The sequence below is a fragment of the Kryptolebias marmoratus genome, linkage group LG21, assembly GCF_001649575.2.
Source record: "Kryptolebias marmoratus isolate JLee-2015 linkage group LG21, ASM164957v2, whole genome shotgun sequence".
Taxonomy (NCBI): domain Eukaryota; kingdom Metazoa; phylum Chordata; class Actinopteri; order Cyprinodontiformes; family Rivulidae; genus Kryptolebias; species Kryptolebias marmoratus.
In genome coordinates, this window is record NC_051450.1 from 15,072,497 (window position 1) to 15,144,585 (window position 72,089).

General features: G+C 37.6%; 2 protein-coding genes across 3 annotated transcripts; both read right to left on the reverse strand.

Annotated features, from left to right (window-relative positions):
* Nucleotides 1-13,158: 13,158 nt before the first annotated feature.
* Nucleotides 13,159-43,936, reverse strand: plod2 (procollagen-lysine, 2-oxoglutarate 5-dioxygenase 2). 2 transcript variants are annotated; one of them, XM_017406717.3, is made up of 20 exons: nucleotides 43,473-43,936; nucleotides 35,184-35,275; nucleotides 33,967-34,103; nucleotides 31,533-31,696; nucleotides 27,912-28,024; nucleotides 27,762-27,825; nucleotides 27,426-27,523; nucleotides 26,321-26,422; nucleotides 24,346-24,471; nucleotides 24,134-24,255; nucleotides 23,443-23,547; nucleotides 22,411-22,536; nucleotides 21,750-21,891; nucleotides 21,049-21,111; nucleotides 18,529-18,642; nucleotides 18,240-18,305; nucleotides 17,925-18,029; nucleotides 16,968-17,114; nucleotides 16,684-16,809; nucleotides 13,159-16,249 (listed from the first exon to the last, which is right to left on the reverse strand). In XM_017406717.3, the coding sequence occupies exons 1-20, from the start codon at nucleotides 43,570-43,572 to the stop codon at nucleotides 16,094-16,096; spliced, it is 2,268 nt and encodes a 755-aa protein (XP_017262206.1). In that variant the 5' UTR covers nucleotides 43,573-43,936; the 3' UTR covers nucleotides 13,159-16,093. The 2 variants fall into 2 exon arrangements, with proteins under 2 accessions (XP_017262206.1, XP_017262207.1); XM_017406718.3 differs by lacking the exon at nucleotides 21,049-21,111.
* A 6,057-nt stretch (nucleotides 43,937-49,993) lies between these two features.
* Nucleotides 49,994-55,691, reverse strand: si:ch73-206p6.1 (phospholipid scramblase 1). Its single transcript, XM_017406384.3, has 7 exons — nucleotides 55,604-55,691; nucleotides 54,890-54,965; nucleotides 53,655-53,697; nucleotides 53,354-53,574; nucleotides 53,043-53,204; nucleotides 52,424-52,585; nucleotides 49,994-51,940 (listed from the first exon to the last, which is right to left on the reverse strand). The coding sequence occupies exons 2-7, from the start codon at nucleotides 54,953-54,955 to the stop codon at nucleotides 51,911-51,913; spliced, it is 684 nt and encodes a 227-aa protein (XP_017261873.2). The 5' UTR covers nucleotides 54,956-54,965; nucleotides 55,604-55,691; the 3' UTR covers nucleotides 49,994-51,910.
* Between the last annotated feature and the right edge of the window lie 16,398 nt (nucleotides 55,692-72,089).

Genomic DNA, 72,089 nt, shown 5'->3' on the forward strand with positions numbered 1-72,089 from the left:
TGGACTGCTGCAGTTTTCAAACAATTCCAGTCTCAAAGATTTAATTCCCTGTTCATTGTCTGTCACCTAAACCAAAAACCAAAAAATAGGTGATGATATTTTTTGCCCATGATGCACTTCTGACAAGAATATCATTTATATGCTGAGTGACCGCCTAACGCAAAGTAGAAGGTAGTGTAAAGATTTTTGAAAAAAAAAAAAGTTCACATTAGCAGCTTTGAAATTTGGCAGCAATTCAGTTTGGTTTTGAATTAAAATTAGAATTAAACTTTGATGTCATTCAAAGAGATACAACTTTTATAGACCAAACAGGTAATAAATGAGTGTTTCTTGCTCGTGAAGAAACATTACTAAAGACGGTGTGATGAAATGAATTGTTTTTTATTGAACTTTCCTGTTTGAGGCAGCGAAAACTTGAAGTATTTGTCTTTTTGGCTTGGCAAATCAGAATGATCAAAACGGCAAATACCTTTTCTGGTCATGTTGCTCGACCTAAGATTGTTGCTTGTGTTTATTTGTCACATTGTCTCCGTTGTGCTTATGAGACCATCCTTTATCGGACACAAAGTGCAGGATGAGAGCCAGCTCTGTTCCTTTTTCACCTGACGCTGCCTCTCAGGATTGCAATTTCCATGGATAAGTGTCCTCGTCTCAGGGTTATCCAGGACCCAAAATTAGATTTTTTATTTATTTTTTTTAAGTCGGACACTCTGCCGTACATCTTGACAACACTTTGTGTCCTTGTTTCCATTATATCATCCTGAACACGAACACTGAGAGAATAAATCTATCTCTTCTTTACTTGCCTGGTCTTTGATCATCTATTAAGCAGAACGGCTGAGTAAAAATGCTTGTTGACAACGCTTTCAAACTCCTCCTGCTTCAGAAATTCCCAACACAAATGGGTTTGTATCTTCAAGGGGACATATGTCACAAATTTATTTATTTACTTATTAATTTTTTTTTGGGGGGGAAGCCAATTTCTGTATGAAAAGAGTTTTTGTCAAAGACAAAGTGTTTCTCAAATTGCTGCTGTGTCTCATAAAAAGAACTTTATTTTGGCTTTGCAGATGAAGCTCATTTCTGATCACAAATTCATTGAAGGCAAATAAATCCACGAGGCAGCCACAATAAACCAGAGAATCCGCTCTGTTGTTTACCCCCGCATCCCTGCCTGCCTTCCCCCCACCATCATCATCCCCGACCTGCTTTCAAGCCCCAGTGGCATGCTTCTATTCTGATGAAAGAGATTGCTTGGGTCTTGCACTAATGAATTGGCATTATTATTAAATGATGTTTGTAAATGATGACCTAGTTTGCTCCCAGTGAATGGCGCAGGAACCAAAAAACCTACATCATGAATTAGAAACTCACAGTAACTGCCAGCACTTCGTTTTGGAGTTAAACTGATCGTTGCAGCTTCTACAGTTTAATAAAAAAATCCAACCGCAGCTCACTGGCGCCACCTTGTGGTGTGACAACAAAAGATCTGCAAGAACTGCTAGGATTCATTATGAAACATTATGTTGTTGGTGATATTTAATTTACACATTTAATAAAATAAATGTTTGTTGATGCTTTTTTTTAGCTTTACCAAGATCAAACGTCTTGAAGCTATGTTGTTTCTCAAAAGGCAAAAATTAAGGCAATCCAAGTGTGTGCTTATAAATTTAACAGTGTCTTCCCCCCATTTGCTCTGACTTTTCAGTCCCATCTTGAGCCACACAGGGGAAAAAATTGGAACAGATGAAAGTGCCGAGCGTCTCATCTCCGTCATCAAATATTTCCTTTTCATTTGAAATTCCGCTTTGTTGTTAATGATGTTGACAAAAACTTCAGTCAGCTTCTGATAATTCTGATGGCTGACTGTTTGACAAATGCAAATGAGGGAATGTTAATTAGTTTTTTTTTGATCCAAACTGTTTTAAGAAGCATATTTTCCTCATATATCTTGTATCAGGGTGAGGCTGTTGATGCTGGAATCAGGGTTATTCTTACAGTGACACCTTGTGGAGGGCATCAGGAACATGATTACATTCATATGTCTGCTGTTTTGTTAACTTTTATTACAAAGGCTAGTTATGTATTTTTCTTTGTTATTAGACAGTTCATTTATACTTGAAAAAGCTCCACATGAAAGTGGCAGTTTCTTCCATTTTCTCTCTAAATTTTCAGCTCTTATGAAGTTCTGTGCATTAAAACAATTGAAACTGTCTGAAATATCATTAAATTTCACTACTATTATTGTAATAGTACACTCAGAAAGACCTGTCCTTTTATAAAATCTGACCACATTTGGGTCTGGGTCTCCTGATTTACCTACAAGCAAACACACAAATCGTACCAGCTCAAATGGTGTGATTTTACAAAAAATAAAGATCATCTTTCACCTCTCCTTTGGCTTACACTGCATTTTTGCCACTGAACACATGAACGAATCAGTGGTTGATCTGACTGCAAGTAAATCAAAACAAACAGTGCATTTCTGACCTTTTTATACTCCTTACCAGGATAAAATATCATTGTGTGTAAATAAATAATCTGCAGCCCCCAAGAAGTACACAAAGCAATAAAGTTTTTTTTTTTTAAATTAACAAATGGTACAACAGTGAGTATTTTAGTTGTATCTCCAAGCACAATGTAGAGGCTTTTCTTTATGAAATTACAAATAAAACACACTGAACAAAACCGCTCAGCAACATTATTGGTTAATACATTAAAAGTTTCACAAAGACTGAAACCTTCACAAGTAAATAAGTAGAAAACTTTTATCATTCTATCAGAAATAATAAACATAAAAAATAGTCATTTAGATCATAATTTTCTCTGTTAGAAAGAAAGTAATGAAAAAGCAAAGCATTTAAAGAGGAAAGTGGAAAGACTGGGCCAGTTTTAATGACCAGATCAAAGCCACAGCTGCAGCTCTGTGAGGCACTATTAGGTTTAAATGATAAGGTATTTGTAGCAACATATGCTAACGTCCAGACAACTGCTTTTTTTGGAAAAGCTTTACACACAGTAATTTCTGCACATATAAGTGATGCATTTTCTTCCTGGAAGTACTTTTTTTTGACAAAATAAGATGTCTTCTTGTTAATATTTGATGTGTTCTGTTTGTACAAATTCAAAGTAAATGTCGTTTTAAAGCAAGTATTCGTCTTGTTTTATATTCTGCAGTCTATCTTTTATAAAATAATCTAAAACATAGTGGGATTTAGTCACTAGTTTTTAGTCTGGGTATGTGAGGCTACTCTGAAGTTCAGACGCATTAAACCTCCTGGGAGTGAGAGTTTAGTCTTACAGTAATGCATGATTGGTTACATTCTTCTTCCATTCTTCACTGACCAGATGTCTGTCCCACGCAGCAGAGAAGCTATAGAGTGTTACAGCCATAATGTCTGCCTGTTAACAGAACACTCTCTCATACATCACTTGAAACCACCCGGGAATTTATTCTCTTTATCAGCTCGGAGTCACAATGTCAGTTCAGAGGAAATAACTCTCAGGAAAAGACGTCATTCTGGAAAGTCTCTGTTGATACGAGCCTCCCCAATCTTCCAAATGTGTTTCACTCTCACAGTTCACATTAAGTTTCCGCTCCTGTTATACAGTCCTATTTAAATTCCAGCATATTTTATCATATTAAAATAATAATACCGTGCAGCATGCCATTTAGTTTAATGTTCCATTTATGACTAGAACACAATAGAAGAAAAACTCACTTAATGGTTGTTTCTTGTGGCACTGCTCTGCAATTTAAAAAGGATCGCAGTTTATCTCCGTAAATAGCAGCCAGGAAAATATCAAAATCACGCTCTCATTTTAGGGCTTTTATTATTTTATTCGTGCAAATAAAAAGGCCTAAAGGAAAATTGTACTTTTGAGCTGCTGCTTGTATGAAACCTGTTGTAGATATTTTTAACCCCAAGTGACTCCACTGCAGCTGAAATCTACAGTGTTATGCTGAAAGGGCCTGGGGGTTGGTGAGGCAGGGTGTCAGATTCCAGACCCACTGAGGCTTAAAGGAAATGATGTCACCCTTGCCCAGACTACCATGAAGTATTAGTTTCATGTTGGGAGTTCTGGCACTTATGACTCGTTTTGGCAGTGCCATCATGAGAGGAAAAACACCTGGTTCATGACAGTCCCTCCCAGGACGTGCTGGGTTTTCATGTTTTAAAAAACAAGCCAAATGGTTTATTTAATGCTCAGACTACAGCCAGATTTCTTCCTCTCAGATTTCACGTTAGTGAGCTTTAAGTTTTCCCCTCTTAGGATGCATTCCAATTTGCAGCCTTGAAGTGATTCAATAAAAATAGCCACATATGAAGCAGTCCACAAAACCTCTTCAATAGCATTTGACTCAAAAGAAGTTTCAGTGACAAGGTTAAACTTGAGCTCTCAGAACAGGAATAAATAAAAAAAAAACTGTGAGTGTCGCAGAAGGCAATCAACTTGTCCAGAACTGAACTCTGCAAACTTGGGAGGCCATTTAACCTGCAACTGAAAATTATAGGAAATTGTGTGGGAATGTGCACGTAGACAAACACACCATAAATCTGTGTTTGGCACGAGGTGTTTTAGCCTACTGACTGAATCAAATGAGTGCTTTGAGATGACATGAATCTGTGTGTTAGTGGTCGTGGTGCAGCTTTGCCTGTGTGCAATGGACATTAGTTCATTCAGAATTCATATTACTTTTGTTTCCTCTGAAACTGGCTCAAATAGAAACCATAAATTTCCCTCAGTAAAAGAAAATAGCCTAAAAGCAGCAATATTTTGGGCTCTACATGATTCACAAGTTTTAAAGTGTACTACATATTAGATGTTTATTTCATAGCTGTCTGTCCTATGCACATAAACTAATGTTCAGTATACAACTATGATTTAGTTACATTGTGAAGAAAAAATAAATAAATACAGAACACCGCCTTCTTTTCAGTAGACATTCAGCATGAATGAGTTCTTGGACCAAATTTAATTTATTTTAAATAAATTTAAGGTTTGTTTCGTTATGACAGACGTTTCAGATCAGATTTCTTTTTTTTTTTTCTTTTTCTTTCCAGTCTGAGTTAAACGACCGTACGAAGAAGGGATCTACCAGCCGAGAAGAGCTTCCCTGCAGCATGAGCCACCCGGCTGCTTTATGGAAAATCCTAACTTTGCCAGCAAAACAAAAAAAAGTATGAATTATGAAGTGCTTTCCAGAGACTCAATCTGTGTTTGATTCTGTACACTATAACACATATTTTTTTGTCCTTTTGTTTAACCTATGTGGATTAAAAGTGCGATCAAAATTATTGGATCATTGTTGAATTATTCTGGTTGATTTAACCAAATTTAATCTCTTATTTTTTACGCTGTAGCTGGAGTTTATTTTTACAGTAACCGTAGATTTGCACTAAAATGTAGTAATGATATAATTTGATTTTTATTCTTAAAAGCAAGGGCATCATTGCTTGTTTTTCTTGATTAATAAGGGTTCTAAATCAGCTGCCATCAGTAGCAATTTGGGTTTTTTTTTCTGTTGTAATCTTTACTTTTGATGTGGTTTTAAGAGGGGCAAAAACATTCAAGTATTTTTTCAAGTATACAATGTATTTCTTTATAGTTATGCAAGCTTGTCATTGTGGTATTTTTGAGTCATTATCATCTTGATTGCGAAGCTCCATAAAAAACAGTTCAGCAGACTGAAACTGAACACAAAGTATAGAGCTGAATGCTTCAGATTCATTTTGTCTGCAGCCACATAATCAGTAAACATCAGTGGACAGGCTGGCAGTCGTACAGGGTCATGCCATCTCACTGCCTCCCCCACCTTTGACAGATGATGTGGCCTATTTAGAGCATGACCCTTCGTCCTTGCTCCTCCAAACTCTTCTTCCAGTAATTCTGCTATGAGTTTATCTGAGATTCATGTCTTATGAATCTTGTTCAAAGTTTAGGCAGTCTTTTTTTTTTCTTAAAAATTTTCAAGCCATATTTTATCCAGCCCATCTGTTTGAAGTATTATCAGGGTCAATACTATAAATTGAGGTAAACCTTCAATGTTCATAGATTTTCAGGCAGTTCTTAAATGCAAACCTTGTTTGTAATGCTTTAAAAAATGTCCTGGCTTTGTAAATGATCCTTTCCTAGAAGAATATTCTGCACTCATCCACTTTAGTGATCCTATGGATCCTATAGGTACTGCTAAGCCCTTACTTGCGCCTCCCCTTTTTAAAATGAACAAGGCTGTTGATTCAGCTCCTCTGAAAGTTTATGTCATTTTTTTGTGTTGACATAAGAAAAAAAAAGTTGAATTTTTGAGTTATTGCATCTGAAACTTTTTTTCAGGCTGCAGAATTTGAGTCAGAAACTTTGGTTTTATTGTTGAACTCCTACACTTGAAGTCATCTGAGATCAGTTACCTACACAGATAAAAATAAGTGTAAAGCTGTTTGTTTTCTGCTATGCTATGCAAACTGCAGATAGACACATTTATGTATTTTCAGACTATTTTAAACCAGCCACTTGGGAGCACAAGGCAATGTATCTCTCGTGCCGGTCCCAAGCCTGGGTAAATGGGGAGGGTTGTGTTAGGAAGGGCATCCGGCGTAAAACACTTTTGCCAAAACAAGCATGCGAGTACATCCAGGTGACACCATACTGGATCGGACAAGGCCCTGGTTAACAATGAACACCACCGGTGCTGTTTACAAACAGGGTGCCGGCAGAAATTCTGCAACTGTTAGTCGAAGACCACGAGGAGGGAGACGTTCCAGGAGACAGAGGGAGAAGAGAAAAGTCAAGAGCGTAGGACTGAGAGTAGCAACTCTAAACATAGGGACAATGACAGGCAAAGGCAGAGAGCTGGCTGACATGATGCAGAGGAGGAAGGTAGGTGTATTATGTGTGCAAGAGACTAAGTGGAAGGGCAGCAAGGCTAGCAGCATTGGGGCAGGGTTTAAGCTGTTTTACCGTGGTGTGGATAGGAAGAGAAATGGAGTAGGGGTGGTCCTGAAGGAGGAGTTAGCAAGGAATGTAGTCGAGGTGAAAAGAGTTTCAGATAGGATGATGTGTCTGAAAGTAGAAATAGAAGGTCTGATGTTCAATGTTTTCAGTGGTTATGCCCCACAGGTTGGATGTAATGTACAAGTGAAAGAGGAATTCTGGAAGGATCTCAATGAAGTGATAGAGAGTAATCCCAGGGAGGAGAGAGTGGTGATCGTAGCAGATCTGAATGGACATATTGGTGAAGGAAACAGGGGAGATGATGAAAGGATGGGCAGGTTTGGCGTCAAGGAAAGGAACCAGGAAGGACATATGATGGTTGTTTTTGCCAAAAGGATGGAAATGGCTGTAGTCAACACCTATTTCCAAAAGAGTGAGGAACACAGGGCGACCTATAAGAATGGAGGCAGGAATATGCAGGTAGACTGCATTCTGTGTAGAAGAGGTAACCTGAAGGAAATTGTGGACTTTAACGTTGTGGCAGAGGAGAGAGTGGCCAGACAGCATCGAATGGTGGTGTGCAAGATGACTGATGTGGTGAAGAAAAGGAAAAAAGTAAAGGCAGAGAAGAGGACCAAATGGTGGAAGTTGAGGAAGAAAGAATGCTGTGAGGACTACAGAAAGGAGCTGTTAGAGGCTTTGGGTGGTAAGAAAGAGATTCCAAATGACTGGGCTACTACAGAAACAGTGATTAGAGAGACAGGTAGGAAGGTACTTGATGTGTCATCTGGACATAAAGTAGACCTGGTGGTGGAACAGTGAAGTGCAGGAAGTTATCCAGAGGAAGAGGTTAGCCATGAAGAAATGGGACAGCCTGAGGACTGATGAAAGTAAACAGGAATATAGGGAGATGCAAAATAGGACAAATAGGAAGGAAGCAAAGGCAAACCAGAAGGTGTATGATGAGTTGCACAAGAGGCTGCACTATACTTTTATAGCACTATTAACCAACAGAAATTGAATGAAATGGAAATGTATATTTTTTAAAAATCAGACAGTGAAAAAAAACCTCTTTGACCTTGTTTATCAGCATTAAGCTTCACATTCCTGTGAGCTGGTGATGCATGAAAAACTATGTGATTTCAAGCTTTCCCTACTTCCTGTGGTTTCTGCCCTCCCTGGTTGTCAGTATTGGGGGAGGTGAAGGAGTTGAGCTCTCATGTGTTCTTCATAATGACCACAATGCATCTTTGGAATTATTCTCTGTACTAATTTTGACAAACCTTCACCTTCAAAAGACTAAATTTACTCAGCCATCTCACACAGTGGACCTACCACGAAGTTCAGGTTTACTCTGTAATTTTACCAGCAAACTAATATTACCCAGAGCAGCACCTGACCAGTTTAACAGTGAATGCACATTATTTCTGCCTCCATAATTGTCATGGAATAACTAACCTAAGACATTTTCTACTGAGGCCTACAGTGTCCATACACAGCAATTTCAAGGCCACATTTTAGTGTGGTTTGTTCATAACATGTTGAAGCCTGTGGACTGTAGTTTAGCTCTTAATCTCAGTGTGTTGACATTGTACCTGTATATCTTGTGGCTGAGTGCCACAACGTCTGGGTGCCTAAGTATGTGCCCTTTCACCCTTTCTTTAGTTCTGTTTTGAGGGCCTGTGAATAAAGGTTTTTCTTATTATATTTAAAATTAAAAGTACCTGGCTGTTGCTTTTCAGTAGTAGCTGAGGCACAGTGGTACAAACATAAATTGGAGGAGTTTGTTTAATGCTGAAGTAAAAAGTAATATCGTGAAATTTTAAAAATTGAAAACATTAAGAATTTTTTGAGAGGGACTGATGGTCTCTTTATTTCTCCACATTTCTTTGTCACAAACTAATACAAAATCAAATGCAGGCATATTTTCTGCCTCAAATAATATTTATTTTAATACAAAAAAATTAATATATACCAAAGAAGCAGTCAAGATACAAATTAGGTAAACTGATTAAGAAACAAGGACCAAGAAACAGACATCCTGTGAGACAATAATTTTCAGCCTTCCAATCAGGTGAACAAAAATCCTGACAACTTTGATCCACCTTACTTCACTATGATTTTTACTTCATGTCCGTTTTTTATGGTAAAATTTTATGACTCGTTTAGCATATGCTTGGAATGAAATCTCTCTCGTGTTATTTTATATTACAAGAGACTCTGATCATAGCTAATTCCAAAATTTGCAGAAAATAGGACAAAATGAGGGCTAAGGCAGTGCGCCCGGATGAAGTCAGAGTGCCACAGCATAGGACCACAACATTCAGTTTGGAAGATTGTTTTTTTTTTTTGTAAATGCAACAGAGGTATTCAAGGAAAAAAGGAAAAAAAAATCCCTCAATTGTGGTTGGTCTTTTAAGCTGGAGCCAAAGAACCAATTAGAAGGATTAGAGTGGATCACTACTGGTTTTTGTCTTGATGTGTTGTGGTCACCGAATTGCCAGTCTGGTACTAGACTGCCTTTTTCTCCTTAGAGGGCAATAGGTTCACTTGGACAGGCCCAAAACAAACACACACGCCCTGAGGAATTCTTCATCTTCCGTTTTTGATAGAACTCGAGGACAAAGTGCGAACCACAAATCTAACAAAAAGCCACACAACTTATAACAGGCAATTAAATGTGACTGATGGACAGACAGGAACTGCTTAGACTCAAGTCAGAGGCAGCTGTGGGAGCGTTCTCATAAAGCAAACTATACTACAGGGCTGTGTCCCCTTTCTTTATGAATGAATGCACCCGATCTGAAGTGCTGCATCTACTTATTACTACTACTTATTGAGTTTATAGGCGTCATAAATATAGATTCACTTACTGAATAAAAAGTGTTGTGGTTGATGAATATTATTTTTTATATGAACCTGACTTATATTCTGCAGCTGATTCGAATCCCTGAGTAATTTACCAACAGTCTTTTATCAAATCACAGGTTCGGAGAAGGTCCTCAGTGTGTTCTGAACATTGAAATCCCCTGCCTTTTTTGTGGGCACCTTTGATGTTTAAAAAGAAGCACATTGATTTTTTTTTTTTCTCAGATTCTCTTGCTGGGTGAAACCACAGTTGGCAGACTGCACTGTTATTGACTTCCCAGGGTTACCTAGACACCAGAAAGCAAACAACACTGGCATCTCATACTTAATTTATGATCTGTGTGCTTAGTTTTAATGTACAGAACTTTTTAGACCATTTCTTTATGCCAGCAAGGTAATGATCCATGTTACAACAATGATTTCTGGTGTTACCTAAAAGTTTGCCAGCTTTTCTCAAACGCCTGAATCCTTTATTAAGATGAATCCATGGATTTGGACAAAATGTTTTTTAAACATATGCACCCAAAAGAGTTTCATTTGTTTGTTTGAATATAGAATATTGTGTTTTAATAAAGATTAAAATCATTGAGTTTTGGCATATACCGTGAAACTTATCCCAAGTCTGAAACATGGAGGTCATTTTATCATGGTTTGGGCCTTTTTGTTGTTTCTGTGCATTGGAATGGTCATATATTCTACTTAGATATGCGCACAGTGTTGCATAAATCCTAAAAAAAGCATCCATTTTTAATATTTTATGACCCAATGTATAAAAGTAAGCTAAATTTGAGAGAAAGTCTTGTAAACATGGATGGATTTGAAACAATAAAAAGTCTTTGATGATTTCATTTTTGTTATTTGCAGGAGAATTACCCTTGTATTATTAATATTATGCACACAATGCTTTCTTTTTTGCTTTCATTTAAATCCCCATGAATGATTTGTAGAGAAATAACAGTGATGCCTTTTTGACTCAGACATCAGTTTATTTTGATTCATTATAGAAACGGCAAGTGTGGGTGGCCACTCTTGGTGCTGTGCCAAAAATCATAAAATAACTTTATTTACAAGCAACAAGGAAAGTGACTGCATGTGAACACAACAGGGAAAAAAACGTCTGACAAAAAACAAACATTGGGACTTTTCTAGCAAGCTGGCGGTTTTACTGCTCGTTTGTTTAAAACACTGGGATCATTTTTCTCTTTATGTACACAAATGATTACCTATCTTCTCCTAATTCTTCCAAATTATATGCAGATGCCTCCCTAATTTTTGTTTATAAATTGATAACTGTAATAAAATCACAATATTCTTAAAGGTAACAACAATATAACACATTTCTGTGCATTCATCAACATATAGCTTTACTTACTCTCTGTAATGTTATGATCAATTCATATCTTACCTGTTGTAGATAACTCTGAACAACTTTGTTTTGGAGGAACAGTGTTCAATTTCGATCAGACTGAAAAGCTAATGACAAGTTCAAGCAGGGCCAAGATCTTATTTTATTTTATAAACCTTTACACAGCTGTCAGTTTCACATTACAAGGCTACTCCACCATAAATATTATGATACTGCTGCTGGAATTGTCCCAGGTTAAGGATGGCAACAGTTTACTTTGGTTTTGGTCCCGCTCAAACTCACCATTGGCAAATCAATGTGTCCAAATTTAGGTTGTTCAAAGAACAATTTACAACAGATATTGTTTATTGTTCTTCAAAGAGCTAAATGTCTGAACATGTCGACTTCAGAAATGAAGTTGAAGTTCAAAACCTAGGGGCTCTTAGGGTCTGAACGCCAACCTTCTTATTGCCACTTTTATTGACCTAAGACACGTAGACTTTGTGTACACTTGGCCAGACACACCCTGACACCAGAATACCCTACACTACCATTCTTTCATCTGCAGCTCAGCTTCCAAAGAACTGATTGAAGGAGCAAAACCAGACCAAACACACTGAAAGATCATTTAGGAGACTCCAAAATAGCTCATAAAAGGCATGTTTTGATATTTCTCTGCTAACTATAAACAGAACTTCAGTGGCTTCTGACAACTCCCTGTCCTCCACCCATCTTCTGTTCCACTTTTGTCTTCTCCATAAATCAATATCTGTCTGGGAGTGTGGGGCTGCTGATTGTTTTTACAGGGCATAGCTGTGTAATTTGGATAAATGGTACGTGCAACCAGTTTACTTTGAGATGGTAAACAGTCTGGCTGGTAAAAAGGGAGTGTGCTGATAGTCTCATAGCATACAATCTGCTATAATTAGTATTTTGGACTTGGAATATATTTGATTACTCACCTGGAAGATAGGTGTGATGACAGGCTTGTAATAATTGTGCTATTTTTGTTGAAACATAAGGATCACTTTTGCCATCTCTTGTCACACCTGGTATGTCTGATTCTCTTCTTTTTTTTTGCCACATATGAGATTAGATAGCAAGAGAGTCAATATAAGAGTCACACATACATATTTTGTACATGGTTCTAACAACTCTCAGGGTGTATTTTTGGAATACAGCAAAGCTTTTTCACTGTTGCTAGATGTTGACAGAAAAAAAGAATGCAGAATGAAGAACTGGTGCAGCCCTTAAACTTGCAAAATGGCCATTTGAATATATAGCACAATAAAATAAGTTTTTTTTTAAACAAACCAAGTACAAAAATAAACCTGCATCATTTGCTTGGATTTATGATAAATTGATTCTTAAGCAGAGAGGATGATCAAGCTATTCAAACTGCAATAAAAATGAAATAATAAAGAACTGAAACACTACTGCCCTTCAAGAAACTACAGAGCAGAGCCACAGAGCAACTTTTGCTTCGAATCTTGCAAACATTTTTTTTTCTTAATGCTGTTTTATTTTTCTCACCCCAACAAACACACATATTTTCTAAATACTTTACTCTTTAAAACCATTTTTTTTCCCTGTAATATTAGTAAAATAACAGTAACATTTTTTTACTATTTTTGTTTAAACACAGCTGAAGATGAGCCGCTCCCCATACATCCATCACTGCACAACACACACACAGACTCAAAAACACAGCTGTACTGAAGCTTCCCTTACTCAGTCATTGACTCATTCTGGTACTTTTCCACTAACTCAAAATTGCACTGTGCCTGAACTCAGATACCCCCACCCCTCCTGTTTCCGCCCTCTTCTGCAAACATAATTAAAGAAATTTACGGTGAGTTAGTCATACGGCACCATGTATATAGATACTACACACACACACACATTGCTGTCATTCTTCATATGATGTGCTTTCAATCAAAACATGTACTGCATTCCTTACAGGTGGCTGATTCTTTGTGAAAATTACAGAAAGGAATTAGATTCTTCAGTAGTTGTAACATTTTCAAAAGCTTTATTTGAAGACACAAGATGTCGTCAAGTGAAAGAAGAACGTAATAAATTATTTTTTTTCTTAGACAAATCTTGACCTGAAAGTACAGCACGTTTAACAGTCAAGAAAGTCAAATCAGTTCTCCTTATTAGAGAAAAAAAGAATAAAAAATAAGTTAAATGACCATCACTTAAGCACCATTGTTTATGCTGAGTTAGCGCCACATTCAATGAACTCTTACCCCAAATATTCTTTATTCTACAGTACTTTCACTCAGGTAAAAGTAATCAAGATCAGTTTTTAAAAGGAAATGAGACAAGAAAAGAAAAAGTGTACAGAAGAGACATTAAATTTAAAACCAAAAAAATCTGCAAGCAATTATAACAAGTGTTTAGTCCCCCAATGCATGTTCCTCTATACCACTGACGTTTAAGGAAATACTGGACACCATACAGGAATCTGAAGGTTGAACTGAGTACAGTGTTCTCACAAGATGGCCCCAGAATAAGTTTTAACATTTAGTCTTATATTTTAGTTTTGTATTTCCTTACACCCAGAAACAATTGTTTTCAGGATTGTTTTCTTGGTCTTCAATTTAAGATTCTACAAAATTTGTTGTTAGGGAAGCATATATTTGAGACTTAATTTTCTTCCCAAATTCCTATGCCACTGCTCAAATCTTGATGACCATTTGTAATATGTCAGGTTCTCACATTTTAATGCCTCTCTGGGGGTCAACCTGTACCAAGCTTTGTACAGTTTACACAATCAAGCATCAAATTTCGAACTGACGGAACTCACCATCACAGAGGCAAGCCATAAAAATGCAATGTATATATATTATAGGTGTTGTTGTTGCTATTATTAAAATTTTAACAATCACTAAAGATCTACAATTACTTCAAAAGAAAATTTCATGTAATGGACTTGTTTTTTCTTCCATGATTCAAAAACAAAAGGTTATGAGTATAATGAGTACATAATTAAAATAAACATTACTGTTTCCAAATAATTTAACCAGTCCAAAGGGGAGCACAGTTGCATTGCATGCAAATTCTCCTTGCTTTCACAGGGTTGGACTCCTAATTATGTAGCCTGTTACATTTTTCTGAATTCTTTAAAAAGCACAAAAGGTAACATAGCTGGCACTTATAAATTAGTGCTTTGATTTAATACCTTAAATTGTTAAAAGGGCGGTTTTATAAACAGTACATGAACTGCTCACAAAATGAGCTTTAAACAACTTTTAACCGCCACTTATGATTATTTAGTTTTTTTAGACATGGCTGCCAGCTGTGACCACACACCCACCAATCTCAGACACTTGAATTCTTACATGATTATAAACACTTCTTTCAAATCCATTGTTTAGTCCGGGCCAGAATGTATAGTGTGGTAATGGCTTAATCACTATATTTTACAGGACGCTCTGCAGTTAGTGGTGCATTTGAATTTCTTTAAGTATAAGATCTTCTTTCAATATTATATTTACTTTGTTTTTGTTTTATTTTATTTTCACAGACGATGAGACCAAAAAATCTTATGTTCTATTTCATTTGAAATAGAATATTGCTTTTCTTAATCCTTTCCTCTTTCTGATAAAGCCATTCCTGTGACAATCTTCAACTTTTTCCAGAATGCTTGTTTTCCTGCAAGCGTCTTTGGGTTCAATGTCATCTTTCAGAAGGTATGGACTCAAGGCAGTTCAGAGGAAATGACGGACACAAAGGGCTCTTTCAGCAGCGGAGTGCCTCCCAGTCTGACCTAAGTCCCCTCCCTCTCCACCCCCATCCCCCCAGGTTGTTGCTTTATAGCAGCTACTCAGACATTCAGCCTTCATCTTGGCTTTACAAGGAGCAAAACTGTGCAACTGGTCAGTGAGTCAGGGGTGAAAGAAAACCTCTCATAGGGGAGGAGGCAACTTTCCTGAAGCTGTGGCTGCTAAAAAGTAATGAGATTTGATGAGAAGAAAATGATTTAATCTATGCTTTTATGATCGGAAGTCGATATATCACAATGAGCTGTGGCATTACTTTCTGACGATTGACAGTGTATTAGTTCGCTTCACCCTGCACACGTGCCCCCTCTGTTCTGCCATCAGTCTTACAACCCCCATCTGCAGAGCTTTCATCAGATTACATGTACATGTTTACACACTCGCCCTAAGGTACACTGAGCTACATTTGCACGCATGTAGTTCATTACACCACACCCCCAAACCCTCCTGTGCTTCTTGTTGCGGCAGAGACGTAACAGGCCTGATTGATTCTACATGTGATGTGTTCAAACTTGGAAACAGCAAAAACATGGCATAACTCTGTTTGCAGAGGTGATGAAAAGGAAGCAGGACAAGACCCCACATGTTTAAAAATCCCCCTGAGTGAATGTCTCTATACGTTTAACGGCCAGTTAGAAATCTTAACCAATTCAAGCTATAGCATACATAGTTTAACCACATCTTGTAATCTGGACCTTGAATAAAACATACAGACTGGGAGACACAGACAAACATGCGATTAGTGTGACTTTACCTGAAATACACAAAGGGCATCTGCACATGGTACAGTTGCTTGTTTTTAAAACTACCAATGTGTATAAATAATGGTTACCAACATGATAAAAAAGACAATCTGTGTTGTTAGAATCATGGCAACCTACAGTACACATCAGTCCTGAAATGGAGCTTCATTCTGCCCCTGCTAGCTCCTTAGTTTGCTTTTTCCTAATTTATTAATCTAATTTTGTGTGTTAATTACTTTTGTCACTTCTCTTTCCCCTTTTTACTCTGTTTGACAGAGATTTTTTATGCAACAATTAATTCTTTCAAAGCAATTGCTTTAAAAAAAAAAGCTCCATTGCAAAAAAAACAACAAAAAAATCCAAAATTTGGAGCACAAAGAAAAAAAAACTATACAGAAAAAGAAGAGAAAAAATAATTAGGGATCAATGAAGGACACTGCGATATAGCGTGTGCCGTTAGTTGTAGGTAAGCCTTCGTGGAGATGAGTCAAACGTCCTGGGTGCATAAAGCTCCAGCCTTTTCTTGGTGATTCTATGGAGCAGTTATACCTATGGAATCGGCAACCTCCACCCTAACAAGGACACAGAAGGAACAGATAGAAATCAGCACCTTGGTACTTTTTTATGCAAAAGTTCAAATCTTTTACAGTAGGGTTTGTAGATACCGTTGTCCAACCTCAGTTTGGACAAAATCTAGATTAGTTTGGACCAAATTGACGAGCTAAAGGGACCAGGACCCAAGTGGATTACTACTGTCTAAAGTTTAATAGCAGCTATTTTGTACATTTTTACTTCGCTGTCAATTTTGCATTACACAGACATGGACATCAAATTTTATGGTTATTTGCAAATGCAAATTTCTCCAAAGTGAGGGCTTTCAAAGAGCCATTTACAGCAGATAAGATATTAAATCTTCATAATCATTCCATAAAAACTCTATTTCAAAATCTCCAAAGTAACGCTTTAAGAGGAAAAGCAGTGTAATTAAATTTTTAGTCCATCTTACCTGAAAATCAGTATTTTTGTTATTGAGCGCGATGTTGATGGTGAAGGTAGAGGAGTCATGATGGGGCCTCAAGTAGGCTTGTCTATCAGGTGTGTATTTTACAACAAAGTTCATTACTGCATAACCCTTTCATGAAGAAACAGAAATGCATTGTGTTAATTACCAGCGAGTGGACCATACTTCTATATTAAGTTTGCACCAATACAAAATGGAAATTGTATCAATATTAGCGTTGTTATAATTTGGGAAGGGTTTCACTGTTTTCTTCACTAAGTCAGGCTAACCTTTGTGTAATAGCCAGAGAAAACCTTTAATGTGACAGGGGATATGAACTCTCGGATGAAGTGTAACCACTCTTTGTCGAACCCAATTTGCTTCATGTGAATGTCATCCGTCGGCACCGTCTCATAGCCCCCAGCTATCCGACGGTCCTGAGAAAAGCAGAGAAAATAAAAATAGTATGAATAACTAGGGAACAAATAAGCCACCATTTTTTTCTGTGTGTAATAGCTTTCAGTGTGATGAAAATTATGGTGATGATGTGTCTGTGTGTTCTATTAAAACCACAGACTGAGCTGTTGTCTGCCTGGTCGAGGCTTAATGACCCATCAAGTGCAGCCTTTTCTAAACAGTTAGTCAAACTTTCTGCACATTTTTAGTCTCAGACCAACTTTCAGACACATTAAAATATCAGTTCCAATCTACATAAAACAAGCCACACAAATCAGAAACACCACAAAATTCAAAAAGAGCATCATCATTGCTACTTTTAGAATTCAACTCAAATTCTGGACAGACATGATGATAGCTGTTTATGTATGTGAACAAATCTTGTGTCTAAGTTTTGTGTGGTAAAATTAACAGAAAGGATCATTACTACTTACTGCTTTACAAACATTTACCCCGCAAAAACATAATGATAATAATGACAATAAAAACAGCAGTTCTTTACTAATGTTAGCATGCAAATACTAAACTGCATTATTAATAAAATACACAAAATATGACGACTGAAAACATTTAATTTTTGTCATTGTGTTGTACCAAGATAGTTTTTTTTTTTTTTTATTTATTAACACTTATTGTAAAACAACAGAACTACTGTTTCAACCCAAGAATTTTTCCTTCACGTAAATATTTTTAACACAGAGAGAAAATAAACAGAAAAAACTTGACAAAGTCCTGTGTTTGCAGTGGAATTACTGCACTATATTCAGGAAGTCTGGACCAACAATACTGACCTCATGTTTGCCTCCAGACCACGAACCATAATGCTCCATCTCCTCAACTAGTTCGTCACAGGCCCTCTCTGAGAAGACCGGGAACCAGAACACATCTGGACAAGGCTGCAACACACACGCACACACACATGCACGCAGACATAAATAACCACTGAGAACAGATTTGAACACTTTCACCTGGACTTGCAGTTAGTGTAATGTAACACCCAGACATGTTAAAACCAGACATTGGGACTTCTAAGCGACATTATGTCACTCTCTCTGAATCTGCATTTATAACTTGGGCGCATGTAGATAAAAATATCAATACAAAACCTCCTCCAAGAAGTTGTCAGTGAAAATCTGAGTGTAGTTTTGGTGGATGTACTTCTCTTTCCAGTCCTGCAGACAGAGAGATTTTCAGATAAGTAGGCATTCTTTGGACTGCTTGATGACCTGCATACCTCACAAAGCTAATCCCTCCTTCCCACAGGACAGCTCCAAGCTTTTGTTCCCAAAAGTAGCCCAATCAGTCTGGAAATTTCACACACTCGAGTCTCATATTGTCTCATGTGTCTAATTCTTTCATTATGACAAAAATCTTTTTTAGATTATAATGACTTACCACCGGGTTTTCAAATATTTGCCACAAGTCGCTGTTGTAATGAGAAATGTTATAATTGGCTGTAGAAATGAGCCTTCCAAAGTCATAACGGTTGGTTATGTACATGAAAACTCCCTGCAGCAAACAAAGAAAATGTCTTAGTTTTATATAAATTAGAGAGAAACAATTTGTAATGTCACACACAAAATATGTATAACTATGATACATGCAGAATTACAGCAAAGTAAACTCGTAAGTGGTTTCTAATTGCATTGAGCAAAAAGAAAAAAATATTTCTGTGTATTTAAACACATTTAACTTTGAGTTTAAACGCACAAAAGGAGTATATAAATAATCTGAGATTATTTATGAACAGGCTTCCCTGACTTGCCTTGCTATGGTCAAGGTACAGTCATAAGGGAGGGAGGCAGGAACAGTAGGACAGCTTGGGATAAAGCATGTCTGGAAAAGATAATCTGTCTAAGGTGAAGCATGGGGGGATGTTGTGTAGGAGTGGTTCTGGACTCACTATCAGACTAGGCTTTGATAACTGCAAAAAAATTCATCGTTCTGCAATTTTGTGGCGCAAGTTTCCAAATTGCTAATGTCTGAAATCATCTTGTAAAAGCTGTGATTTGGACCAGATGCATTGCAGTGAGCCTAGTCTGAGATCAGTCAATCAGTCAGTGTGTTCAGTGGAGGGGAAAGCTGGTTACACATGTTTGCTGTGATGTTTAGATTTTTAGGGTAAAGCATCAGGACAGGGGACTTGCAAATGGATTGACTCTCCAACCTGATTTGGGATCTTGTCTTGAAGGTAACTATTGAAAAAGCTCAAACAAGTCTCTCTCACTCTAACTGAGACAAATCTGCTTATAAATGTAAATTTGTAACACCACACAAATGGTCAACATCAATTTCCAAAGAGCTACCACCCATTCTATATTACTGTGCTGTGATATAGGCAGCAACATTGACAGCACCTAATTATTAAAATACACACCCCAAAATAGTGAAGCACCAAGAAGGAATGGTCCAATTTATGTCTAATATTGTACACATGTAGGCCAGTGATGGGAATATAAATTATATGATTTGCAAGGGACTGGCACTTCTAGAACTGGCTCCAAGAGACATAAGTGCTGGTGCCATGAGTGGAAGGACGGTGTTATCAAGCAGTTGCTGGAGCATCTAACAGTCAATCTAAACAGTGAGTGAAGGTCAAAAGACACAGAGTATGCCTTGTAAATACATTAGACACCATTACCAGCCCTTTACAGCGTTTGATAAGAGTCACATTGTGGGTTTGCATCAGGTCGGGTGGACATAATGTGAAATTACCCAGCATGTGGGAGGTACAAATGTCACAGGGGCCTGATGTTGAAACAAATGGGTATGTAAGAGCACCCACACACATCCTGAAAATTATGTTTGCTCAAGACAAACCAGACTAAGATTGCCATATCATGGCCCAAGCATTACAGAACCCCAAGACATTTGTGTTGCCATCCAGACATAGATATCACATACTTTAAAACATCCCATGTCATCTTACATTGTGTCTCAACAACTGGCATCAGCTGGACTTTGTCTTCACTGTTCCATTCATAGACTGCCATTAACCCCAGAGTGGAGCCATGAACTAATGAAGAGATGCATTGGATCAAGTTCTGCATTACCACATATAACTATTGTTTGAGCTTATGGGCACAGAGAGGAGGGAACCAGTTTTGTTAATGTTGTGAAGAAACACACTGGTGTTACTCCTCAAATCATGGTGTAGGACACCACAGGTTATGACTTCAGGTCAAATCTGGAAGTGATTAAGGGGACGCTGGCAGCACAGAACTACATAGTTGACATCCTGCATCTGCATTTCCTACCCTTGCTAAGACAGTACCCTGGTACAGTCTTTCAACTAGACAATGCATGTCCACACAACGTTTATTTATGAACTACCTACATCATGTTAAGGTCCTTCTGTGGCCAGCCGGGTCCCACAATCTTTCCCCAAAAAAATGCGTGGAATCAACTCTGATGTTAATTTCAACCCATTGCTGATCTGATTACAGCAGCTGTCGGCTGACTTACTGCAGAAGACAATACAGCAGCTGTGTGATGTCTTTCTATGCTGAATTGCCCCTTGTATCCAGGACCGATACCACACCCTACTGACATGGGGCCAACAGAGTGACCGTGCTGCCAACTCTGTGATTCATTAGATTTGGTATTGTAACCACTGCAGTCATGTGGCTTTTCAACATGGGCCATTTCATATTTTCCATCTGGGTGCTTCACTTTTTTGTTAGATAGTGCATTATGATCCAATATCAATGTAATTTCCAAAAGAAAAAACATTTTTTTATATTAACAACATCAAAACCTAAACAAAATTTGACTTCTTGCTGCTGAGAATTCTTCTAATCAACCAAAACATAAAAAAAAAAGTTTGTCTTTAAAATAAACCCAAATTCATTCATTTCTGAGAGCTATGCCATTGGAAATGGATGTTTCCGAAAGCATAAAAAAGTAAAAGGAGACCTTTGGCGGCCTGAGCATATGGAATGATTCCGGAGAAGGGGAGTCTTTTTCTCTGTGACTGGTCTAAAATAAAGGAAAAGGATCATGTAAATATGATTACATAAACTGCATTATTTGAATATAAAAGACACAGTGACAGCTGAAATGTGCACATGTCACATACTGTATATCCGAACTTAGGAGGAGCAGAAATGCACCTGAATGAAAAAGGAAGCAAGAATCCCTCTGAAGCTGATGTTTTTGTGGGTTAATATTGAAGGAAAGCATGCAGGGTAGCTGCTCAGGTTGAACAGAGGCAACATATAGGCGACACCGAGCACAGCTGAGTGAACAGTTTACAGGTGAACATGTGTAAAAGACAAGACAAATGTTGTCTGCTGGCAAGCCAGACATTGCAACTCACTGAGGTCATAACACTGAAGGTAAAAGAAAGTGAAGAATGATGGAAACAAGTGGAGCAGAAAACCTTAATGCACCGTAGGCAAACTATGAACGCAGAGAGGGTCATGCCTCAATGACAGACAAGGACATTTTGAAACACTCATACTCTCCTGTCTTCGGTTTCCACTGAGCTGTTGACTTTTGTTAAGAATTAGATTCATAGCATCTGTCAACTTGCTGTGTTGAGTCTTTTTAATGTTTAAACAATAATCGTATGCACCATCTTTAATGCTCTAGAACAGAATGTTATGCCATCTTACCATTTCTCTGGCATTTCTACACAGAGCCATATCTGGATCCAGTTTCTCCAGAACAAAGTAGTTCCTTTCTTTAAGTTCATTCCTTAAGACGCTGCCCTTGATGAGGTATATATGTGCCATGAAAGGAATGTTCCACACACCCCTTGAAACAGCAAGGTACAGAGAACGTGTCATTTTGCATTCAAAATTTGCATTTTTGAAGAGACTTTGCTTAAGTTATTATTCACTCTGTCTATGATTTAGGATTTAGTGAATAAGAGAGACTGTGTGGTAAAATAAGTTAGTACAGTGTGGTATTTGGAGACTTTGGTGTCTGTTTGTTTGGTATATTTGTCTCAGATTGCATAGCAGACAATAGCTGTGGGGGATGCACATGTGTTGAGGTTAGTGAGAGTTCTATTGCAATATCTGGATGCAAACTTATTTTTGAACAGTAAGAAAAAAAAAGTAAAATTTGACTGTAATGATTTTCACACCACATGCTTTATTGCTCTGTAAATTACTTCTTGGATAGATTGAAGCTTTAATAAGTCTTTAAATATGCATTTTGGGTTTCAGAAAAACAGGACATGTTTCATATATTTTCTCAGAAATCAGAATCTAAAATGCAGGTGAGGGTGAAACATAACCAGAAATTGCTTTGGACCTGTTTGTGACTTACATGCGTTTTCTTTGTACAATGTCAACATAATCCTCGGAGCGTGCATAATACCCATCCAGACTCAAGGCTCCCCAGAAGTTGGACCACAGCTTGCTGTGACGAGTGACAAGGGGACCAATTATTTTTCTGTGGAGAAGCAAAAGGCAGAGTGGAAAGAAAGAGTATTTCTGTCAGAACAGATAAAACTTGGGGAAACATCACAGACAGCCAACTGCCTAATGTTCTGGTTCTTTGAGTGGTAAAACCATTGTGATGCTTCGGACAGAATAACCTGGGAAAAAAAAAACAGTTCTAATACAGTAACAGAGCGTAGACATGCATAATGCAAACCAGATCTGGCCATTATGCTGGACTAAATTTTTAAATAAAGCAAAGCAAGCATGTCTTGCTTCATAAGTGCTTTTCATTATACATCTAATTATTTTTTATTTTTAAGAATTATGATTATAATACATATGTTTTTCCTATTAAATCTTCAATCTAGAAAATCTAAAAAAAAGTATGATGAAATGTTCTTTTTTTATTTAAAAAAAAAGGATAGGCTTAAAATAATTTCAATATAAATCATAGTGTTGGTTAGCATTTATGCAAATGAATGCATTATGACAGACTGTTGCAAACCACATCGTCTTGGTTTTCTCCCACAGACCCTTATGCCAGCAGTGAATTCTCATGCTGCCTTTAAATATCCTCGAAAAAGTCATTTTGCTTTGCATGCCTCCAGTCAGTTACAATTCCACTGCTAAAGCCACAGTGACATCCAGTTTATGGGAAGGTTCCTGCCCAATCGTGAGCCATAAAGGAGAATAAAAGGGTTTGTGTGTTTGTTTTTTTGTGTAATGCTAAGCGGCATTTCTGGGTTGGTGTGACATTCTCCTTCAGTGTTTCCATGTGGCCGGGCAAAAACAGGAAGCCAGAGCAGGGTATTTTAAAACTTTAATTAACTTGCCCTGTAAAGTTTCTGTGGGTTTGCCACTTAAGTGATAATTTCAACACTTGAACGATCACGGCAGCTAGTTAGTGTAAGATTACCTGTTTTGCTCAATGAGCAGCTTCAATGTCTGTCGATTGGTGAGCATGACATCTGAATCTATGCTGAAGTAGTAGTTGCACGTGACGTCCTTACGACAAAGATCCCTGAAAATTAAAATACACATAAATATATAATTAATATACAACACTAGTAGTGTTTTAAAGTATAGGCAAAAATAAATCAATAAAACTACAATCAGGCAAGTTACTATTTGAGTAAAATGTTCCAATAAGAGTTTTTAAATCTCCACTTTATGCATTTTTCTATTGTATGAGACTGAATTGAGAAATGAAGAAGACAGTCTGTTGCAATGTGGCCGGTTTACTTAATGCTTTTGTAGTTGTGGATCCTCCTTTAGACACACAAGTGTTGAAGTTAAATTATAGTCCAGCTATCTTTTGTGTCAATGCTTAAGGAAAAGTAAGTTTTGGAAATTTTCAAGTTTGTTCAACAACTTCCTTGAAAAATCCAAACCACTCCAGGATGGATAGTAAATCTTGTGCTGTTTCCTGGAGAAGCCATCTGTCGGTAAATTACTGTCTCTGTACACTTGGTAACCTGTATAGGCTCCTTTTTTTAACTTTCTCCATGTTTTCTTTCCTCTGTCTTGAATTAAATACTATTATGCTCAAGTTTAATCAATTCTGTTCTTCAAACAGATTCTGTTTGACTTATAGTATGCACACATACATTCCCATGTTCCTGGCCTCTCCTTGGCTCAAGTTTTCTTCTGGCCCCACAACCTTGAAACTGTTGAACACATTCCTATTCTCCTCCCAGAATTTCTGGATGTGCTTTTCATGGTAAACCTCCTGAGCAAGAAGCAAACATTAATGACGTTAAGAGGATCCATGCAATCCACAGTTGCTTAAGTAAATCTTAGAGCAGCTGCATGCACTCACATTGTTGTGAACAAAAAGTTTCAGTTTATCTTTTGGATAGTCCAGAGTCAGCAGCCGCTGGAAGAATTCAGGCAGAAACGGAGTTGGCTGCTCAATGAACACTCCCACCAACACATTTGGATACTCCTGTATAGATTAGAGAAAAGACAAATTATTTCTATTTCAAACAACTTGTCGCAGTAACGCAACGTTGTTTAACATAAGTCAAAGGTGATATTTACACTTTAGTTCTCTCATAAATATACTGTAAATCTGCTGCAGATGTTTTACATTTTTCTCCTCAACTGCGTCAACAATGATTTTGGTTATTGCCCATTGCAATCCTACATGTTTGAAATGTACCATATGTCAAGCTTTTACATTATTTAAAATTTTCATGAAGATTATGGGCATACTTTGCATTTAGCATTTGAAAGACTTGTGCACAGAAGAACTCGTGGGGCACCAAAGAAACAGAGCGAAATAAAGGAAGAGACAGAGAAGAAGAAAAACTTTCCCATGACACTCGGCTCCAGCCCACACACGCCAGTCTGGACTTGTGATCTTCTTGACCAGTTCACAGCAAAGGTCTGGGTCAGGGATGAAAAGCAATCCCAGCAATACCATCTAATTTTCAAGTTCCACAATGACTACTTTTGGTTTGATGCTTGGGGAAACCTTCATTTGGCTGCCAGCAGACTGGCAAACAAATGAAGTGGCAAAGATGGCACACAAAAAACACAAGTAAAGCAATTATACACAGCAGTAAAAAGAAACATCCAAGCTTTTGTTTGATGCAGACAAAAGGATAGCAAGTTGTGAAGTTCTCTGGCTGGCAGGCACAGAACTGGTCCTTCAGCAGTGTAACACTTAAAGTGTCAAAAGTTCAAAACAAAAGTGCACAGCGAGCCACAGAGGACTGACTGTGAACTAAGTTCACCCCACCAGAAAGGTCTGGACACAGTGTGACCACTGTTCCCACATGACCTGATCTTCCAAGAGTTTCTGTCCCAAATAAACAGAGGGACAACGTGGAACAGTATGCTTTCCCTGACTTGCCCTTTTTATTATGGCAGTGTTTACTTAGTTCAGTGGGGAAGGTAATCAGGAATCCTTTTATTTAGTTGATTTTTTTCTAACTTAGCTGCTGGTAATTAAGCATATGTATTTATAGAGTCTGCAACTTACAGCAAATTTTAAGAATAGGTACCTCAGTAATCTCTATCTTTTATTGATCTAGGAGGAAAAATTTGTAACACTTTTGCTTTTAAAGAACAATTAAAAATAACTTATTCTTTTTTTTTTTTTTTTGCTTTAGGGTAATATCCAAAAGCAAAAGCAAAGCAGACTGGTGGCATTCTTGACAGCTGCAACCACATAGTCAGAGACATTTCCTAAAGCCTGCAAGTCTTGCCCGACTCCAGCCTTGGCTCAAGTCTGACAAATTTTCAGCATAACCACTGTAACTCACTATAGTGCAAAAAAAGGCATACAGAGGAGCAAACCAAAATGCAGCCTGGTCAACAGTGACACCCCTTTAAATGAGCCCTTCTGAAAACCTCAGAAACCATATCCTGCACCACAGCCATGCAAGGCTTCCCTTTTCCCTAAAGCAGTTCACCTCATACTTGTGCTCTTTGAAAAAGGTCGAAAAGGATGAACCTATTTCTTTATTTTTATTTTTTTTAAATACAGAGTGAGAAAGAATGTCGAGCTCAAGCCCCGAATACGCACCGTTCTTCGCAGTGATGGGTGCCTCCGCGGNAACTCAACTGTTTGCTTATGTGTAAAAAATGGGGTATATTCCTACTGTCTAGAGTCTAGACAATCATTAACAGACAGATAAGCTCACAACAGAAAACACTTTGAAAGACAGAAACTGTTTCAGTCTTTCCTAAATTCACACAAAAACCGAGGCTAAAGACAAACTTTTTTTCCACATTAGCAAGTTTAAAACAAGCATGGCAAATAGGTGGAAACCTACTAAATCACATACTTGTAACTGAGACAGGTCCAGAAGATCATCATCACAATGGCTGCAGCCATTTTCGTAGTTCCATGCATTGGGCACATAGTTAGCCAAGTAGTTCAAGTACATCTGTTGAGGGAGGGAATTCAGAGAAAGGTGACTTTTTTTGCTATAATTAGAATATTTAATAAAATGTTACTTTTGAAAAAAAGCCCCACAAAAAACAATGCCATTCTTGGTACCAAATGTACAGATTATTGATCCTTCAAAAATACACTCCCTTTTAATTTTTTTCTTGTTTGCATAAATGATGGTTTTAAATTATAAAAAGGGGAGATTGGACAAAAATACCTGGATTTCAGACTATTAAATCTTTGAATTCTGAGATGGAGCAATCATGTGATTGATAACACATAGTCTGATCACACTCATGTATTATTTGTGTTTAGTGACTATTACACATGCACATCATGAGGCCATGCTAATTCATGCCAAACTGTGACTGTAGACATTACCACTATGATTGTGTCACCAGACTGAGCCTACAATGATAAAATTTTAATAAAATAATGTCCAGACATTGATCTGGGTCACTCAAACTGCAGAAATGCCTCCTAGGAAATAGATTACATGCTCTACCAGTTAGAGCCTCTCCTGCAGCTGTTTAGGCCTCTGGGAGGAATGACTCAATAGTTTGGTGGTTTTGGTTCATTGCTGAGCAGGTTTAGACACATGCAGCTCATCACGAAACAAAGTTTGGGATGAGTTATAGGAAGGAAAAGACCAGAAAAACTTTATGGAGTGATTTTTCAGTATTTTTCAGACATCTGGGGAACTTTGTGAATCTATCATGTAAAAATGAGTGAAGAAGCAAATAAGAAACACATGGCCAGAAGAACTACATCATTCAATTGAATGAATAATGAGCAGAATATCTGGAAAGCATCCCAAAAACTTTCTGCTACATTTTTCTGAGTCAGAATGTAGGTTAACGTGAAATGTAATGTTCATGATGACTGGTTGTTGGGCAAAGATCTAAAAGAAACCCATGAAGCAAATTCATTTCAAGTAGCCACGCTGTGCCATATGCAAACTACATTAGTCGTGTCCATGGGCAGAACTTCTTACTCACTTTGGTGTTTCCATTGCCATGGACAACAACTGGCAAAGAGTCGTACACTGTGTTTCTTACTCTTACTCTGCCTGTTCCAAACTTGAGAAGCACCTCATCTGCCAAAAGGGTGAGCACAAGATATTTAATAGTAGGTTAGGAGAACTGAAAAAAAAATGGTTGTTTTTCAATGCCAAAACTAAATGTTCTGCTCTTTTAAAATGCTAAAAAGTTAAAGTCAGTACAGAAAAAAACATTTTAATGCAAAGTGTCATTTTTCTCGACTATACAATAAGCTTAAGATTTACAAATTAGCTGGAAAATAAATGAAAGAAATCAGTTTATTTGACTGCTCACCAACGGCCCCGTTCAAGTTCTGGAAAATCTGACACTTGTGGTCCAGAGTCATATTGAGTTTTTCCTGTAAGAGTTGAGCAAAGAAAATGTGCTTGGCTGTCCAAAATCACTTGTCTGAATAATTGATTGCGTTGACACACACAAACTTACTCGCTGTAATGGATCCAGGTATATTTTGGTGTAGAAGAGCTGGTCGTCATCATTCTCATGGAGGTTCCACTGGGAAACTATTCTGTTGATGTATGTGGCATAGCCAATTATACCTGCAAGAAATCAAAAGGGAGAACACCATACCAATGTGTAAATGATTGTGTGAGAGATGTTTACAAGGCTCTACACAAAAGACCATATATTGTGGGCAAGTTTACTACATCTGCTAAATTTCTGGCCTCCAATTTTACCCAATGAGGCATGGATGCCTTAAATAAAGTGTGATTTCTGGCAATAACCTTGAGCACATAAGCAAAATGCAGAGACTTTCCACTCTAACAGTGTCTAAATTGAAATAATAGGTGAGAAAAAGCTACTTGTTAATTGTTGTCATGTCTTACTTCCAGCTGAGCTTCTGGAACAGCACGCACTTCTATTTCACACACTCTGAAAGCACATTCTTATGACAATCTCCCTGTCAGTTTCTCTTCAGTCGCCTTTTTATTTCTGCCTATGTTGCTCAAGGCTACTGACCACAGTAACAGATTGCAGGGTTTAGCTGTGTTGCTGGTGTGCGTCGTTTTACATCCCATCATTTCAGAAAAACCTCAGACGATGTAAACAAGTCAACGGATAGACATGACATAATCGAAATGGCAGAAACAAGAAAATTTTCAAAGCGAGCCGTGAATTTTATGCAGATTATATTGTTGGTTGACGGTTCGTCTCAGCAGATCCTGGGAAATTGCTGCAAACTGCAAGCCTTATTCTCTTGATCTTTGAGGGAAAAGCACAAGTCTGCTCTACTCTGTTAGGTAACATTTTCAAAAAAAATCCCTCTACAAAAATTGCAAAAGCTATTTGTACTGTAGAAACTTTGGAAAGTTTCATCTGCAGCGCTTGATATTTTTAGCACCTAACACTGAACGATTTTAAGTAACTTGTTTCATCCCGTTAGTTTTGTAAGCCATCTTTTTGCTGCTATGATAAATAATCACCCATAGACACACAAACCCTCTATCTCTCAATTTCATCCCACATTGCTGTACTTTCTGTGACATAGTACTGTGTGTCCAAATGCAATAAAACTTTCCTCACTGGTCACTTGGGCGGTAGCCGTGGAAATACAAACAAAGCCTGCAATTTCATGCAAACTGTGGCACATTCGGGGGCCCAAGACAAATCCACATGTCAAGTCAATGACAATGAATGCTAAATACAGTCTCTGATCAGCCTGAGACAGTCAGGCTCCACTATGGGAGGTCAGACCAGACTGATGACCACAAGGAAAGCAGCAATTCAGCGTCCTGGGAAACTGGCAGGAATCAGCTGGCGGTGCTTTTCAGATATGAACATGTATTATTTGCCGTCTTATAGCATCTTTAAGTGTACTTAGTGTAACATTCACAATATGCCAAGATACATCCCCACACGTGAGGCAGCTATCTGTCAGAGCAAACACAGGGAGGGTGATTGCTAAAAAGAGACAGTTAAGTATGCAGTTATTTTTCACATGAATGGTCTTCTCCCACATCCTGTTCACAGTGGAGAGGAAATACCTCAGAGAGTAGGTTTACAGGGAAAATATACTTCCCTTTTTACACCAAGAGATAGTAATAAAAACCAGGAGGTTTCAGATTTTAAAACTAACACAAGTTTGTTGCCGTTTTTCATAGCTGCTTCCGCGCTCTTTACACTAATAATACTGAGGGGCCACTGCTGCTTAACCCACTGAATTCCAACAAGGCCTGCAAGTCTTCAGAGTTCAGCTGCTTACAGTGGAATCTGTAAACCCAGTGCACCCAGATGGGTTGGGTGAGTAGTTTTTTTTTTTTTTTTTTTTCACCATTCTACTCTAGTATAAAATTTCAAGACACAAAAGAAAAACACAATCATTCTTCAATAATCTGGATTTTAGGTTAACCACCATGCTAAACTCAAAATTTGTGTCACATGCATTCAGTTGGTTAAACTAAAATTTTAGTCTAGTGTTAGACATGGTATATATTAGAATTAACTATGAGAGTCGGGGTGAAAGTATTTACAGTGCATGTTCAGGGAGGGTATAATGTAAACCAGGCACAGAATTTAGTATGTCACCCACAAACTCAAAGTCTATTGAGTAAAAAGCATGTTGTTATTTAGCACATACACACATTAGAGCATAGTTTGGTTCTCTTGTTGTTGCTGAAGAGAGCAATACCATCTGCAATAAATTAAAATGTTTCAAACACTGATTTATTTGTGGTGTCTTGTCACAGTTCATTGTTATGTCTCCATTTACCTCTCGACCAACTAAAACCTCATCAGCTTTAATTGGAGCCGATGCCTTGAATTTGTTTTTTCTATGCTCATAATTACTGTGGATTGCTTCAACCAGACTTTGCTGCTGATGTAGAAATTGTTTATGTGCCAACGCCGCTAGTTCCCACAAACTTAAGAGTTGGGGTGGGTGACATATCAAACACACTCAATGTATCATACTTTGATCTGTGTGAGTTGTACAACCCCAAATTTGGAAAAGCTAGAACATTGTGTACAACCTAAATAAGAACACAATGCAATGATTTGCAGATTTCATAAGCATACAGTAGAAGATCGTAGACATATCATATTTTGACATAAAAAATACATAAATAAGGTCATTTGAATTTTATGTCAGCAATGCATCTCAAAAAAATCATGATGGGCTATGTTTATCACTGTGATACACTCCCTATTTTAACAACAGTCTTTAAAAGTCCAGGAACTGAGGAGACCAGTTGCTGGTGTTTTCAGAGGTAAATGTTCAATTCTTGTCAGATTAAGGATTCTAGCAGTTCAACAGTTCTGGGTTTTCTTTGCTTGAATGGGAGACTATGTTAATCTACAACCTGAATAGACTGTTCTGCATTGATGATGCCATTCCAGATGCTTAAGCTGCCCATGCCAGAGGCACAAATGCGCCTCCATACCATCAGAGAGGCAAGCTTTTGAACTGTGCCCAGATGGTTCAGCTCATCTTTAGAACAAAGGATATGGTGTCTGTGGTTTCCAAATAAATAATTAAATTATAATTTGCCTGACCACATAACAGTTTCTAACTTTGCCTCAGTCCATTTTAAATTAACTTTGGTGCAAAGAAGACAGCTGTGTTTCTGAAAAGTACTGACATATGGCTTCTTCTTGGCATGACAGACCAGCATTTGTGGACAACACAGCAAACTGTGTTTACAGACAACGATTTGTGGAAGTGTTCATGTGCATGGAAGTGCCCATGCAGTGATGTCCATAACAGAATCAGACCTGATTTTATGACAGTACCACTTTAGGGCCCAAAAAGCACAGCATCCATTATTGGCTTTCAGCCTTGTCCTTTGTGCACAGAGAGTTTTCTCTTTTGATGATACTATGAACTACTACAATGCCATATTCAAAGACTAACCAATTTTCCATTGAGGAACATTATTCTGAAATTGTTCTATTATTTTGAGATGCAGTTTTTTATAGACTGGTTAACCACTGCACGTCTTTACTTCTGACAGATTCAGCTTCTCTAAAATGATTACTTTAACACAGAGTCAACAGCATGAAGTCAGCAGCTGAACTTCCAACAAAGTGTCAAAACATTTTGGAACCCACCTCCAGAGTTGAGGTAGCGCTTGCCGCTGCGGACTGAGGGATACTTGTCAGCTAGGCGTTTATCTGGCCATACCAGTCCCTCTGCAGCAAAAAGAACTTTGTGATTGGCTTGATGAAACTTCCTGAGAATCTCCTCTGGTCCCCCAGCAAAGATAAGATCATAGCTAGAAGGGAGGAGTAAAGATAAAATATAATAGATCATTATTCTTTTATTTATCCTTAAGGAGCAGTCTTTTTCCTCAACATGTTTCATTGCATTTTACCTGAGACAGATAGGAATCTAAATGTAAACAGGAGGCATTCCTCATGATTTGAGAATGCGAGATTTCTGCAAGTTTGTACAGGAAGGTGTTTTCAAAACAACTGCCAGACACTAATACAAAAAAAACCCTCACAAACTGATGATAAATGGGCAGAAGAACAAAGAAAAACACACCATCCATAAATGCTTCTTTTTAAGCATTCTGCTTAATAAATAGTTTCTAGATGAGTTTGCTTTTACAGCTTTAAGTTGTGAAACCCCATCAGTCTAAAAGTTGAATCCTTATTGTACCACCAGCTTAACAAATACGGGTTTGATTCTGTTTACAAGTACAAGTACATGTTCGAATTTAAAATTGATGTACTTAAAAGAAAAAAAAGAAAAGAATTATTGCACTATAAAACAAGTTTTTTATAAATTGTCAGCAAAAATAAAAGCAAAGCAAGGATTAGGGGAGGAAATCAGTATGGTCTGTCCACATCTGGCAGACATACGTATGTTCATCCGCCTATCCTCTGTCTTGTTACGTCATAAATAATGAGGATTGCTCTATTATAAATATATCTGTAGTCCTAGAAAGCACTTTAGTCAGTGTCTGACAAGTTTGTGGAAATAAAATCAAAACAAACCTAGTTAGGAAACATTTTCTTTCAAGTTCTCATTATTTGCTGTTCTGACCTGACTGATGAGTTTAGAACTACTTTGTGTAGAGCCAAGACCAAAGTTGATTACTGCCAACTTCAAGCAACTCTAATCTCAAAACATTTGTAATTGTCAGAATGGATTTTTTAGTTACTATTCTGTTTCTCTCCATTAAAACAAAACTACAATAAAGATTAGAGACTGCTCATTCCTTTGCAAGTGGTCAAACTTCCTAAATCAGTAGGAAATTAAAACTTATTTCCCCCACTGTATATTTTAAGTGTTTCCTCAGTCTTACCACTGATAAGGCAGGAGCAAACATATTTGTTTAAAGGTTGTCCAGAAGCGAGAGGACATATATAACCTGCATCAGGATTTTAAAAAATATCACTCACCATGTCTTCATCATGTTTGCTTAAATAGAAGGCAATTGGAATTCTTTTATTTTTTTTTAATAGAATAAAAGAGAAATCTGGTTACTTTTTTTATTCTCAAACCCATCTTTTTAAATTTATCCTAGCAATACATGGATAAAGACTCTTTTCTGAATATGTTATAATTGTTGTAATGTGTTAAATTTTCTACAACAAAGCCCAAAGCAAAAATAAAATATTATTTTTATTTAATTTAGTTCTAAATTTCCCTGTAAATAAAGACAATACACTTTTAAGCAGTTCAGTAAATCATGTTCTTTTAGTTAGTATATATATTTTTCCTGTTTTTGAATTATTTGTATTCTTCTTTTTGCATTTAAGAAACTTTGTACGTGTTCAGAAACTCAAATTATGCAGTAAAAAAAAATAATCTAACCTTTTTGTGCTTAAAAAATTAAGTAAGGCACTGATTGTATCACTGCTAAAACCCATCAAAACACTTCAAGTGGCCTGGCAGGATACAGAAATAAAATATATTTGACTGGCTCGTGGCTCTTAATCTTCTGAAACACCCAAGCAGTTTATTAGACTACAATCACTTCCTCTAAAAAAGAGAAAATTACATTCCAACTACCTGTTTCAAGGGTGTGACAGCTTTGAACAGCAATTTTGACTAACTATTTGCATGACACAGCGCAGTAAAAATTATCATCTTTTGCTCTATTTAAGGAAAAATGTCTCCCAGAGCCCTTATTATTCTGAACCACACACATTACCTCAGTTAAACTTTCCATTGGTCTTGAAAGCTTATAATTGAGCCACCTGCATGTGAGAATTATTCTCCTCATGTATAATAATGCCTCTGCCAGAATGAAAACTGGTGTTTTTCCATCCCAAAACACCTCTCACTCAGGATATGTTGCTTTCAATACTATTATCAACGTAAATTATTGTTAATGTTTGCACTACACTGTAATTAAAACTGCTTTGCATTTCTTTTTTAGGTTAAATCCTATGTTTAAGTAGAAACTAAACCCCTCTAAGAAATGCTCCTAATACATTATTGGATGTTGCAATAAATAGTTAATGCAAAGAATCATGTAGTGGTGATCTGATTTTACTATAATACAAATATCCTAAATGTAAAACAGCATACCTATCCACAAACAGGACAACAAGATCTTCCTGTTCAGCCAGAATCTCCATTGCATTCTTCAGTAGTCTGACTTTTTGCCCTCCACCAATAGAACGACCAACATCGCCCCCTCTCCATGTTTCTCCCATTCCCAACACCTTAGAAAGAACACAGAAAACAAATAGTTGAGAATGTGAACTGTCAAAGCATTTATATTCTCATTCATTTCTAAGGTTATTTCTTATTATCTTAAAGCAGTACTTAAAATTGAAGTGAGTTTTAGTGGAATGGTTATAAACAGTAAACATCTTACCTGTTGTAGATAGATCTTTAAATGTCCTTAATTTGGAGAAATAGTTTATTTTTGACCAGACTGAGATTATATTTGTTTTAAAATGGCACAAATCCTCTTTATTCTCTGCCCCAATCAGGCTGGCTGTTAGCTCATTAATCTGGTCAGAAATAATCTTAATTTCTCCAGACTGAGGCCATTCAAAGAGTTATTTAAACACAGGCAAGATAATAATTGCTCACAATATTACCAAGGAACTCCACTTCAAAAGATCTGAACTATCCTTTTAAGAATTATGCTGGTGGAAGGAAATGTAAGTTATTTATTTTACTTTCAACTGCAAGAGATAAAACCTTGATGGAAACTGGCACCCAGTTTCCCTTTTAAACAAAATGGAAGGCTGGAAGGAACATTTTGTCAATTATTTTATATGAATGCTGTCAAAATGAACTTCTCCGCTCTGATGTTTGTGGTATTTTAGGACTGCTTGCATGTGTGTGTGTGTTTTTTGTGTGTTTGTGTGTAAGCTTTGAAGTTTAAAGTAGCCTCAACCTGATAAACCTCAAGGACTAAATTAGCTGCTTCTGTAAACTGAGTTCTGAAAAGTTCAGAATTATTTTGCATCTAACTGATGCGAAACAATTACACAGTGAGGTACGTGAGTTTGCAAATGAGGGAATGGCACAACTGAGCTGCAAACTAAAACAGTTTTTGTGTGTGTGTTTTTCCCTACTTATTTCAACCACAAAGGGAAATTCTGGATCTACAACACTGACGATCCCTCGCAGATTGAAGTTTTTACAGTTTGCTACATCTCACTGTTTCCTTTAACAGGCCCAATCACTTTTGGTAAGTGTGTGTTAAAAACATTTTGCTGCTGGGAGTGAGAATTTTAAAAAAGATGTAAATTTTAAGACATTCTTTTAGAAAATTAGATGAGTCTTACCTTCACAGTGTAGTTAAAATAGTTAGCAGTCTGCATGAAGCGGTGGAAACCATCTGTTTCCTCAGTTGCAACAGTTAAGACCAGCAGCTTTTCTGAAGAAGACAAAAAAAAAAGCACATATTTTTTGGCTACTAAATTATAGGGATAAAGGGATATAGTGTTGCACAGGAAAATTCCTACATTTGAAGTTGCAAAAACTTAAAACATCCTCAAAAATGTGTATATTTTTCAAAGCTTAAATATACTGTAAGTATTGTGATTTCTACTGCTACGAACCGTGTAAACCTGTAAACCTCAAACCTATGTCAACACACTGGTGACTATTTGGTTTAGCAGCCTGAACCTATGTTTTAATTTAAGACTGGCTGCTGTAAATTTAATTCAGTTCAAAAACAGTAGCTATTTTTTTTCTCAAACATGCTCTCAATAAAATATTTCCTGTTGGGATGGAAGAACTCCCACAAACCTCTAGGACATTTCCAGTTGTCGTGAGTGCTGAAGTCTGAGGTCTGAAGAAGGGTTAACCAAACACAAATTTTCACCATAGTTTAATGTAAAGCTAGAGAGCGGAAAACTCTACTCACAAAGCTAGTTTCCACTTGTTCCGTTTGTTTTGTGGAACATGCCGCAAAGCTTTAATCAGAACAGAACATTTGAGAGCTTCCAGTTGTTGAAAGCCCAGGAAGGAAGTAACCCCGGCTGTCTAGATCTTGCTCATCAAATATTGTGAATGCATTAAGGAGAAACACTAATTCATCACTAGCTGACATTTAAAAATGTGCTAAATTTGTGTCAATCTTCAAACAGGGCAACAAAATCTTAATGAGACTTTTAAAAGGGTTTTATAGCACTTCTTGAAAACAGATTCTGCTTTTCATGTCATGTTACAACAGCAAATCTGCTCTCTATTTAATATACAGTACTAAGTTCCACCAAATACTTGTAAATTATTTATTGTCTCTTAAAAATTCATACAAATGGAGTCTGACAAAGAATAACTCAGGGTCTTAGAAAAAGCCTTGAGTAGAACTAACTTAAAAGTGCACTCAGGGTCACAGGTAAGAAGCTGGTGCCACACTTTTAGGATGCAAAGATTAAAACTCCATCCATCCATCCATCCATCCATCTTCCCAGGAGAGACAGAAAGATGGTCTTGTCATTCCTCTAATAATCATTACACCAAACAACTGACACAAATATTGGACAAGGATGCTGCTACAAATTGAAAACAGTTACTGACTGGTTCTGTTCTAGTAGTATCCTAAAACAAATTACCCTACAATAGAACATGGCCAATTCAGAAGGCAGCTTCTCATTAAGTTTTGCACAGAGGAGAGAACAGCAGGTGTTCTATGTTCTTGGCTTGAAGATAGCTTTAGGAAAAAAAAAAAAGAACGATTGTCGGGATGACATTTTTCTCTCATCTGGGAAGCACTTTTTTTTGCATCTCTGTAAAACAGCTGGTTTTGTTGGTTACAAGGCAAATTTACGGGCTTCCCCTGTCATAGCACCAGACAGTCCTAGTTACATGAGGTAAATTCAGGTCAAGCAAGCTAAAAGTCTAAAAGCTGTGCTTCTGCGGAAAAAATACAATATATGTTAAATTAAACTGTTGTTTATCTCTGCAGTGTGCTAAATATTTTTATGTCAAGTCGAGCAGAAAATATTTTTAAACATTTCAAAAGACTGTTTAAAAGTGAAGGTAAAAGTGTATAATTTCACTGTCTACTTGACAAACAGACGGTACCACAAATAGCTGTAAAACAAATGAAAAGACCAAAGACTCAACAAAATATTCAACACAGCTCACTGATTACTGGAAAGTTGTGGCTGGAGAGATTTCTAAAGCTTTTCGGCAATTCTAAAAACAGATCCGATTGCATATTCTGGCACCTTAACGTGGCTCCTGATGGGATTTCTTGGGAAGACTTGAAAACCTCCACAATGTGTTGTAATTGCACTCTGGATACGTGTAGTCTTATTCTTTTCAATAAACTGTTTTTGTATCTTTTTCACAAAGACAAAAGACGTGTCTGTTTTTGTTTTGTACCTTGTGCAGTAAATGAGAAACTGAGCTTTAACAGGCATATTGAAAACAAAAAACACTTGTCTCATTATCTTACGCAGACACTTCCCCTTAGGAAAAACTGAACTGACAGCTGACCCCAATTACCCCTGTCTTTACCTTAGTCTTGTGGAGCCAAACGCTTTATTCCTGTCATAAACATGAAGGCCAACTGAGTGCATCCTAGCAAGCAAATTTCCACTTAAGTACACCCTGGAGATGAAAAGCATATTTGATTTAAAAGAGCTGTTCTAACACTGAACTATTGGTGAGTCTCTTTTTCATGGCTTTTCCTTACACAGCCCCTTGTAGATTTTTTTTTCTTAAATTTGCTGTTGCTTTCTCCAATGTAGGGCTAAACATTGGCTTGATGTTTTAACATTGTTGCAAGGACAACAGAACACAGGAGCATGTAACAAGGGGAAAAATGATAGACTAATTTAATGGAAAGTCATCTAAATATCTTGCTTTTTATCTTATATTAAACCTACACGGTATAAAATTGATTTTTTTAAATGATTCTCACCCAGCTGTTCTCACACAGCTGTGAGTGTTGAAAAACAAGATTTGCACTTCCTGCATAGATGTTTAGTAGCTACTTAATATTTCAGGCACACAGTGCATACTAAATAGCAGCTGTCAAGAAGAATGAATAATCATGCAGTACCTTATTAATGTGATGATATTTTGTAAATGTAGCAGAACAGTGCAAATTGGGAATTCCTTTTCATCTTGAATCAATGTGGTAAAAAGCAGTGGTTTATTTGTACTTTCTTCTTTCTGTCCAACAACACATTTTTTTAACATTGCTCTTAAGTCATATTTAAACAAAGGTTTAAGCAGGGCATTATGACATACAATGTAACATATTGCAATTTTTCATCAAAGTTCCAGCAACAAGCAAACTATTTGCCTCATTCATCAGCAACTAAGCCAAGAAACAGTGGCTGCATATGTAACAGGACATCTTAAAAGAAAGTTTAAATCTTTTCGAACAGTACCTTTTTCTCCCCATGTTCCTTTTAAAGCCTGATGTTACGAACCAAATTGGTCAAAACATCCACATCAAAATCATGTGGTCAGAGAGTGAAAATATTCACAAGTGGTGGTGAGTTGTGGAGTGGAGTGTGATGTGATAGGACGGGACAAGAGATGAAGTGGGGTTTCATCAGTAAGGAGGGCACTGTTCCTGTTTGTGGTGGTAACGCAGGATCTGAACCAACAGGCACTTCCATTGTAAGGAAATCTTAAGAGAAGATCCAGAGATTTCTTGAAAACTTACATATACCATTTGGCCTGGGAAAGTCTCTGAATCTCCCAGAAGGAGCAGGAGAGTGTCACTGTGAAGCATGTCTGGCTTTTTGTCTTGGACCTGTTGCCTCCATGACCCTATCTTGGAACTGTGCTGTATCTGATCTAGTGAAAAATGCTATTCCACACAGGTTAGGAAATCCCAGTTTCAGTATGCCTTTTATTACATAAAAGACATATTCACACAACTTACAGGGTGATACAAGCATTTTCCAATGAGAATAACGGCACAGGGTGTATTGCATCATTGTTTTACTTGAACTCTAGGGAACACTTTCTCAGGACAAACAATACAATCTAAATATGTGTTCCTTTTCTCAGCCCTAAATTAATCCTTGCACAGCTGTTCAATCCCTTGAAGTGTTTTTAGGTAACCACACTAACGCTGAAGTACAGCTAAGATACTGATGTCAACAGTAAAACAAAGGAGGGCTTTCCACAGCTGTGATTTTAGAGGATGAGTGTCCAGTCAGAGTAAACACAGCATGTTCTCTTGACAGTTTGGTGTGAGTAAGCAGGGAGCAGAGGAATGTAGCTCAAGAAATGCTGCTGAAACTCTTCACCAAGAAAGGCATTGACACCAAATGGTCTTTCCTTTGCACTTTTCGTTTGTTCTGAAGCCTTAGTACATATTTGCACTTTAGTGAGCAAAATGTCTAACTCACTGGAGTTAGCTTAAGTAAGCATTTCCTGTAGAAGTTAAAGATTTATCAAAGGAATGTACCATGGTCTTTAAAAAAATAATAATAACAGGATTCTCTTTGTTCTGGCTAGCAAACCCAAATATCTGTTCTTTTTGAGAAAAGTGGTGCCATGACCACTACGTCATTCTGCCAGCAGAGGATGACAGGACTAAGATCCTGTGGGACTTGTAGTGATCCCAAGCAAGAGCAGCATGAAATGAAGGCGCACGAAAAGTTCAAGAAATGCCAAGAGTTGAAAGATTACAAAAGAGGAGTTGTGTAAATTCAATGCTTCAGTGGTGCAAGTGCTCATCAGCTCAGTTGTCACTATGATCCCCAAACTGGGAAAATGACATGAAGCAGAAAAAAAAAACAGAAAGCAAAAAACAAGGCGTTGTAAAAAAGTAGGTAATTCAGAAACCCTAACTCAGAAGGACAACCAGCACACAAAGGCGGAACACGGGTGAGGCAGACAAACTTCTGACAATGAACAAAAGAACCCAATAAGTATAAAGTACATTGAGGGAGGAAAATGCACACATAAAGGTGTGATGATCAGAGGCTATGATCAGGTGTGACAAGGAGGCAGGAAACAAGATTGATCAAAGGAATAGACTCTACAAAATAAAAATAATAATAATTAAAAAAAAACATGAAGGGAAGGGCACAATGCAGAACAGAATCAACAATGAGAAGCCAAAGAACAAGATCTATACTTATTTTTAAGAAAACCCACAGACCATGACATTCAGAGCTTTAAATCAAGAGGAGCACAGTCCTAGAAACCATGGAGATACTGAAGAGACCAAGCATTAACCTCAAGCTTCCAGGCTTCCTTGAAGAGTGACCATTTGAAAGAACACATTTCACTGGAAAACAGTCTTGTTTTCCAGCTTTGTTAAAATGTCACCAGAATTGATAGAGCAAACAAGTCCCATATTACATGAGCTATGCAGTAAACCCACAAAAAGGCAGTGTTTTCAATACCATGTGTCAAACCACAGGCACATTAACATTAGGATGATGTCACAGGCATTTTGCCAGGAAACAGTTGTTTCAGTCTTTGCCAGATGTCATTTTGAATAACCTAGTTGTTTTAATCTTCAAAGCAACATAAGGTTTTAATTTTAATTTTTTTATTTTTTACAGTTACACCTACAGTTATGAGAGCAATTCCCTGTCAACCTTTAAGTCCTTATTACTGAGATAACACATGCTGATAATTTTACATAGCACATTAGGAGGCATGGTTTACCAAACTGCAAATTGGTGACTGTTCCCAAATCCTAAATAGCTCCCACGGGAGTTTCTAGTTCTCTAGGTGAGGTTCAAAAATTGCGCTGATCTACAAACACAGAAACAATCACCTCATTTCAGTAATGACTAAAGTAGTCCACCAGCACTAATTGGTGCAGAGTTGCAAACAAACAGACTTATTAAGAATCAGGAGCATGTAATTTACCATTGACGCATGCAGCTTGTTCTTTGTTGCTACCAGCCAGGCCATGAGAATGAACCGTCTCGCCTGTTCAGTTCTTTATGACTAATATTTTTACACTAACCTTGGTGTAAAAGCCCACTTTTATGTCTACCAAACTGTGTCAACTTGGATGTTTTTTCCCAAAATGAACTGAAGAAATAATTTTTAAAAAGCCTTATTTTGATGGTAACAAAGTCTCTAAAGATAAAAACTGAGATTGCACCTTCTCTTCTGTTTTGTGTTGACACACTGATTTATTCAGGTTTAGGTGGGTTTTGTGTGTGTGTGTGTCTGAATAATTCATGGGTTAGAGGTTTGTGTCTTAACAAACAAGAACCCTCTGAAAATTTACAAGGTCCAGACTTTTAATGAATGAAAAAAGACCTTCAAGCTTTGCTCTACACCATTAAAACCAATACAGAATATGGCTAATATGAGCATAATGATAAAATATGAGAGACACTAAAGATGTTTGTGTTCTGAAACATATTTAAACAAAAAGCAAACAGGACAACACATGTTTGGCTGAACAGAAGGCACAGAATCAACTATGTGGTAATATGGTGAGAATGTTCTACGGCATGATTATAGACTAAGCCAGCCAAAGGGGTTTGTTAGTTTGTTAAACTGGTATTACAGGCAATAGAAAGCACCTATATAAAGAATAGACAACCTTAGGTGGAGTTTCCTTCGGTTAGCTATGAAGTATTCCCTGGTGACGCATTAGGAACAATATAATCTAAAGATGCCTTTATCCAGGTTAAAAGATAGTGGATTAGTTCACTAGGTCAAGAATGATGGTGTTATCAAAGCCTTCATAAGGCATTCTTACACTAGAACAAACAAAAAATACTAAGACCTATTAAATTAAATTAAACAAACATGATTGCTTTAAAAAGTTTAACTTTGTTAAAGCAAACTTTAACAGTAAGTCTTGGCAGTTAGATGAAGTCATGTGTATTATGTACGTATATATTAATATGCAGCAGCTCAACCTCACAGCGTAAGACCTACACGGCAAATTTAAAACTTTGTCAGAAAGTGCTGCTCAAAGAGTCAGAAAAAAAGTGAAAGGCTTCTTTCAGGTGGCTGGACAGTGGGGGTCTACGCAGCCCAATTTTTGTAACTTTCCAAAACTGACAAACCAACAGCCACGTTCACTGTTCACAGTGTCCGGCCAGGTGCACAGTGGTGAGAAACGGCTAGAGCTCTGCATTCCTACTCCCTCCACTGGCCCTTTTCACTGCTGAATCACAGTTTGTGTTTGAGGTGCAAACAGTCGGAGGGTGCTCTCAGAGAAGAGCTGAAGGAGAGGAATCAGAATGAAAATTAGGCGGTGTTCAAACATTACTTCTCGATTATACGTTCATCATAACCACTAACCTTTCTGCCTACAACAAAGAACAAGATGATGATCTTGTGCTTTCTAAATTGAAGAATAACATTTTTTTGTTTGTTTGATTGTTTTTTACCTTATCCTCGAGAATGATGTTCAGGCCTTTGCCTTGCTGGCGCAGAATGATCCTCCCAAGTTTTTCCTAAAACTTTATTTGAAGATTTTGTATTACTCTTTCTTTATCTGAATGAGAACCTAAGGTACAAAAGTGCATGATCTTATGTCTTAAATTACAAAATAGAAGTCCAGTTTTTTGACATGCCAAGGACAAGTTTTCTAAAACATAGATTGTTCAGGTGTTCTCTGGAACTGTGGTTTTTACCCTTGGAAGGACAAAAGTATAATAAAATGACCTAAGACTTGAACAGCAGCCTGCAGGGAGCCCAACAAGTGATTTTACAGCCCTCAGGGCAATTTCTTTGCTGTTTCACAAAACACTTTTATGTTATTTCATGTCTGTGTTTGTACACGTGACGCCTGGACAAAGTCAAACATTAGGTTAACTCATTCTTATGCATTAGACAGTGGTCATTTTGTCATTAAATCATATTGATTTTGGTCCCATGATCTAACCAAGTCTGAAAACGGTTAAAAAAAAGCACATGTTGAATACTTCCAGAATAATGAAAAATAATCTTTCAATATTTTCCATGCAAACTTCAGTCTTCAAGGATTTCCAAGATTTCTGACAGTGTAATAAAAAGTAGCACAACAGCAGAAACATTAGTAGGAAGGGTTTTCAGTCAAGACAGTATAAATCAGACCTAATGGTTCAATATGGTGTCTATATGTTGACTTATGTAGCTGAGCAGCAGATGAGGTGGTTTGTTCAGTTCAGCCTTTAATTACAACATGTTTACAAGCACCTCTCTGTTTCTCAATCACAGCCCTGCTTGTTTGAAAAAATAAAGTTGTTTTTGCGCATTCTGGTGTGCAGCCCAAGTCTTCGCTATTAACTGCTTCTTTTTTTTACTTAAAACCATCAAAGACTGCTCTCCAATTAGTTCCTTCTTTACAGCTTGTTATCTGTATATAAACGCTCGGTATAGCCAAACAACATGAAATAAAACAAAGTTGTGAGAAACCGCAGAATGGTGTAATTTCACTCTCCGGCGTATGTCGCGCCAGACATGTAAGGATTCCCACACATGGAGCCGCAGGCATCCAACCTGCGCCTCACACTCACTGACATCATGCAAAAAAAAAAAAAAAATACATACACAAGTCTTTATATGTATAATGACAGCTCTGAAAAGGAGCAAGAACTTGTTAGTTTAAAGTTCTATCTCACATGGAAGAGAATAAAACAGGGATGGCGCTTTGAGTTTGCGCAAAAAGTTGGATGATTTCTTACCTTTAGGAATAGCCACAGGAGTTTGAGGGTCATTGGAGAGGACGGAACTTGTAAACTTGACCCAGCAACAAAACACTAAGCAAAATTTGAGGTACTCCATGGGTGTTTCTCTGCGAGGTGGTCAGAGCGACCGACGGAGCCGCAGTTCCAAGCGCAATGTCGGTGGTCAGAACCAGCCCTGGAGGGTCGCAACTGCAGCCTCTCGCGATAATAGGAGGGGTGCGGGGGAAAGAAAAAGTAGAACAAACTGCTTTTCTGGACGAGCAGACCCGCAGCCGCTGGAGACAAGCGTTTCAGCAGCAAAGCGTGGCTGTATAAGTACTAGGGTTCAGAGAAATTAGAGCGCAACAGGCGTGGTTCCTTAATTGCAGCAGCCACTTGAGTTTTCTGAAGTCGGTGAGGAGGACGAGGAGGAGGAGGAGGGAGGATAACGGTCCGGCCCTCGCTCCTGACACAGGGACGTCCTGCGTGAAAGTGCGACTAAACACAGCTGTATTTGTAGCCCCCGCGCCCTGACTGGTAAATCTGTCTCATCTGGTCCCCTCCCCCCTCAGTCTGACCAACTCAATTTAACTTCAGCAGCGCGCTGCAGCCTGCTCATTAGTGGAACCCGTGGAAAACCCTCCAGCAAAGTAATATGGAAACGCCATAAGCCCCCTTTCAACTTTTTTATAGTCGTTTTTATTAAATGTTGTTTTCTATCCAGATCCCACACAAACTTCCAAATAGTTTCCTTTGTCTCTTTTCCTATTTTTTTCTGTCAAATTAGTTCCTTTATTCAAGAATTAAGATTCAAAAAGTAGATTTGTCAAACAAGATGATAACAATAACATAGAAGTACAAACAAAAAAGAGATAAAGTTATAAAATAAGTTTAATGTTTATATTTATTACACAATATAAGGTCATGTGAAGTGGTTATTAAACTGTGCAGAGTGGTTGTTGGACATATTCTGGTTACATTTGCCCAAGTTCAGCAGGCGGAAGAGAAAGCTGCTGAGGTGTGAGGAGTCTTTAATGTTTTTAATTGCTTTGGTCTTGCAGCGGTGGCAAAGATGTCCTGTAGTGAGGGCAGGCCTGAGCGTTTGGCTGCTTTGATCACAGTCTGCAGGGCTTTTTGATCGTGCAACTCCTAAACTATGAAGTGATACTTGTGGGCAGGATGCTGTCAACAGCAGCCAAGTAAAAGGGTTTAAAAACTGCTGTATATGCTGCCTCAAGTGATAAAGCCATCACCGCAACTTAGCAACCAAAGCATGTGTACATGGAGACCAGACAAGATCCTCTTGAATGTGAGCACCAAGGTACTAGAAGTTGCTTACCTGCTCCACAATTGTACAGTAAAAGAGCTTGTGGTTCTGCCATTTTCTATAGTCCACTGTCAGCTCATTTGTATGGCCGGCATTTAAATTTGTATCTCACTAGGCCCCTTTTGAATACTAGTTAACAACTGAAATTTGCACTAAAATTGGCCAATTTTTATTTGCAGTGTCACTAAATTCTGAGTGTTTGTGATCAGCAAGCTATGCAGCCATGATTTCAGGATTTTTTTTAATTGTATGTGGATGGACATGCATTCATAAGCAGGGGGCTCAAGAACATAACCTTGTAGAGCACCAGTAAAAACTTTTCCCACCAGAGTTGTATGTTGTGAGATTGCAATAGTGACTTAAAAACGCAAGATACTTTTCTTTTATCCGTTACATTCTTTTAAAACTGCAATATTATATGTCGGTAAGTTTCTTTAAAATACATTCTGCACATGAAGTCTCTTTGAATGCATCTCAGGCTGTTTGCTTTGCAACTCGCAATCATTCCAGTCTACTTGACATGTTCTGGATTGACCTGTCTTTCAAAAAATATTCAAAAACAAAACAAACAATAAAGAACAAGCTTTAGGACCCAACTGGGTTCATTTTTACTGCCTGTTTGTCTGATCTACTTCCACACATCTTTAACTGCACAATTTAAAGTCTAAAGGAAACAACAAACATATTGCATGTGGAAGCCCAATACTAAAGAATTCTTTTTTTTTCACTTAAAAGACAGCGTAAATGTTTAATGCAAGTTTCCATTCACAATTGTGCACTACTATTTGGAACTGACTAAAAAAACAGTGGGTTTATGGAGATTAGAGAAAGGTGGTACCAGTTTTGTGGTCACTGTGGTCTCTCTTCAGCATCTCATTGTGCTCATTTGGTTTCCCAGTCTGGTATACACATCAAATCGCTGGTATAAGCCTGAAGTCCCATGATTCCTTGGGAGAAACAGACATGTAAACCAAAAAAACAGGCACTGAATGTGGCTTCCATTTACCATCAGATTACATATGTGTCTCAGCTAAACTTGAAACCAAATGCTCCATCTCATTTATGTCTCATCTTCGCTTATTAAAAGGAACAGACTCTCACCAACCTCTCCTTCCATCCTTGCTTAAAAGCCTCCTTTATGGCAGGGTAGTCATGGTAACTGCCAGCAAATTGCTTTACCCATAATGACATCACCAGGTTAATTGTTTTGAATGTAGATTTTGTAGTAGAAAAACATTTTTATTAGTTTTTTTTTTCATTAAAGGACCAATAAACTCTAAAAAAAAAAAAACTAGAAAATTAAAAATGTTTTTCCCCAAAGCTCTAATCATTGCTTTTTGGCAGTGAAGGGCAGTTGCAAAAGATTGTTTCGTGTAATGACATCATGCTTTATGGTGTTACATGTAGAGTTAAAAGAAGTTAAACTTTTTTATGAGAGAAATTACATGTTTCCAGTGAGGCCCCCTGATAAACCTTGAAAATGCAGAGCTGTGCCAGAGAAAGCCTGACTTGGAAGTGAGCCATTCTTTTTACTGCAGTTCAGCATGCAACTGACACTAGAGTAAGCGCGGGGTAGGCTTGTTTATGGAAATTAGTGTGTCATGAGAAAATTATCGCTTTGACGCTTGCTGTCTGTCTCCCACATTGCAGCACATCCATAAAAGGTCTTTACTCCCACTGTGAAAGTCAAGCGCCAAATTTTTAAAATGCATTATCTTTCATCTAAGCTGCAAAGCTGCATCACACTGACATACACAATTAAAACACATCAGCTCAGCATAAATATCTGCATTTTTTTGCCTTGTGGTCTGTGTGGCAACTGTTTAACACTGGAAAATAAGATTACTTGTGGTGGAGAAACTAATGTTGCATCTTCACAGGGTAGATGTAGGTTTATTACATTGGGCTGAAACTAAACACCCAACAACTATTTAGAAGTAAAATGTTTGAGCAACTCCTGACAAAATAATAAATGTTGTGTGAGCAGTTTAAATATCGAATTAAAGTTCTGTTTTAGGAAGATGTAAGATCCGATAGAGCTTTATCCGAGTCAAAAGCCTACACGTAGACTTTTACCTTTCTGAGTGAGAGCTTGTAAAAGTATGGCAAGTTTGAGGTGCCCACATCGGTCACTGGTGGTGACAGTATGACTGGCGACAAGTTTAAATTGAGGCATGTGAGGTGTGGGTGAGAAAATTACATTTAATTACACAAAAATTTCCAGATACAGAAGTTGAGAGGGCTGCGGTGTGTGGGGTAAGGACTGAAGGGAAAGCTTGGAGCTTCTGAGGACAACAAGGCCAACCTGCAAATAATTATCTCCACTCTGCCTGTGTGTCAGTGAGACACTTCTAATTGTAGCACATTTGGGACATAAGCTAAATGCAGCTGTTTGTCAAACCAAAAAAAGAGCTCATGCTGATGGGCATTTACAAGTGGAATACTCAGCAGCGTTCTTTGGGCCCAGTCTGATGAGCTGTTAGTTTGCCTTTTAGCCAGAATTAAATTCTGTTTCTCCAAACAGACTGTTCAAAGAGCTATCTACATCAGGTAAGATATTAACTGATCATAACCTTTCCAAATAAAAAAACTTCAAAAAATCTGAACTATTGCTTTAAAAAGGATAGTTTAGATGTTTTTTTTAAAAAGTGGGTGTCTGTGAAGTTTTTCTTAGTAATCAGTAACTTATCTTCAGTCAGTAGTAGTCAGAATGATCTCATTTTAGAGAATCAGGGAGAATTTAGCAAAGGAATCAGATTACTTTTGCATCAGATAGTTACTTTGATCAGTTACGATTATCACATTGTTTTGCAACACATATTTCACCTGAAAGGTATTGCAGCAGACTGTTCCAACACTACCAATTTTCAGTGTTGATTGTCATAAACTAAAAAAAAAAACCCTGATGGAAAAGTGATGCACTGAAAAAGGTTGTACAATACTATTTGCTTGAATCACTGTAAAATCGTTGATGTTTTAATTGTTTTACACAACTAAATTTTACTTTTTAGTAGGCCTGAGTCTGACTAGTGATTAATTTGACTCTTTAGTGAGAATTTCTCCCAGACTTCCCGAACGGATAATGTTCTGCCTGCTGTCCTGCTGATAAAATGTGCACAGAACACACACGTCTTTGGCTTTCACTGACTAAAAGCCCTAATAATGTTGTAACTTTCCACGGAAAGCAAACCATCCCCTAACTTTAGTGGAGACAGTGGTTTTACAAGCACTTAATCTAATCAGGGTGCTAGATGAAACAGACGATTCATCAAAGAGGCACATTTCTAAGAGTCCAGATTAAAAGATTATAAAATAACAAGAACAACAACAAAATTTCTCTTAGGAATATGAATAAAATAAAATAGAGATGCATGGAAAATTGTTCCTCTATTAGGTCTCTCGTTATTCAGTAATAATGGGTGAATAAATATTGTAACATATGAGCATGAATTTTATGTAAGTCAGATCAAATGGCAATATCTGAGACAAAATGCTTAGATTTTGCCTCTGTCAGTGGTTGGGGCACACCTTGGATTTTACTCTTCTTTTGACTTCTTTTGGTGGTAGAACTGGATGGTTTTGCAATTATACTGGTGAGTCACATCTCCTAGAAACTTGGTCCCCTGAATCTTTCTGGAGAACCCACAATTGCACTGCGATTGTTGAAGAATGGGCTTTATTTTTATCCCAGATGCCTTCGTCGCTTCACAGAAAGTTTAATTACCAGCCCAGATCAGTGGAAAGACCATCAGTCATGTCCCTCGTTTAGCTTATCCTCCTGAAAACCCATCAATACATCATCCCCAGCTTAGTTCAGGTTATTTTGGTTCCTTTCATGGGACTTCTAGGCATCCATTGACCTAGGGTGTGGCCAAGGGGCTGATTGGAGTTTACACGTTTAGGAAAAAAACTGCACTTAATTAAAGACCCAAGAACTCAACCCAACACAGCTTATACATTTTAATGTCCACACAAAACCTGGCCACATAAATGGAAAGTGGTTAGATTTTCTTACTTTGGTTGTGGTCAGTCCTTATCTTGTGTCTGGAAAAACAGGCCTTTAAAGACTCAAGTAACTACATATATTAAGCAAAGAGTTGAAGATGAATGTACTTTTTCAACCTAGGTTATTTTCAGTGGTATAACTTAGCATTTCCTCTGAATAGGCTGGGGTAGTTGGGCAGTGTTCTTTGAAAATTACACATAATGAGCTCCTTGGCTGGCTTTTCATTTCAATGTCATCATTAGGCAGCCATGTTCAAACCACGACGATTCACTGAACATACCAGAAGTAGGTTGAGGAAATGAAGATTCAGCATAGCTAAAAGCTTGTCCTTCCTAGTGCCACCTCGTTGCTTTCGAAAACATTTGCACACTACTAATTTGCTTTTCCAAGTACAGTTTGGAGAAGACAAAATTGATGCCTTCATTCTATTCACTGACAACACTGATTCCAGTCTATCTGACATGTGATATCTTTATATAGCTCTGTCGTCTAAGGGGCAGAAGGTTTGGAGTTGTATACAAAGTTCCAAAGTTCCAAGTTTTTAAATTAAAGAATGGGGATCATTACCCTGCAGCCTGGTAATCCATCAGTATAACTGCTTCTTTCTTTCAGGAAAAAAAAAAAAACAACAAAAGTTGTGAAGTTTTTTTTTGCAGTGCCTTTTGTTTGAATCTCTTGAATCTCAGACTCCAAGTTCAGTTGCGTAAACAAGATTGTCATTTTATATATCATTTTTTCATAAATATAATACACAATTTATGAGATGCAAAAAGTACAGACTTGATAAGATGTTCCATTTGACATATTCACACTTACTCTATAACTAAAACCTGCTTTTTTCTCTTTTTTTCCATTTTCTGGCCTCTCAGCCAGTAAATCACTGCTCCATTGACACTGTTGACATCAATTTTGTGCGGTGTGGGCGTCTGATTCATACCAAATGTGAAGTGTTCGTCTAATGTAGCATCTCACAGAAATGTTCATTCTCCCACAGTGCTCCCTTGGAAAAGATGATTTTTGTGGAAGTCTGTGGTGCCCATTCAAGAAAGAAATTGTTAGGGTCAACTGTCATAAAATATTATAAACACTCAACAGTAACCTACTTAAAAACTCGAAGATTCTTTCAACAATTATTTTGAAAACCTGTTTTGTTTTTTTAATCAAATCAACAAGAAACAAACAAAATGTACACAGCAGATTTTTTGCTTGTTTTAGTGACATTTTATTAGCTACTTGCACATTTTAAGCTAAGCTCAGATTTCATTCATTGCATGACTGAACAAGTTGTTAGCTCACAGTATTAGTGCAAAAGTAGAAGAATAAGGGCTTTTACGGTTTTAACTGCAAAAAGCAAAATAGTTATTGTTTCACATTCTGTTTAAAATGAAAATGTACACACTATCAGAGTTCCTTCGGATAATTTATTACCACCATTTTATACCATCACTGCATTCTAACAAAACATGCCAAATGATCAGACAAGTGGCAAGAATATGTTTAAAATTAGCCAAAAACCGAGGACTTCTTCCATATACCAAATGCCATGAAAACAAAAAAAAACATCCACCTTAAGAACTTCTGCTCATAAAAAGTGAGATAAATCCACTTATGGTAATTCTACAAACACATGTCAGTACACTGAAGGCAGAATAAAACACTTGCCACGAGACATCTTAGACTCATACAGGCGTCTTCAGATCTTCTGACTGGCAGTTTTCATTAATTTTTTTACAAAAATAAAAGTCTTTAAGCTGTTATGACTTTTAAAAATGGCTTAAGATGGACTTTTTTTTGGTCTACAGAGAGACAGATAACAAAATAGTGTGGGAATCCCATTTTGTCATTACTACAAAAATATTTAATGGTACTACTGTTGATATAGTGCATGTATAACACACGTGTTATTCTTAATTTGATCAAAGAACATATGGTGGCCAATAACTGACAGAAACTGCCATCAAACCTGAAGCTAAATATATTCATACATACCTTTTTTTAAATAATTTATGTCTTGGAGTTTGACAAAGATTGAAATGTTGCATGTGTAAAGTCACAAAAAGTATGAATACTAAAATGATATTATGTGCAAAACCTTTCCAAGAAACCACTGTTTTTATAAATGTATTATCAGGGGCAGGTGTATAATTTCCAATATCAGAAGGAGCCAACACTAAAATACAGTAGTATGCCTTTCAACCTGAGTTTGTCCAAAACATGGACAGTAGCATCAGAGAATAATAAATAAATAAAATTCTATACCTTAAGTTTATACTGAGAGTTCATTAGGACAATGAATAAATACTAAATAAATATCTAGTGCCATCTTGTGGACACTCGGATGGCATAATAAGCTTTGAGTTAGTGTCAATGCATATTATGTGATTGAAAATATGCATTATTTCCTAAAATGATCATTTATGTGTCAAGTAAAAACAAACACATGTTCTATCAAAGCTCACCAACATGCAAACGCACACATAGTAGTGCACAAAACCACGGCTTTAAGTTTCCAATTTGTTCAAAAGACCAAAACTTAACGAGATTAACAGGGGTGCTGGATATTAAAACTACAAACTTCTACTTTACATGAGTCTTTTGGTTCTCACACAATATAACTACAAACACAGAATCTTTTTAAAACAACATCAATATGAGCAAATTACTAATGAGGGCAGGCTTCCTTGCATATAAACAATATCAAGCTCAATTAATGCTTCAAACCATATAACAACACTTAACTGTGTTTCCTTCTAATTTATATGAATGTTTGCCAACTGGAAAGATTTAGACGGGTTATAACTATTCAATGATTTGTCCCAAATGGGATCAGTCTTGTAAACACAAAAGTTAGAACGTCTTCACAACAGCGCCATAACAAAAGAGGAAAACAAAGAGCTGGACTGTGTGCACTCACAACCCAGAAACGTGACTTTACAACCAACCTGAGCAGCTAAGCCTCAAACAAACCTTCTATTTCAACTTTTCATGCAAGATAATAAAATGTGGGCACATTGTAATACTCTCTTTAAACTATCCAATGAAGGTTGTTTTATTATGGTGTTTGGGACTGATCATCATGGCCTTGTTCTTCCAGGAATGTTAAATGAAAATCCTGTTTGGCTTCTAGTTGGTGCTCTCAAAGAACATAAAATCCTATAAAGGGAGAAAAGAAAAAATAAACTATTAACAATAAGACAGAAACTATCTGATCTGATAAAATCTCTCATCCAAGTAGGACATACATCAACCTATTTATCAGTAACAATTTAAAATAAAATAAACATGCTGGTGATTATTGGTTTTATATATATATATATATATATATATATATATATATATATATATATATATATGCAACTAAATTTAATCTAAGTGGTAATTTAATTAGTAGGAACATTCTTTTTCTGGCTACCAGTGACAAGAAGCGCATATTCCTGGTGAGCGAAGGGTCATATGAGGCTATGGTGTCTGCGGTCGTCAAACTATACAGACAGATTCACCAAAATTGCAATGTGAGAACATCTTAATTATATCCATTACAGGATTCTAACAGAACAGCTTATCATCATATTTTTATCCTGTTAACATCTATAGGCACATTGAAAAAAAAGTAAATAACATTGATGTTCCACTTACAATGAGAAAACATGCTCCGATCATTACAGCTTTCATTCTCACATCCAGATCCATGGGAAACTGGATGCCAAAGTTGTCCGAGTCTGTGAATGCCTCCCGCAGCAGCCCTGTCCACTGTTTACTGATCTTCCCAATCTTACTGACTTCATCCATCGTCAAAATCTGAGGAATAACAAACATGGGAGACAAATTACTCGTGCGCTGGACTGGGATCAAAGCTGGTTCTTCAAGGTTTTTAGTGTTATTGGAGAAGAATTATGGAGCTTTATTTGTTCACTTGCAGTTTGGCTTTCTATTTTTGTAATGACTTTAAATAAGCTGAAGTGTCATGATAACAATATATTGCTTCAGTTCCTCCTCTGGATCTTGTAAAAGGTCTGCAGCAATGACCCAAATCCAACTCCCTCACAGCTCTGTCTAATAAAACTATGTGAGCCATGGAACAAAGGCCAGATTGTACTAGTCCTGTGCAGTAGCTTCATCCAGCTGCACAATAAAAACATTCAGTCCACGAGGAGGATGCCGAAATAGAAAAAAAAAAAACTTGTTCGGAAAGCAGCCATGTTACAGCGTCATGTGTACACAAATTTAACGCATTTCTGTGTTTAGGCAAGCCCACCTCAAAGTCAACATCTGGGAGGCAGCTCCATCCACAGAAGGGCCCGTGGATTTTCAGAACAGGCTCGTTGTGTTCATTTGCAACAAGAAATTTAGGGGACAATGGGTGCCACTGCTGTTTCACATAGCCCACAGTGTTACCGGGGGGAGCCTGCACCTCCAGCTAAATGGGGCAAAAGAACATGGTTAGTTTTTATTTTAAAGAACGAATAAAAATCTGTAAACCTGTAGAGTGCTACAATAAGAAATCAGATGTGGGAATATAACTTTGATTCCCATTTTAAGAACCCAAAGAATGCTGGTTGCACTCACTTCTTGTAAACAACAGGGGAAGAAGCAAGACATGCACTTGAGCGGCCTGGTGATCGTGATGACCTCTTGACCAAAGTTGTCGAGAATGTGGATGGTGAAGGAGCGCAGAGGGCCGCAGCACTGTCGACTCAAACAGTCGTTCTCCTCGACGGCGTAGAACACGTTCTGACCCATGGCGTTTCGAACTTCGTACTTGTTGTTGCTTTCAAAACCAATGAGGGCTGTGTGAAGGGAAAACAAGCCAAATAAGCTGCTGCTGTAAAATATAAAATATGTATATAAATATGTTCACATACTGTACCTTCAACAAGCTCAACTTTCTGTTTGATGAGGAGCTGATCCACCTAGAAGACCACATGCATGGATTTAAATGAAAGTTAGGTTTTATCCTTTAAATGTAACAACAAAGACAAATAGTCATAAGGGCAGTGGTAAAAAATATATATGGCACACAAATTTTGCATCAGGTCAGTGAATGCACACTTCGGAGTCTAGAGAGCTGTTTAAATTGAGTAGTCTTTAGTGTAATGTACAAGATACACACTGAGGTTGAATTGTTTTAAATGGTCCAGTATAATGCTTGTAATGGACGCTGTTATTTACTAAGGCTCTGCTGATGTGAATTAAAGCATCAGCTGAGAAAACTGGATGCTACAGTGTCTGCAACACCATAAAATACTGACAGCAGCCTTATCTTACAGGGATAGTTCAGATCGAACAATCAATATTTTAACTCTTATTGAATGACTTCAGCTTAGATACATATTGATTTGATTAAAGCTGTTGCTATTTTTACACTTTAGGACAGAGGAATAGACCAAACCATTGTTTTTTTTACCCCCTTTGATAAAATTTAATCACAAAATTATGAAGGCCAGTGTAAGTCTTTACTATATTTGTGGAGAATTAAAAAGTACCCCACTTCGAAATAATGGAGTGTATATTTGCATCCCGGCTAATTATAAGAGTCAACATAAAAACTGGGAGAGTTTGTTGAGTCAAAGTTTGTTGACTCACTGAATTTTCTCTGATAGTAATTGTTTCTTTCTTTTTTATTTTATTTTTTATTTTTTGAAACATGGGCCTTAACTTCTAATTCTCACTGTTTTCAGAATGATTTGCCATATTTTTTTTCCAGAATGCCTGATTCCACGATGAGTTTAACTCATAACATAATGTGTTTATGAAAATGCACTTCGTGTTTTCCCCCCCTCAGCCGCTTGCTGTAAACATGTTAAAACTGTTTAATTTCCCAGTGGATCTCAGAAAAAGACCACACTGTCTGGCAGGAAGTTAATTTATGAAGTGGTAAACCAACAAACTATCAGAGCCAAAAAGATTTGCATGTTTCTTCCTTGAGTTAATGTCATTCTTTTAACGGGATTTTATTCACATATTGTGGAAAACGGGACAAGAAAACTGCTGCACTTAGCTTTTCTTGTTATAAATGTTCATTCTGGTGTCATTTATGGTCAAAAGCTGCAAAGAGCCACATGAGGCCCCTGAGCCGCCGGTTGCAGACCCCTGGGCGCTCACCTGAGTCAGGTACTCTAATCCCGGCGGACAGCCTGGTATTCCCGTGGTTACAGCGTACATGTTCATATCTTCAGACCTGTTGATGAGTGGGAAGGTTGGAAACAGAAAACTGGCGCCATCTTGTGCTTATTTAGGTCACAAACAAACAAAACGCTGATCCATCGCAGCAGACGGACAGCAGTCCGTGTGCTTCGGATTCTCACTATTACTCTTGACAAAAAAAAAAACTCTTTGAGGAGCCCACGTGCTTTCTTTCAGTCGGTGTATGCTTTTATTAACAACCTGCCGAGTCCACAGCCTGGTCTTTGGGGGGATCAACTGCTGCAGGTCTACGCGCTGGTGGGCGACACAGATGATCTTAATTATATCTTGGAGCTAAAACGCTTCTGCCTGGGGGACAACACCTGCAGAAATCCTCTTAGTACCGCTGTTTAGTCGTAAGCAGCAGAACGCAAAGCCCCCCCAGACACCACAGCAGCCCCCTTCCTCCTGCATTCAGGTTTTATCTCAGTGACAGATCACATTAATCATGTTTACTCCCAACAAACGCTCCGTCAGCTGTCGGGGAGCGCACAGCGAGCTTAGATCTGCCCACTTCGTTTTATTTAAAGGGCCACGAGAAAGCGAGCCGCGCGCTCTTAAATCTATTTATATCATCTACTGTCAAAAGCCCACATAAGGCCAAGCGATGGGAATACATTTAGAAATACTCACGGATTTTAACCTGCTCCTTCGAATAATAACAGGCCACTCAGGCTGGAGTCAAACCTACGGAATAAACCTCTGATCTCATTGGTCGACGTCACTCTACTTCCTGTATTCATGCGCCAATGAGAACGTGGGAGAATAGAACTGATCTCAATAGAATTAACAGAATGAAATAGAGGTGAATAAAATAGAACATATCACAGTGATGTGTTGTTTTTAAGATTTTTTTTACAACAAAAATATATAATCATTTTTTTTTCTTGTTTTAGTAACAATAGGCCTAAATAAAAATTTGAAGATAAAATCTTGGTGAAATAACTGTCGGTTGTTTTAAAACAGTGAATTAAAACTGCCCATTAGTTCATGAAAGTCCTGAAAGGGTGGTGTGAGCATTTAAGAATGAAAGTATTCTAATATCATGTATCATTTTAACGTTATTTAGTATCAGAAAATACAAAATGTGGGCTGAATCAGCACGCAGCAGGAGAAAAACATGGAGTGCAATCTTCCATCATAATATCTGTGTGTTTTTCTTCTAAGTGAGGCAAAAACTGAGGAAGCTGAACTTGTTCAATAGATGTGACAGAAAACAACAACAAAACAGCAACTCCCCCCACTCTTTCATTTGTGTAGCAGTTGTTGTGTTCACATAACATGAATTATGACCAACAGCAGTGAAAAAACATTTAGTCACAAGGCCATTAAAACTGAAGTCTGCAGTCAGAGGCAAATCTGACATTTTCAGCACTTCTCTAGGGCTGTCACCAAGAAGATGAACTAATTTGATGAAGCACTGGACAGACTTTAATGAAACTCTCAGAAAGTAATTATTGGATGTACATCTACAACTGACTAACTCAACCTCATTCAATATGGCTGCAATAGCTATGTGACCTTGGCAAATACAAAAACAGCTGTAAATCAGCCAGATTTACAGATATTAGAGTAAATTTTGTTGTAGTAGCTAAAGAAGTATCCCCAACACATACTCTAAACACTAACTGGTTGCACAAGATTGTTGTTTTTAACTTTAATATTAACTATTGGAGTGAACTAACATTTGAAGCCAAGTTCATGCACAGCACATAACGAATAAGTGTTGATTCTTTGTTATCTGGTCACTTCTTTCTTGTAACAAAATCAATAACAATAAGAAGAAAATGAAGAAAATTGCATCCCAAGTCTCATTAGGAGCAGCACAGTTCCTGTTGTAAAACACTGAGACCAAAACAGTCGACATACATGCTGCACCAACAAGTCTTGCATCAACAATTTTGAGTGACCAGTTTTAGAAATTTGCAGCCTTCTTTCAGGCGTGTGGCTTGGCTGTGTCCATGTCGGCCCACACTGTACCCACCTGGCCTCAATTTGTTCCCACCTTGAAAGTCACCCCCAGGTTCAAGTTTTAATCCGCTGAAGTAGACTTAGAAATGAAGAAAAGCAGATTTAGACCAGTATTTTTCAAATATTTATCATTAGTGTGGGTTTTAGACTTGAACATTTGCTTCAGACCTCTGATCTGATTATTTTAAAAAAAAATTGTCACAGTTTAAAAAATATATATATTTAAAACTTACACAACAGGACTGCCTCTGCTGCTCATACAAGAAAATTGAGAATCATTGCAAGTTATTTTTCATGAATGCTGTTCATCAGCTTGTCACATCCTACTGAGATACCTTCTTGTATTTGCAGGAAACAAAGCTGTGAATTTTATTTCTTTTTGAAAACCTCAAAACAAATTGACCACAACTTTTCACCAGGGCTGTACTTGCCAAGGTTGTAAATAGGGTTAGCATCTAGACATGAAGACTAGCATGAGGAGCTCAGGTAACACTTAATGATTTATTAAGAGAAAAAAAAAGGCTGGCGTGACAGGAAGCAAACACAAGACGATAACACAAAGGAGAATCAGGACACTGCATGACGCAACAGCAATCAACTGACATGTAGTGATGGGCCAACTGAACAGAAGCTCTGCATCACACTCTGAGCAAAAGGGCCAATTTTAAATGAAGCCCCGCTTCAAGGCTGGCTTCAACCTCTATGAAATCACTTGATCAATGACGAATTAAGCCTCGCTTTTGGTGCAGACCTGACTCTGATTTACCTGGAGATCTGCACACGGACCTTCCTCACTGAATTTAATTCCAGACAGGCAGTAGTTCATCATAAACAATCGGGACAAAAGAAGGAAAGAAATGTTCAAGGAGCTGAAACAATTCTCTTATTTCCACCCCTTTGTGAAGTTTTCTTATGTAAACTTGAAAATGAAATGAATAATTACGTAAATTAAACAAACCACATCTTACAGATGGACATCGACATTCCTACCAATTAAAACTTTATTAGAAGATTAAAAACTATAATTGTGTTGTTCCAATACCTTAGAAATCAATTTGAAATAATTTAAACCTTGTATAATTGTAAGAATGTTGACTGTAAACTCATCATTATTTGTCTCAAGTTTTTGATCAACAGGGGGAGCTGCTGAGCAATTGAAGCCTCTACAAATGAACACGACTGGCTGGAAAGCGTCATTGCTTCATAAGGCTTCATCTGATCATCACTACTGACAAGTGGTGGTGGCTGACTGAATACAAGGACTGAAGTAAACAAGGATTTTGGAGACAGGTGCTAACCGAGAACAGGTGTAGATGAGCGAGGTAGGCTGGCTGTGGAAAAAATACTGAGGGGAAGAAGTGGCTGATGGCACAGAGGAGAATACTGGAAACTAAACTAAACACAAGAAGAAATATGACAAAAATAACAGAAACACAACAATAAACAAAACAAAGCAAAAGCTTTCAAAACCCCAATGAATGTGAGAATATGATGTCCAGCTATGTACCAGGTTTTCACCTGGCCTTTTGCTTCCCAAATTTAAAATATTTTATTACAATACTACATAAAAAAATATTTTTATTCTTTATTTAATATAGTAAGTATTGTAAGCATACAATTCATTTCACAAAATTGTTGCAACACTGTGTATAATTCAACTAACTCCTTCACTATGCAGTCATCTATTTAAGAATTCTGTGTACTTAATGCATATGATTGACCATTTATGGACCCAGTTGTAAGGAAAAAATGCATTTAAATGTGTTTAAAGATCATTTTGTTACAACTTCAGCTTCACTTTCATTCTCCTTCATGGGCTTTACTTGTGCTTTATTATATTTTGTATCCACTGGAGAGCAGTGTTGAGCTAATGATGCTAGGCAATGTTGGGCCATTGCAAGAGTTGCCTCTGCACTGGGAGAAGATATACTGAAACACACACAAATGCACTTGCTGCCGTTTTATAAATGACACGCCGTTGTCGGGTCGAGTATCCTTATTTGCGAATACAAATTACCTGATTTTCTCAAGCGCTACTGATTTCTCCAAGCAACCCTAATGAGAACAAATGATGACTCACACACAGATCTGCTGACACTTCAGGCGCAAAGATCTAAAAATGTGTTTTAATTGATTCATGTTATGGCAGTTGATTATAGTGACCTGGTAGCAGCAAGAAAACATTTTCTTTTCTTTCTTTTTTGTTCTGCTGCAAAATAAATGTGTTTGAAATCTGTTATTGGATACCCCAAATCACATGTGAACAAAAGCAGAATTATTGAATTGGAGACATCAAGAGGCTCTTTTTTTCATTATCTCTACTACCCAAACATTGGAACAAAACATATGTTCTTCATCAATTTGACTTTGACATAGTGGCGTTCTCTGCTCTCATCTGAATAAACAGACTGGACAGTCAGGGGTCTTTGAAAGCCAGTCAGATTGTCTTTCTGACTCCCAGACTTTAAATACTCTGGGGTATTCAGCATTAGGATAGTATCTCTGTGTGTGTGTTTGTGCAATCACAGAATCTCTGCTCCTGACATTCTACCTGTTCTACAATTCTTTTCTTGTTTTTTTTTCATGAAGGTAGTGCTCTTTATCCGCTTGGGTAATCTTTCGTGCACTCCTAACGAGGTTGTCAGACTCACTGCATAATGAGGAGCCTAAAGATGAATGTAAAAATGCCTCCATTACACCACTTTCATTCTCTTGTTCATTAGGTTAGCATAAGGTTACAATACATCCAGCCCCTATGTTGCACACACAAAATTGAGCCAAAGCTTAACCTCAACATAATACTTATCCACAGTCTGTAAATAGGCTTTCTCCTGTCTTGTTTCAAGAACAAGTCCTTCAAATGTTCACATTACAATTGCTTTTGTTGTAGAAGGCATCTGAAATCCTTTCACAGTGAAAAAACTAAGTTAGTTGTGTATATTTTTATGCCCAGGAACACTGCTTTTGTTATTCCATCTTTGTCTCTCCACCTCTGCCCATCCCTCGCCTCCCCTCCTTCTCTTCATTTCTCTCATTTCTGCACCCCTGTCAAGTGCTTTGTTTGCTGTGACTTTCCATGTGGTTATCTGAGCGGAGACAGTATGCCTCGCCCTGGCACAGGACCTCAGTTTCCACGGCAACTTTATAATTGTTTTGGATGTGTTCCAAACGCCACTGGATACCGAGGCATTATTGATGTCAAAAGAAACATGTATGAAATGAGGAGATGTGGAGGTGTCCATATGGTTCCGTACACAGCCATGCAAAGCCATTTAACGGTTTTTCAATGGGAGTTTTGTGATGCTGCTGAATAGATCCCACATGTGCTGCATGATATTTCATAATTTTGGATCTTTCTGTTTCACCAAGGGATAATGGCACGCAATGCAAGGCACTGAATTGTGCAATATTTCTCCTATTCATGTCATTAAGTTATTGTCACAGTATGTACTGTTGGGTTGAATATGGCAACCTTACTGAATACAATGTGTCCACCGTGGCTCTTTTAAATAAAAAAATGAGTACCAAAAATAAGGTCCATCTGAGCACTTGAAGCAAAAATAAAAGTCTGTGACAACAAAAGGTTGTGTTGCTGCTGGCTTCACTGACTTCAAGTGGTCTTTGTTTTGACAGGAGAGACGATGTGAGTGATCCTCATCACCATAACCATATTGCAACCCCCACCAGCTCCATATCTCTCGTGCGCACACACATATGTGCAGCCTCGCATCACCCCTGAGCAGTGATCGTGGCCACATTAACCACAATGCTGCAACACTCATTAAAATAACATATAGTGTCAACAGCGGCGTGGGCCCCAAGTGGATGAACCCAAATGCTGCGATTTTTAAAAAACCCTCCAAACGCAATCAGGAGAATTCTCCACCAGGAAAAAATTTGCTTCTTACACGATGTTTAGGAAACTTTGACTTTTTTTATACTTTGTTTAATCTCAAAATATGTTGTAAAATTGAACTGAAACAAGGCCCTGACTGATCTTTTTTTCCTCTGATCTCAAGCCTCCCCTCCCTCTGCTTAATTTATGACCTGTGAGGAGGAACCCAGGGAGTGAGAAGTGAGTGAGACTGGTTTGAAAGCCGTGAATAGAGAAGGGGCAACAGGCCCTCCAAATAACACAAAAGAGGCACCACAGCTGTTTGGAGGCAACACAAGCCTTCATGAGACACTGTCTTCTCCCAGAGAAGACTGTGTCTATATATGCAATTATAACCCACACTTGTTTTTCTATGAAAACGGTAATGCAATCATAAAATTTAATTTATGGACAAGAATCAAGGCAAATGGAAATCCACTTGAAATGTAAAGTTCAGAACAGTAAAAGTGTTGAAATGTTTATGCCTTTTGAACTGGATAGCTATTCTGTCTTTTTTTTCGTTCTCTAAAAATCGAGACTAAACCTGCAATAATGTTATTTGATTATTGAAACTTGACGTGAAAGCAAACTTACCAAATTGCAAAATGGGCATACCAGAAGGATCCGTTTTAAGACTGTTGCTCTTTTGTCTGAACATTCAGGAACTTGTTAAAAGTTGTAAAGATATTCAGTGCTAAATATATGCAGGTAATGCTTTCATATTTGTTTCAGAAAAGACTCCAAAACAGAACTATCAAGCTTGGGGATGTGGGAGCATCATGGTGGTTTTTTGAACTGTACTCATATTGTTTAAATGGGCATTACAATTAAATGAAATCAGAGAGTATTCTAAAAATTAGCTTTCTAACATGAGCAACGCAAAGCTCAAATTAGAAATGTTTCTAGAAATGTCAATCTGAATCAGAACTGTTTTTGTCTGTTCAGTTATATATGTAAGATGTGATTTTATCACAGTTTTCCTATTGTGCAAAAGTTTGGGGCAACTCAATCATTCTTAAAGCTGGTGCTGCTGTTATGTGAACAAGTTCTTAAAATTTTAGATTAAAACACTGAACTGGCATCAAACAGCAAAACACAGAAAACATACTTTACTCTGCTTACATCATTTGTATTATCTATGCTTTTTTACCAAGAAGTTGATTTTTAAATGTGCCAGTGATCTTGCTCCAGAGCTACAAAAAAGAGAGCAAGACACTATGAACAAACAAAGTACAACACATCATTTGAACAATGTTTTTTTTTATTTAGATGTCCTGAGATTAGGAATATTTTGCCTACGAAAATAAAATAGCTAATTTTAGAGTTTTTAGCTTATGGGTAAAACAGGGGCTTAAACAAAGACAAATATGAAAACACCAGTTTGTATACTATTTTATTTTTCTTTTTGTTTTTTGTTGCCTTAAAGATTAGACTTCTGTATCAGTAGTTTTAGAAGTTTTAGTATTTTTCAACAGCCTAATCAGGGACTTCAACAATAAGCATTGTCTAGAAATCGTTTGTGCAAAATAACAAAAAAACATTTTTTTTTTTGTTTTTTTTTTCACACTATCCCTGCTCAAATCTTACTTGGGTTCAAACTAAACTAAATGCGATAACTGAAAGAAGTAAAATGAAATGAAAAAAGAATCACATTTTCTCTGTTTTTCTATATAAAAAACTGAAGTAAGAAAGAAATAATAGAGCTCAAATTTACTCTGGGATGGACCTGTGTCCAGTGAGTAGTCACCACATTTTTTTAAACTTGTTTGATTATTCTGATTTCACACTGTTTCAGAATGCAGGGTTAGAATTTCACCTTCCTATTTTCTCCTCAGACTGTCAGCAATGCTTGGCCTTTTACCATTTATCTCCCACTGTACTAAACTGTATTTGCTCCCTGTTCATGTGTTAATTTCAGCCCATTAGATGCAGGACACATAAACTTTTTGTCTGATTGCAGATTTTTGTCCAAGTTTTGTCTAAGTTATACTTGTTATTAGGGGGGGCATTGTGAAATTGCATGTAGTGTAGCTGTATTTCTAATGTTTAACTGTATGCATTAATAGTATCAATGCTATTTTGTTTGTTCTTTAGTATCAGGGTGCAACGGCCTTAAAAGTTCAGGGTACATGAATATAACTTAGGTAACTACCAGGGTAATAGGAAGTGCTTCTAGAAATGAAAATGAGGATACCACAGAGTTCAGTTCAGTTTCTTCCTCTCTCTGTCCCTTGCTCTCCTTCTTATCCATCCACACAGAGAGTATCTGGAGCCATCTGCAGCCCACGATCCATCCCCAAACACGGGGGAACACAAAGGTGTTATTTTTCAAAGCTGGCCCTGTCCACCTCCTGCCGTGGGTGTGCGGCTGCGGTTCAAGGGAAGGTGGAAAACTTCTGAGGCCCTGTTCCCCTCGTAGCCCCCTCCCTGTCGCCTGCCTCCCCAGGGGCAGCCCTTTGAGGGTGTCATAACAGCGTCCTGTATAACATGGGTTACTTCTGACGGCGGTTGGTCACAGTTGATGAAGCCTTGAAAGCAGCTTCCCTTCTCATGGTTTCTGTTAAAATTCTGGAGTGTGGGGCCGTGGCCTGGCTCCCTTTCAATTACAGACGTAGGATTGGGGAGCAGAGTGTAATCCTGCATTTTGACTTGTGAGGAGTAGAGGGTGCTCCAACTCCATGTTTGACTACATTGCCGCTCAGGGCTTTGCAACCCTGCATTACTCCCCCACGCTCCTGCCCTTAAAAAGAGAAAGCCTCCTCGCCATTCCAACTTGTCCACAAAAAGTGACTTCTTTGTGTTTTGTTCAACTCTGTGGTTTTCATTTCACAAAAAAGAAAAGCCTCCATGAAGTCTACATGAAATGAGCTGTAAATGGTCAAAGCTGCAGAACATGCAGCTGTTGTGGTGCCATCCTGTTGTCTAGCGCATTGGGGGGAGGGCGAACAAGAGGTAAAATGGGACAGAAAGCCATGACAGGGTGGTGGTAATAGCATGAGAGGGTATACGCAGCACCTGGTACTCACCTCTTTCTCCACAGCGTCCCTGTGGACACGGTGTCCCGCTGGCACCACCGTAAAACTTGATTGTGGAAAACATCATCATGCTGAGACTGATAAAGGGGAGAAAAATAGGAGAAGCTTTTATTTTCAAATTTGGTTGCAACAGCGGAGGAGGAAAGAAATTGTTTTGCAAATGCTGCTTTTATTATTTTTTTAGGGCCCTTTTCGATTAATGACATGGACAGAGTGCAGAAGCTTTATTTAATTTGCACCCATCGTGTATTATTCTGTATATTGCACTCTCATTTTTAGTTTTAATTAAACTCTAAATTATGTCCAAGTAATTGCTTAGAGAAATCAACAGCGAAATAAAAAAACATAATCCAACTGCTTTGATATGCTGTAATAATTGCCTTTCATTTTGCGGTTGGCATTTAATTTTAAAACTTAAAGCTATTATTTTTCTAGAGAGCAATTTTAGCAAATGTTTTAAAAATAAATGTGCACATATGGATTTTGAAACAAATAATTCTTTAAATTGAAGTAATCACAGTTTAATCTACAAAAAAAGAATGATAATAATAATGAAATGTGATGTGGATAATGTACCAGCACAAAATGTTAAACGAGAAACATCTATGTGCATGCACAATTAGTGAGCTGTTGTCTCCACACTTTCAGGAGTGTGTCGAACTTGACCAGGCCAGACAAATACAACTAGTCCACCATATTGCCTTGCGTGAGTCAATGTTTGTGCAAAGAGCAAAGGCCAATGCGGTTCAGGACTTCTCCTCAGGCTGAGCACTGGGTGCATGTGAACAAGGTGCTCGGAGAAGTCAACCCGAGGAGGCTCAACGGTGCACAATGCTCCTCTGTTCTTTGTGCTGCACTGCTTTCTCACCTCCTCTCCGTGTTGCTCTTTCTGTCCTGCAAACACACACTTTTCTTCCTCTTTCACACACACACACTTGCATGCACGCCGAAGCGTTCTAGCCACGCAGTTGGGAAGACAGGGGTCACTGACTCGATGCTCCCAGCTGAGTACTTCAGTGCAGCCCTTCTCTGAAACACACACACTCCTCCCCAACATGCACATTGTTCATGTGTTTTTCCACACAGAATCTCTGTATAAAACTTAAGTTTTATTGTAGCCTGAATTTTCCACCCAGGTTTCAACAGCAACAAAAAAAAAAATAATAATTTTTATACTCATTCATTATATAACAGATGTAAATAGTTTTACAAAAGTAATCTAACTTTCTTTCTGCTGCATGCAAGCCCAATGTTGAAACAATAACAAATCCTTCAGGTCAAACTTTTTTACTGCATGAAAATAAATAGTTCTCTTTTCTTCATATTTCTTTTTAAGTATGAGATTATATCAAGTGATGATCAAGTTATTTTTCAAGAGGTTGTTGTTGTCCACTAATGTGATCAAAGTGTAACAGTGTTTATCTATTTGGAGCCAATGAGCCTTCAGCTTGATATCTCACTTTAGGATGATTGCATAATGAGTAATTTCTTTCTGAAATCCTATTTTGGTTTTATATCACAATAATAGAACTATCAAGGTTAAGAAAAATTGAAACCCGAAATCCTAAGTCTTTGAAAATGAGGTATTTCATGCCGTAAAGGATGCCCTGCCGTGATAAGTTGGGAGGCACTCGATATCAATTCATTACAAGTCAAGCTATTTGAATTATAGTAAATTTGTATTGAAAATAAACAATTTACAAGGTAATGACTATGCTTAAAAAACATCCACTTTTTCTAAACTGATAAGCCATGTGGTCGGCAACCTCTCAACACTTGTCTAAATTAATTACCTTTACAACACTGTAGAATCGATCAAAAATACAGTATTTCTGCGGCCGTTAATCATTAGTGTCAATTCAGAGAAACATAACCCAGCCAGGCTGTGTGTATGTGGGGGGTTGCAGAGGAAGTGAAATGCATAAGGAATGGGAAGGCTGATCCCTCTGTAGCTTTGACGTCAAGCATCTATCTACTGGTGTTATTCCTTAATCTGATTCACTTGGCTGCTCAGCAGACCCGTGTTGCCTGTTGGAAAGGTTTTACGTGTGTGATGGATGCTATTGTCAGAAATGCCAAGGTCAATATGCGACACAGCAGCAAAACAGAGAAGACTTTTTTTTTTATTCCAAAAGTGCTTCCCATGTATCATCAAGTCTGCAGTCTGACCTTCCTTCCCTCTGTAATAACATTCAGCGCGAGGACAACTGCTGGGTGCGTGCTCATGGGTTGGTGCTGATCTTTTAAACGGGTCATGGCGCTGATGAAAAGAGGCCCGTGTCACTCATGACAGTGTGCAGGGATATTACTTACACTGAGACAGATTTGGAGATGGAGTTGCACTGTCTGCCATGAACTCTGGGTGACAATTTTATCTTGATTTGAGCATCTCAGCCGAGGAGCCACTGTCTGACTGCATGCTGCCTCTGCAACAGCAATTAGCTGCTATGGAGGCACATCAGCAAATCATCATGTAAACAGATTAAGAAATATGAAACGACACTTTTAGCAAATGACAAACAGCAGTGGTGAACTTGTTGCCCAAGCAGAAACTCAATGTAACAATTTATCATTATGTTTGACAGTGTCAGCTTTATTCCATTTAGTTTCAAATTCCACAATCATTTAAACTTTTGGTCTTTAGTCAGAGAGTAAAAAATTGCTAAAAGATTTTTTGATGAAAAATCACAGATTATTGAGAGAAATAAGAAGACTGAATTCCTCTGACTGACATGACCACATGTCAAATATACCTTGATTTGAGCATCTTAGCCAAGGTGACATTTTGGGTCATAGACTACATTAGTTTAACCAAATATTGGTTCAGAAATTGCAACTCCATGGCTGGTTTGGAAATTATACTTATTATTTACTTTTTAAAATTTATTTTGTGCTTCTAAGGCTCAAATTAATTAGACTAAATATCCAACAGATTTTTGATTTGCCTAATCAAGCAGACTGTCCTAAAACACAATGACTCATTTTGTCAAGCGGGTTTTTTTTAAATGCATTTCAGTAACAAATGCAGTCTCTATCTGTCATGTAAATATGCACATATGAAATATCCTGTACACATCCAACCAGGGCAAAAGTAAAAATGAATCATGCCATGCAACCTGGCGCAAATATTAGGAGTAAATGTCTTTTAACACAAACCATGATCTTGTCCTTATCCTAACCAGTAAGTTTGATTCGTAAACCTAAACATGTTTTTCTGCCCACATCTAAAAAAAAATAAATAAAGTGAAATAAAAGTTGACAACAAGAGGTTGGTGTGAAAGTCAAGTTATAAAACCACTTGTCAATAAAACGATTTGGGCTCCACAAGTCCTGACATGACGTGTCACCACAGGACTGCAAAAAGCTTTGTGGTATAAATAAGAGGTCATCACGGTTGTTTTTGGAAGAGCTGATGTGTCCAATTTTAGTGGTAGAATAAACAATGTTGTAGGTCTTTTTGATAAGACAACAATTTGCATGACAAGTGCATCACATAATCAAAAATAAAATGTCACTGTGACTCTAAATTGGTTTGATGAAGTAAGAAGTTTATTTTGAGTAAGTTTTAGGTTCACTATTTGATATGTTCATTCTTATTAGAGCAGCCAGCAGCTAATTGTCATGAGACAATGATGTTCTAACCGGGGAGAGAAGTTTCTCAGTTTACATGGGTGATAAGCTGAACTCCTTTGTTCGTTGTCATGGTGTCCGACCTGTCTCACATGTTTGAGCACTTGGATCCCTGTATGCATAACAGTATGCAGAGAGAGCAAACATTCATCCAATAATTAAACCACATTCTTCTGGCAAAAAGCATTCCACAAAGTGAAGGAAAAGAACAAAGTCCACATTGTTCAGATTGCTCTGAGATAAAAAAAAATCTATATGGTACTCAAAGGGCTTCAAAGAAGCTTTTGCTATTGATCTTGACTTTGTTATAAACTAAGATTCTGCTACTTGAGCAGGGTTTTCTAAGATATAAAATTTAAGAAATAAAATAACTTGACAAAGATTTTTTTTTTTTGTCTAAAGCCTGCATTGCATTTTGTTCTAGTTGTTTGAGTGAGAGTGTGACAGTAAACTGCTGGGTGGCACGGTGGAGTAGTGGTTAAACCTGTCGCCTCACAGCAAAAAGGTTACAGGATTGTCTCCCTGCCTGGGGACTTTGTCTGTGGAGCTTGCATGTTCTCCCAGTGCATACATGGGTATTCTCTGGGTACCCTGGTTTCTCCCACAGATCAAAAACATGCTGAAGATAGGCACCAGCTTCCCCAAAAAGCAAGTAATCAAAAAGGATGGATGGATGGATGAATAGACCATCCACACAAAAATGCAAGGGGAGTGTTTCAAGATGTTTTTCACTCTAGAACATGGTTTTTAAATACATCATTTGGGGGCTCCTAAAACACAATTTCTGGACACAATGCTAAAACAATAAACAAAACAAATAAAAACAAAACATTGCATGATCAGAAAAAAAGGTCTAAAAAAAGGTCCAAAAATAAAAAATCTGATAAATTTCTTTAAAATTCTGTAAGATTTTGCCTTTTCTTCTGTATTAGTTCAAATTTTTTTCACTGAAAAAGCTAATCCTCTTTGCTTTCATATTTTGCTTCCAAACTAGTTTTAAATGAACAAAATTAGGTTCCTTTGTTGTTGTTTTTCTTACAAGCCAGATTAAAAGTGTGAGATTTGTGTTTATTTCAACTTTGTAACTCACCTAAAAGTTTGAGTACAGTTTGAATGTGATGGTCTGATGAGAAGAAAAACATTACATCACAAGTTTTAACGAGCTCTTACCACCCAACAAGGGGGACATCACACCAACAAATCCCTTTCTTTTCCCTAAGTGATGTAAGGAAATGGCTGCCAGCCCAAGTGGCGTATCCCCACTGAGTCCTCATCTCCGACTGTCCACTAATTCGCCGTTCCCTCTGGGAAGACTGACCTCCTCAACCACCTGTGGATGACCCCCCTATGCACAGTCAAATATGCTCACAGGAAGGAACCAGAGAGGAGAAAATCACATTGTTAAGACTCTACACAGACCTGCAGCCGGCGCTCTGTCCAGCTTCTCCCATTTTCTAAGGCCGTGGGATGAGAAATACCCCAAGTCTTGGAAAATGACTTCAATTAACCATACTGTTAATCACTATCGCTCAGAACAAAACTCAAGCTGAGAAATCCCTTGATGGAAATTGTTATAATTGCCCGAACAACAGGGATGAATATTTCTTCCTGCTTAATTACATGTGACTTAATATTTAAATATACCATTTGTGGGGTTTAAAGTATCTTAATCTCTGCCATTAATTTTAAATATCTAGCATTTGGAGCGACGGGGGTGCAGACAAATACCTTTTACTGTGTGACTGGTTACATGTGGCAGGTAACGTTCTCAGAATGTCAGGTATGTATTATGCACGAGGCGCTGCTGACAGGGCGCATATACCTCGACAAGAACAGGTAATTGTGCTTTGCTCTTTAGGTAAGTGGGACTGATGTGCGAAACAGATTGACTCGAAGCGCTGACATAAACAATGGCACTTTTAGACCTGATGCAGATTGAATTTTCAATATCTTAACAAAGAAAATGTCATGGATGAATTCAAACTTTAAAGAGCCATCCTTTGAACGTACTGTGCAAGACTTCATTTCACCTATTTTATAGATTTAGTGCCTAAATAATTAGCTAAGTCGGTATGTTTGCCAACAGTTTTCAGGAACAGCTGAAGGAGGGTGATCCTGTTTTAAGCCTTTTAAGCTTTGGACTTTCATGTAGTAATGGATCTTGTTTAAGGTTGTAAGATGTTTGAACACAATGCCACTTTGTGGTTGATGAATTATTGCAGAGATAAGTGTGTTGTGTGTTGGTATTGATATTTTTTAAGTAGGAAGTGTTGATAACATGATTCTCTGAAAGCAAACTGTGATGTAAAAAATACAGATTTCAGAATGGTGGCTAAGCAAAAAAAAATCTATTTTCAAACATCACAAAAGCTGTTACGTGTATTTTTTAGGCATTTTGAAAACCAAACAAACTAAATCATAAAGAATTGAAAACAAAAATTACAACTCACAGAGCAAGAAGTATCTTTATTGCAAGATTTAGTGCAATAATGTTTATGAAATGTTCAACCCGTCCTCTTCTATCCTCTTGCTGTGGTCCGCTGAGGACTCGTGGCATGGTTTCTTGATCTGGGGTTGCAACCCAGTGTCCTGGCCAGAAGCCAACAGTGAGTCTCCCAATCTGGTCACCTAAATCACCACCTCATCTAATTGGCCAAATCGCCCGCTGCTCTCAAGCCCCCGCTGCTACATGGCAAAGGCCTTCTAAGAAATCAGACAATGTTTGCTAACTGTTAATGTTTGGTCGCAGACGCTTCTAACAATCAGAATATAAAGGTCATGGGATCTATAAGGATAGTTTGCATAAAACAAAATTCTTCCATTTAATGTTCCAATATTAGGGAGTGAGTTTTTGCTTTCGGAGCAATTACTGCAAAATACACAAAGCAACTCGACTTAGTGATGCAGTGCTCAGTTCATGCTGTCACTTATCAGGAGCTGACAACAGGCTGAAATGCTGCGGGGCTCCAAAACACAGAGAAATGCAAAGACAAGCAAACACACCAACAGACAACTGTTTGCACACACACACACACACACACACACACACAAGTTAAGCAGGCCTTTGGGTCACGCAGTGTGAGTGAAAAACGGATACTGGGAGTGAGTGAGCAGCTGCAGGAGCCATAGGGTGGGTTGGGCCTTACGGCGAGCAGCAAGGGGCTGGGGGAGGCTTCGGCGGTGGAGGAGGCTGGGGAGGGCTGCGGGGAGACCCGGAGCAAGGGGCCGCCTGTTTAATTGGAGCTCATTTACACAGCAGTGGAGCAGGAGACACCTGAAGGGCCTTCCCTGCCTTATCAGCTAAATGGCTCCCACTCCCCCCATTCCACGAGTCTGTTTTGTTTATTCAAACATTTCTCTCTCAGAAAACCACCTCTGCCTTCGAAATGCACTTTTTCCCTCAAAGTCTGTCTTCTCTCTCATTTACAAGACACAACACAATACTGGACAAAAGCAAAAACAGAATAAATTCCTCAACCCATTATAAAACGTAACAGAAAAAAATGCTACATTAAATTAGGATACACAAACAAATTGACAGAAAACTCAACATCAATACTGCATTTGCTTTTGGGTTGTGCTTGAGGATTCTTTTTCTCTAAATGTGATTTCTAAGAAAAAACTATTGTTTTTTTTTTTTTTTTACTTTAGATTAGACCCTGACTATTGTGTGATTTACAATAACCAAGCTAGTTTTTTATCATTATCTTGAGAAAATGAGCTTTATTTTCTCGAGATAAAATGTTATCTAAAATAAAATTAGGTTAGTTTTTTTTTTAAGATGATGAGATGAACATTGTGCAAAATGAGCAGTTCTCACATTACACCCAGTTTCATCTTTAATAATATTATTATGACACTTGGAGTTGATCTGTAATATATTGACTATTGATAGATGTTCCTTAATTTGACATTTTTTTAGTTTTTATCAGCTGCCAGCACACTACATTGATTTTTGATTAAAAAAAAATTACCCCTTTTGGTCAGGTGTGATTTTGACATTTCTAATTATCATGAGAAAACAAACTTTTACAAGCAGAAATAGGAAAAAAAATCCTTGTAAACATTTGCTTTCTTCTGATAATATAAATTACTAGCTTTGAAAAGCAAGCTCGGCAATATTGGGATAATGAGATGGCTCATTCTCTTGAGATAATGTTATGGCTTTTTCAGTTTTGTTGTTGTGTTTTAAGAATTTTGTACTTTCAAATGATGTGATTATTTTCTGCACCATACGGTTGTTTCAGATCATGTGTATTTGGTTGACCTGTTGTCTTATATGAAATACTTTTGTTTTAAGCATTTTGGATCGCCTTGCTGCTGAAAAGTGCTATATAAATAAATTTCACTTCACTTCACTTAAGTTCTGGTGAATTTTTCTAAATGCTATTATGTTGTGCACCTCAAGGCCACCATACTTATTTAGTCTTTATGATATTTATCACACAACTGCCTGTAGAGGATGTTGACGTTCCTCATAATCTAAATTTTAAATGATCTGTTCCTTTAATTTATATTATGCTCTTGAAAAATAATTAAATCAGTTTGTGTTGACAGTGAGACCCGCCGTAGAGTGTTTGTTTAAAGCAGGTAGAGGATGGCAAGGTGG

Bases quoted from the DNA above. Each gene is read 5' to 3' on its own strand.
- si:ch73-206p6.1 (XM_017406384.3), bottom strand. From the start codon at position 54,955: ATGAACATGTACGCTGTAACCACGGGAATACCAGGCTGTCCGCCGGGA. The intron at 53,575-53,654 runs GTACAGTATGTG...CCCTTCACACAG, and splicing joins GAAAGTTGAGCTTGTTGAAG to CCCTCATTGGTTTTGAAAGC. The intron at 52,586-53,042 runs GTGGGCTTGCCT...GTTATTCCTCAG, and splicing joins TCCCAGATGTTGACTTTGAG to ATTTTGACGATGGATGAAGT.
- plod2 (XM_017406717.3), bottom strand. From the start codon at position 43,572: ATGGAGTACCTCAAATTTTGCTTAGTGTTTTGTTGCTGGGTCAAGTTT. The intron at 26,423-27,425 runs GTGAGTAAGAAG...CTCCCTCAACAG, and splicing joins ATGGCAATGGAAACACCAAA to ATGTACTTGAACTACTTGGC. The intron at 17,115-17,924 runs GTCAGTATTGTT...TGCTTTTCTCAG, and splicing joins GGTCTGGAGGCAAACATGAG to GACCGTCGGATAGCTGGGGG.